At 48.3% G+C, this 71,112-nt stretch overlaps 3 protein-coding genes and 1 pseudogene across 3 annotated transcripts; 3 read left to right on the top strand and 1 right to left on the bottom strand.

The window, feature by feature from the left end:
- Window positions 1-18,631: 18,631 nt before the first annotated feature.
- Window positions 18,632-21,411, top strand: LOC123043390 (rho GTPase-activating protein 5). The gene is made up of 5 exons (XM_044465812.1): window positions 18,632-19,108; window positions 19,255-19,375; window positions 19,534-19,653; window positions 20,051-20,281; window positions 20,372-21,411. Exons 1-5 carry the CDS (start codon window positions 18,795-18,797, stop codon window positions 21,011-21,013), a joined length of 1,428 nt encoding a protein of 475 aa, XP_044321747.1. The 5' UTR covers window positions 18,632-18,794; the 3' UTR covers window positions 21,014-21,411.
- Window positions 21,412-21,745: 334 nt separating this feature from the next.
- Window positions 21,746-42,731, top strand: LOC123038924 (uncharacterized; annotated as a pseudogene).
- Window positions 42,732-55,883: 13,152 nt separating this feature from the next.
- Window positions 55,884-58,689, bottom strand: LOC123040340 (uncharacterized). Its single transcript, XM_044463214.1, has 2 exons — window positions 58,487-58,689; window positions 55,884-57,117 (listed from the first exon to the last, which is right to left on the bottom strand). Exons 1-2 carry the CDS (start codon window positions 58,599-58,601, stop codon window positions 56,210-56,212), a joined length of 1,023 nt encoding a protein of 340 aa, XP_044319149.1. The 5' UTR covers window positions 58,602-58,689; the 3' UTR covers window positions 55,884-56,209.
- A 5,039-nt stretch (window positions 58,690-63,728) lies between these two features.
- On the top strand, window positions 63,729-66,198 carry LOC123043389 (40S ribosomal protein S6). The gene is made up of 6 exons (XM_044465811.1): window positions 63,729-63,887; window positions 64,022-64,086; window positions 64,932-64,989; window positions 65,081-65,189; window positions 65,279-65,551; window positions 65,735-66,198. Exons 1-6 carry the CDS (start codon window positions 63,882-63,884, stop codon window positions 65,974-65,976), a joined length of 753 nt encoding a protein of 250 aa, XP_044321746.1. The 5' UTR covers window positions 63,729-63,881; the 3' UTR covers window positions 65,977-66,198.
- Window positions 66,199-71,112: the final 4,914 nt, after the last annotated feature.

Raw genomic sequence — 71,112 nt, 5'->3', positions numbered from 1 at the left:
CGAGCTGGCCCTTTGAGCTTGAGGGTAGGTATTTTATGGCATGGAGATCGTCTCCTCTAGCCATATGTATGTGTAGGATATAATCCTCAATCCAGACTCCGGGGTCTGTTGTTCCGTCATATGCCTCTATGTTTATGGGTTTGAATCCCGCTGGAAATTCATGATCCAGTACCTCATCGGTGAAACATAGTGGGTGTGCGGCGCCCCTGTATTTAGGTGTGCCGTTGTCTTCAAACACTCGGTGGGTTGTGTTGCTCCCTGGAGTCTTCTTTTTTGGCCCATAGATGGACCTGACCGGGCCATCCTTTTTGCGAGGATCCTTATGTGGATCGTGTGCCGGATTGTGTGCGGCGCCGCTTGCCGCTCTTAGCCTGTCATCTGGTCGTCTATCTGGCCAGGCGGCCTCTTTCTTTTTTGACTGTGGGGGCTCTACGGCCTCCTCGTCAAATTCGGGCAACAGCTTGCGTTTCGGGTAGCTCTTTGCTTGGTGACTATCGCCGTATTTATCTGCGGTATTGAGTACTTTCCTCCATCTCATTCTGAGTGCGTCCTCCGCTGTTTTGAGCTTCCGCTTTTGCTTCTTCAAACTTCTTGCAGTGGCGACGAGCCTTTTATGAAGGTTCTTATGCTCCGGTGGTGTGTCCGGCGTGAGATCGTCTGGACTGTTGTTTTCGCCGGGGATGGGTTGCTTGTCCAATTCATCCTGTTTGGATGGTTGCTTGGTGGCATGTTCGTCGTCCACTGCTTCGCCCTGCTCTAAGGTTGGGTCAGTATGGCTGTCGTTGTTATCGAGGCGGGACTTCGGGCGGCGCTTGCGTCGCCGTTTTGGTTGTTTGTCGGGGGAGTTGTCCTTCGCCACGTCCCGTTGTTCCTCGCTATCGCTTCCCTTTGGTGTATCCACCATGTATACGTCGTGAGTTGAGGTGGCTTTCCAGTGCCTAGTAGGCGCTGGTTCTTGGTCGTCTCCGGCATCGTCGTCCATACCGTCGATGTCTTCGGAGTCGAAGTATAGCATGTCGGTTAGATCGTCGATAGTGGCTACTAAGTGGGTGGTGGGTGGGCCTTGAATTTCTTTGTCGTCCGCATCCCAACCGTCCTGGCCGCAGTCCGGCCAGGTCTCTCCTGATAACGAGAGATACTTTAGCGAACTCAGGATGTCGCCGAAAGGTGAGTGTTGAAAGATGTCCGCAGTGGTGAACTCCATGATCGGCGCCCAATCGGATTCGATTGGAGGGGGTGCGGGAGGTTCGGAGTCCGGCGAGGAGTCCGGAACCTCGGAGTCACGAGCTTCACAAGGAACAAGGTCAGTATTCGGCTCCATCGCTGTAGAGGTTGCAGCCCCCGAGGCGGTGTCTAGCCAGCCGTCCTCGATCTGCGCAGTCGGCTCTGAATTGAGGGTCGGAGCGGACTCATGTGCGGCCTCCAGGGCACTGCCCGGCTGCAGAGCTAAATCATGCCCATCGTGACAGTGTGGCGCGCTCGGCTGTGGCTCGAATCCATCGAAGATCAAGTCCCCGCGGATGTCAGCCGTGAAGTTCAAACTTCCAAATCTGACCTGACGGCTAGGGGCGTAGCTTTCGATCTGCTCCAGATGGCCAAGCGTATTGGCCCGCAGTGCAAAGCCGCCGAATATGAAGATCTGTCCAGGGAGAAAAGTCTCACCCTGGACTGCATCATTGTTGATGATCGAAGAAGCCATCGAGCCTATCGATGACGACACAGAGGAACTCTCAATGAAAGCACCAATGTCGGTGTCAAAACCGGCGGATCTCGGGTAGGGGGTCCCGAACTGTGCGTCTAGGCGGATGGTAACAGGAGACAAGGGACACGATTTTTTACCCAGGTTCGGGCCCTCTTGATGGAGGTAAAACCCTACGTCCTGCTTGATTGATATTGATGATGTGGGTATTACAAAAGTAGATCTACCACGAGATCAAGGAGGCTAAACCCTAGAAGCTAGCCTATGATATGATTGTTGTTCGTCCTATGGACTAAAGCCATCCGGTTTATATAGACACCGGAGAGGGCTAGGGTTACACAGAGTCGGTTACAATGGTAGGAGATCTACATATCCGTATCGCCAAGCTTGTCTTCCACGCCAAGAAAGTCCCATCCGGACACGGGACGAAGTCTTCAATCTTGTATCTTCATAGTCTTGGAGTCCGACCGATGATGATAGTTCGGCTATCCGGACACCCCCTAGTCCAGGACTCCCTCAGTAGCCGTCACCGGTGGTGGCGAAGGTAGCTACTCAAAGTAGGTGGCGGGTTCCCCTCCAACTCCAAGGTAAGTGAGCTTCGCCCCTCCTCCGATGATGCCCATCATTCACTCATGTTGGCTGTCGGGTCCCGCCGACGACCGACTCAGTCTGTGCGGATCTCGGCCGCCCACACGGCCCCCCAACCTCCCCCACACTGCATCGATCCACGATGGCTGGCGACCTGCGCTCAGGCCTACTCCCATGCTCATATCAAGTTGGGCGCAAGGACGGTGTTAAGGCCAACTCCGCTGCACGACCCCAAACGGACGTCCGCTTTGCCCGGATTTCATTCGTTTGGGGTGGCAATGGGTGCCAAAACGGACGTGTGTGTCCGGGTTTTCTTGGAGGCGCCCAACGCGGCCACCAACCCCAAAATGTCTGCGTATGCAGTTGGCTCGTCCACAGTAGCATGCGCTGCGCCGTGCCCGTGCCAGCTCGTCGTGGCCAGCACGCCTGCTCCCCGACCGCGCCCACTTGCCCGTCATGGCCATCTCGCAGTAGTGAAGAGCCGCGCGCGCGAGCTCTTCCTCGCCATGGCCGACGTCATCCATGGGGTCGCCCACGCTGCATTCTGCTCACCGTGGTTGCGCCCCGCTCGCAGCGCCGCCCTCCTCGCCGCCCACCGCCGCGCCCGCAGCTACGCAGCAGTCGTCCCCGCTTGCCCGCGCCTCCGACCACTTGCACATCTGCACTTGCGTCGGCAAGCCACACGCTAGCTAGCACACGGTGGCGGCTCGCTAGCTAGCTAGCAAGCACGCACGCACATGGTTGACTAGCTAGCTAGCAAGCACGCACGCACGCCGCAGCTCGCCTACACGCCGTCGTCGCCCGCGCGCTCGCGCTGTAGCTCGCCCGCACGCCAAGCTAGCCGCTCGCGCGCACACTGCCCTCGCCCACGTGCTCGCATTGTGCGACTCGTCCTCGCACGTCTCGCAAACTCGTCTGTGCAGCTGGAGTTCACGGCGGAGTCCTCGCGTCGGTGCTCAAGAACACGCCCGACAGCGGCGGCGCCTGGGACGCCCTCCTGGTCCTTCCCAATGGCCAGTCGCCGGATCAGATCGTCGGCGCGCTGCTCGCCCTCCCGTGCCCCCACGCGTCCGACCTCCACCTCGTGCCGGTCTCGGTCCACATCGCGTACTCCTGCGCCTGGCTCGACCACCACATCCGCGTCCGTGCCTCCTTCTCCGCCGCTGCGGCTTGGACCCCCAGCCACTGCAGCCGTCCAGCCACCAAGCGCGCACCTACCTGGCTCGGGCCGGTGCCGCAACCACCAGCGCCCCCGCGCGCTCGCCGAGTGCGGCGTCACCGTCGCCGGCCCCCGCTCGCCCCGCCCGTGCGGCTCCGGGCTCACCGCCCTAGCCTACGCCCACTACTCATGCCTTTTTATTTGTATGACAGGCGGGCCATGTTGCACATGCAAGCGGACCGAGGCGAACGAGGAGTGGCCAGAGAGTGTCCGTCTGTGTCTGCTTCGGCCCCAAAACGAGACCAACTTTGGTCCAGGGATGGGGTGAAACGGATGAAAAAGTAAAATGGGGTAATGCCGCTGGGTCGTCTAGTATGGGGCCTGAGGAGTAGAACCAGCTTCGGGTGTCAAAACCGGCGGATCTCGGGTAGGGGGTCCCGAACTGTGTGTCTAGGCGGATGGTAACAGGAGACAAGGGACACGATGTTTTTACCCAGGTTCGGGCCCTCTCGATGGAGGTAAAACCCTACTCCTGCTTAATTAATATTGATGATATGGGTAGTACAAGAGTTGATCTACCGCGAGATCAGAGAGGCTAAACCCTAGAAGCTAGCCTATGGTATGATTGTTGTTTGTCCTACGGACTAAAACTCTCCGGTTTATATAGACACCGGAGAGGGCTAGGGTTACACAGAGTCGGTTACAATGGGAGGAGATCTTCATATCGTATCGCCAAGCTTGCCTTCCACGCCAAGGAAAGTCCCATCCGGACACGGGACGAAGTCTTCAATCTTGTATCTTCATAGTCCGGGAGTCTGGCCAAAGGTCATAGTCCGGCCATCCGGACACCCCCTAATCCAGGACTCCCTTAGTAGCCCCTGAACCAGGCTTCAATGACGACGAGCCCGGCGTGCAAATTGTCTTCGACATTGCAAGGCGGGTTCCTCCTCCGAATACTTCATAGAAGATGTTAAACACAAGGATAGTGTCCGGCTCTGCAAAATAAGTTCCACATACCACCGTAGAGAATAATATCTATACCAATCTAATCTGCTGACGTATTCCGTAGCATGACATCACGCCACGGCCAAGCCTTTATTCGAATCATTTTACTATTCCACCTCAGCGCGTTTAGCGAGGTGGTTTCCTTGGCACGTCTTGTCAAAGCAGAGATCATGTCCCCTTATTCCGGGATTCTCTTCAATACGGGCGTGGGTAACCCAACCGCGCCATTAACCGCAGCGCTTGGGAGATAAGCGAGTTTTATTAGGCTGTTGGGAGCTGGTAGTTTTGGCCGCCCATATAAGGGGATAAGGATCTACCCTTTCCATTTACGCCTTCTTCCTCCTTTGCTTATCCACCCCTGCGCACTCGAGCTCCAACGCCCAAGCCCGCACTTCCCACCTCAACCTTCTCCAATCATGTCCGGAGCGGGAGGTAGATGGATGGCCTCCTCCGTCACGGAGGGACAAATCAAAAAGCTGAGGAAGGACAGATACTTGTCTGACTACATCGCGCACCAGCTTCCGGATGAGGGGCAACTCATCCCCACCCCTAGGCCCCATGAGAGGGTTGTATTTCTCCCCCATTTCCTCTGCGGACTGGGCTTTCCTCTTCACCCGTTCATCCGGGGGCTCATGTTCTACTATGGCCTGGACTTCCATGATCTGGCCCCGAACTTCATCCTCAACATCTCGGCGTTCCTCGTCGTGTGCGAGGCCTTCCTCTGCATCCAGCCCCACTTCGGCTTATGGCCGAAGACTTTTAATGTCAAGCCGAAGGTAGTGGGCGGCCGCCAAGCGGAGTGCGGAGGTGCCATGGTGGGTCGGATGGCCAACGTCCTATGGCTCGAGGGCTCCTTTGTGGAGACAATAAAGGGGTGGCAATCGGGGTGGTTCTACATCACCGAGCCGCTCGACCCCAAGTGGGCGGCGGCCCCCGAATTCCGATCTGGCTTCCCCACACGGCTCACTTCCTGGAAAGAGACAGGCCTAACATGGGGAGATTCGGAAGAGCTGACCGGACTTCAAACCTGCGTCCAAAAGCTGGTGAACAAGAATCTCAAGCTTGTCAATGTAGTCCAGGTCATGCTCATCCGCGGATCCTCCCATGCCAACGGGCCTTCAAATTGTGGGAGTTTGATCCGGCACAGCACCAAACCTTGAGCAAGCTTTTCGACACTACGTACGAAGATGCCTGGAAGGTGCTATTTAAGGGCGCTGAGGCCCCCGCATCCACTACCGAAGATCGCGGATTCAGCTCGCGGCGTCAGGCCAGCGAGGTAAGCTATTCTACCCTTTACGGGACTCTGACTCTATGTGGGATCTAACCTCTCTTACCTTTGACAGGACTGGCTGAAGACGTCCGGGCAGGTGAACTGTCCGGCTCCCTTACCAGAAGACCCAGCGGACGCCCGATTGACGGGGCTGCTGGTTCCGGCACCTCACGTGGTGCCGGAGAAGAAGGCCAAGAAGAAGGCCACGGGGACTTGAAAGAGTTCCCGGCGCCTGGTGGTGTCGGATTCATCTCTTGATAACCCCGAAGCACCCTCCGCCTCTGAGGACGAGGAGGAGGAAGAAGAAGGAGTCTCTCCCCCTCCAACGGGGGGAGGAAAGAAAAGGAAGGCCGCCCCAACTGGGGAGGCCGGAGGGTCCAAGAAGGGGAGAACCCTCCTGCCAGACTATACCTCCGATGCCGAAGACGGCGGGGAGGAATGGCCATCCAGGGTCAAGCCCCTGGCAAAATCGTAAGCATCCGGATATCCAAATAACTTATGGTGCTCCTATATTATTTGGTATTTCCTGACGCTGGATTTGATCATGCAGTCCGCCCAAGGCTCAGCTCGGTGATTCGACGAGCGGCTCCTTGGATTCGTCGGATGTGAATAGTGCTTCACTTCCGACGGCCTCCTCCCCTCTCCCTACGGACGACGCCGAGGTGGAGTCCCGAAAGGGACTAAACCAGGAGGAGGTGGTCCTGGAGGCGCCGCAAGCGACCTCCCGGACTCCAGGCCCAAAGGGGGTAAAGCCCCAAAGGGATCCAAGTCCGACTCTGGGCCGGACACTGCTCTGGAACCATCAACGGTTCTAGAGACTGGTAGGCAGCGCCTTCGCAAGAAGGGCACGCCTACTACGCCGGCCGCCTCCGTCCAACCGGAGGCACCGGACGATTTGCTGGAGGCGCTTAACGGCGCCTCCATCGACGAGGAGCACCGCACTGTTATGAGTGCGGTGGTTCAAAAGGTTCAGTCCGCCAAGAGCGGGCTGATCGAAGCTTGTACGAGCCTTCTAACAGGCTTTGAGGTAAGTATTCAAAACATATAAAAATGTTACCGCATAGACAGTAGCCCCTGATGCTCAGTTTGGTGTTCGGAAAGAAAAGCCGAGCTGAGGATCTAAAAGATATACGCAAGAGTCTAACATAAATATGTCAATATGGGAATGCAGGCTGCGCTGCTGACCTCTGCCGCACTGACTGCGGAGGTCAATGCATTGAAGGAGAGCCTCGAGCGGTCCGAGAATGAGCTCGGCCGTGCCAAGAAGCAGCTCGAGGACAAGGAGGGTATGTAATACCGCATGTAAATGTCTATAGAAATACTTGGTTGCAAATAATGACAGGACCAACGTAAATGTTGCAGGGGCCACGGCCGAGGTGGCGACCCTGAAGGAAGCGGTGTCCAAGGCCGAAAACAGTGCGGCCTTGGAGCGCACCGAGCGAGAGAAGCAGGAGGCGCGGGTGGCGGAGGTGCGGCAAGAGCTCTAGGCTCTTGTGGAGAAACACGAGAGTTTGGAGCGTGACTCGAAGACTCGAGAGTCCGAGCTCGCCTTGGCTCTTGAGAGTGCCAAGACCGCTAAGGCCGAAGCCCAGAAGGCCCTCCAGGAGATCGAGGCGATAAAGAAAATAGCGGCGGGTAAGGCATTCTTTATGCAAAGCAAGCATATAAAAGTGAATTATCTGTTACTTACCCGAATCCGGAGCTCTCCAGGAGCGTTCGCCGATCTGCCGCGTAGTGTGTCTGATGCTGCCGCATTCTACCGAGCCGAGGAGGGGAGCTCGACGGAAAAGGTGTTCTGGTCTCAGTATGCTGAGGCCGAACATCCGGTGCCCCTGAGCGACCAACTGAAGCAGCTGGTCGAGCTCCACAAGGTGGCCGAACAGGCCATGAAGGGCCTCATAGTTTGGTTGTGGCCTAGAGAAGCCATGCCTGGGAGCTACTTCGGTCTGGCGCGGCGGCTGGTGGACGCGTGTCCGTGGATTGAGGTCATCAAGCGCTCCGTCTGTATCGAAGGTGCCCATCGGGCCCTTGCCCGTGCTAAAGCGCACTGGGGCAAGCTGGACGCTGAGAAGCTTTTGACGGACGCGCCACCGCCGGGCAAGGAGTATCGCATGCCCGAGATGTATTATAAGGGCATCCTGAAGGGTGCCCGCCTTATAGCGGGCGAATGCACCAAAGATGTAATTTTTTAGTAGACTCGCATCTGTTATCCTGTACGCTGAAAACTTTGTTCATATGCGTTAAGCAACGCCTGTTGATTTAAAATATTACCTTCTGTGCGGCCGTTTATCAAATCTGAGAGATGCAAGTCGTCGGCTTCTACCCCCATGCCACGAGTGTTGGGGTGTTCGGGATAAACCTGAGCGCTCGTGTTCCCATTCTTGGGTCCATCTAGGGAGGCGCTCAGCACAACGAACCAGGCCATCGGACTTATAATGCTTTATCACTCTCACTTAGCCATAGAATTCTATAATTTTAAATTTCGGCGAAGCCCCTAGTATTCGAAGACCGAGTTCGGGGCGCTATCCATGCCTAGGCCGGATAAATCCGGCTCCTCGCTCGAAGTGGCATAAGTCTTTAGGGACTCGAAAAAGCTCGCGAACAGCGACCGGTCTCTCACACTATCATGACGGTCAGTTTTAGCTTTCTCTACTGAGGTGTTAACCCAGCTCAACTGGGACACAATCGCAGTAGTTCTCCCAGCGCTACCTTAGCCAACATTGCGGAACGTAAGGTACCAAAACATGGGAGTCGAGCAAACCCAACTATTGACCCAAGACATGATTCGAAGCCGATGCATATAGTGCTATAAGTTCGGGGTGCCGCACTCGTGAGAGTGTTCGGTCTTCTCACACCATGTTATGGGGTGCTTAAGCCCCTGGTGTATTGGCCGTACCAAAGTGTGTGGTTGCATAATGTCATGACTGAACATATTTGTATAAAAAATAGGTGAATACAATAATAGATAAGAGCTATGTATTGTTTATTAAAAGGGGCTGCTATGAAAGCAGAACGATACAAATAGTGCGATAAACAAGAGATGGGATTATTTGACATATCCCCCTCCAGGGGTAAGCTACGGGACTTTAAGTAAAATAGGTATTTAGCTCGTTATAGAGACCACCTAGACGTTTGACGTGGCTTGTTCTCTCCCTGGCTGTTGCATCATGTGTTCGGCGAGTATATTGCCGGACAGGCCTTCCGAATAGTTGGGTCCTGAAAGTATATAAAAAAAGAAATGGCGGAATAGGGAGCCCCTTAGTGCGGTTGAGCCGCATTCTGGGCGTGCCGTAGTTGTGCCCCTCCCCTTATGCCCATGGTATTTCCAGAGCGTAATTATGTATGCGTGGTACCGATATCACCTTCTGGCGAGGGCTGGGGTTGGGGCCGCACTGCTATGCTTGCTCGGAACGTGCCAGCCGGCTTTGTTGTAGGTTACTTCGGGCTCGCTTGGCATTGTCCGGACGTTTAACACCTGGATTGGAGAATTGCCTTGAGAGGCTACTCTGTACTTCCGCCTCCAGGGCCGCCGTGTGCTCCTCCATTCGGAGAGAGCGTTCGGTGTTTCCATTTACCGTGATGACTCCGCGAGGGCCTGGCATCTTGAGCTTGAGATATGCGTAGTGCGGCACCGCATTGAATTTTGCAAATGCGGTTCGTCCGAGCAGGGCGTGATAGCCACTGCGGAATGGGACTATGTCGAAGATTAACTCTTCGCTTCGGAAATTATCCGGGGATCCGAAGACCACTTCGAGTGTAACCGAGCCTGTACAGCTGGCTTCTACACCTGGTATGACGCCTTTAAAGGTTGTCTTTGTGGGTTTAATCCTTAAGGGATCTATACCCATTTTTTGCACTGTATCCTGATAAAGCAGGTTCAGGCTGCTGCCGCCGTCCATTAGGACTCTAGTGAGGTGAAATCCATCGATGATTGGGTCTAGGACCAATGCGGCGAATCCACCATGACGAATGCTAGTGGGGTGGTCCCTTCGATCAAAAGTGATCGGGCAGGAGGACCATGGGTTGAACTTTGGGGTGACTGGCTCCAACGCATAGACGTCCTTTAGAGCGCGCTTCCGCTCCCTCTTGGGGATATGGGTTGCGTATATCATGTTCACCGTCCGCACTTGCGGGGGGAAGCCCTTCTGTCCTCTGTTGTTCGGCGGTCGGGGCTCCTCCTCGTTGTCGCTATGCAGCCCCTTGTCTCCGTTTTTGGCACTTAACTTGCCTGCCTGCTTGAACACCCAACAATCCCTGTTGGTGTGGTTGGCTGGTTGTTCGGGGGTGCCGTGTATCTGACACGATCGATCGAGTATCCGGTCTAAACTGGATGGGCCCGGAGGGTTTCTTTTGAATGGCTTCTTTCGCTGTTCGGTTTTAGAGCCTCTGAATCCGGCATTGACTGCTGTATCCTCAGTATTGTCGCCGTTAATGTGGCGCTTGTGCTTGTTGCGACGTGACCTGCCATTGTTGTCCTTGGTATCCGAATTACCAGGGCTCTTGGTTATGTTATTGCTACGAGCTAGCCAGCTGTCTTCTCCCGCACAAAAGCGGGTCACGAGTGTCGTGAGGGTTGCCATAGATTTCGGCTTTTCCTGTCCTAGGTGCCGGGCAAGCCATTCGTCTCGGACGTTGTGCCTGAAGGCTGCAAGGGCCTCGGCGTCCGGACAGTCGACTATTTGATTTTTCTTGGTTAGGAACCGTGTCCGGATTTGTCTGGCCGATTCCTCTGGTTGCTGGATTATGTGGCTTAGGTCATCGGCGTCTGGTGGTCGCACATAAGTGCCCTGGAAGTTGTCAAGGAATGCGGATTCCAGGTCCTCCCAGCAACTGATTGACTCTGTTGGCAGGTTGTTAAGCCAATGCCGAGCTGGTCCTTTAAGCTTGAGCGGGAGGTATTTGATGGCGGGTAGATCATCACCACGGGCCATGTGGATATGAAGGAGATAATCCTCGATCCATACCGCGGGATCTGTTGTGCCATCGTATGATTCGATGTTTACGGTTTTAAAACCCTCGGGGATTTGATAATCCATTACTTCGTCTGTGAAGCATAGTGGGTGTGCGGCGCCCCTGTACTGGGCTATATCGCGACATAGCTCGGATGAGCTTTGTCTGTTGTATTCGGCCTGGCCGTATTTATCATATCCGGCGTGACGGTTATCGTCACGTGATGTGGGGCGCCCACGCGATCCGTAGATCGATCTTGTTTGCCTTGCCTTATCCTCCAATATGTCTCGCAGGTCTGTTGCGTTTCCCCGTGCTCTGGTATTCTTAGAGCGGCGCCGGGGTGCGTCTTGGATTGAGGGCCAAAGGGCCTCTCTGTCGCAGCCACAGGGTGGCCGATCGGGCGCATCGTACGCTGGTGATGTAGGTTTAGTTGCTTCCTCCTCTAGTTGGGGTAGCAGCCTGCGCTTTGGGTAACTCTTGGAGGGGCGTACAAGTTTATATTCTTCGGCCGCCAGGACTTCAGTCCATCTGTCGGCTAGCAAGTCTTGGTCAGCTCTAAGTTGCTGCTGTTTTTTCTTGAGGCTGCTCGCCATGGCCATAAGCCTACATTTGAAATGCTCTTGTCCGACGGGATCTTCTGGCACAACGAGTTCGTCGTCGTCGAGGCTTGCCTCGTCTTCGGAGGGAGGCATATAATTGTCATCCTCGACCTCTCTGTCTGCCGCTCTCTCATGAGGGCTGGCTCCTTCGTCCTCCTGCGCTGAATCCTGCTGGAGGGGGTTGTCTTCGGCACTGTCCGGGGTATTGTTGTCTCTGGTGCCGGATTCGCCGTTCTTGCTTTGGCGGGGTTTGGAGCGGCGCCGCTGACGTCGGCGCTTGGGTTGCTTCTTGGAGGGGTCGTCCTCCGCTTTTTCATCGTCATCCCCTGCTTTGGGGGTATCCACCATGTATATGTCATATGATGAGGTGGCCTTCCAGTGCCCTATAGGTGCTGGTTCTTGGTCGTCTCCTTCATTGGCGTCCATACCGTCGAAGTCGAGCATGTCGGTTAGATCATCGACAGTGGCTACAAAGTGGGTGGTGGGTGGGTTTCGAATTTCTTCACCGTTCGCATCCCAACCCTGCTGACCATAGTCCGGCCAGGGCTCTCCTGACAAAGAGAGAGACTTTAGTGAATTCAGGATATCGCCAAAGGGCGAGTGCTGAAAGACGTCCGCGGCGGTGAACTCCATGATCGGAGCCCAATCGGGTTCGATCGGAAGGTGCGCAGAAGATTCGGAGTCCGGAACGGAGCCCGGCACCTTGGAGTCACGGTCCTTGCAAAGGACTAGGCTGGTATTCGGCTCTCTCGCCATAGAGATTGCGGCTCCTGGAGCGGCGTCCAACCGACCGTCCCCGACTGGCGCAGTCGGCTCCGAGCTAATGGTCGGAGCGGACACCTGAGCGGCGCTCGGGGCGCTGTCCAGCGGCAGAGCTAGATCATGCCCATCGTGACAGTGCGGCGCGCTCGGCTGTGGCTCAAATTCGTCAAAGATCAAGTCCCCGCGGATGTCGGCCGTGTAGTTTAGGCTTCCAAACCTGACCTGACGGCCAGGGGTGTAGCTTTCGATATGCTCCAGATGGCCAAGCGAATTGGCCCGCATTGCGAAGCCGCCGAATATGAAGATCTGTCCGGGGAGAAAAGCCTCACCCTGGACCGCGTCGTGGTTGACGATCGAAGAAGCCATCGGGCCTAAGGGTGACGACACAGAGGAACTCTCAATGAAAGCACCAATGTCGGTGTCAAAACCGGCGGATCTTGGGTAGGGGGTCCTGAACTGTGCGTCTAGGCGGATGGTAACAGGAGACAAGGGACACGATGTTTTTATCCAGGTTCGGGCCCTCTCGATGGAGGTAAAACCTTACTCCTGCTTGATTAATATTGATGATATGGGTAGTACAAGAGTTGATCTACCACGAGATCAGAGAGGCTAAACCCTAGAAGCTAGCCTATGGTATGATTGTTGTTCGTCCTACGGACTAAAACTCTCCGGTTTATATAGGCACCGGAGAGGGCTAGGGTTACACAGAGTCGGTTACAATGGGAGGAGATCTTCGTATCATATCGCCAAGCTTGCCTTCCACGCCAAGGAAAGTCCCATCCGGACACGAGACGAAGTCTTCAATCTTGCATCTTCATAGTCTGGGAGTCCGGCCAAAGGTCATACTCCGGCCATCCGGACACCCCCTAATCCAGGACTCCCTCAGCCTGGCTGAGGAAAAACGGTCGATTTGAGCGTTTCCAGGGATGCAGGCCCAGAGATGCTTTAATCTTCGTGCTATGCAGGCCCAATAGTGAATGCGGGTAACCAAACGGGTCTTTTTCTTCCCATGCGGGCCTGGCTGAGACTAATGCGACCAACCAAACGCGTCCCATATGGGGATTTCCTATTTGGCGCATATGCGCCCGCTTGCCAACCGGCGCCTGCAGCGCTCGCGCGATGGGCCAGCCCAATAGTTTTTCTTCTTCTCTGTTCTAATCAGCAAAAAGACTAGTGTTAGCTGTGATTCGAACAAGGGACCTCGCGTACGTAGTACCGCAGGTGCAACCAGCACGCCAACACACCTTATTTATTTAGAATGAACTTTTACTTTCTTTTACGTTTTTCCTTTTTTACATTTTTCTGTTTTCCTTTTTACCTTTTTCTGTTTCCCTTTTTTCCTTTTTCGTTTTCTGTTTTCCTTTTTCTGTTTTTTCCTTTTTCTTCTTCCGACTTCGATGAACTTTTTTTCAAATCGATGAACTTTTTTCAGATTTTTGAAAAAAATTTCAAATTTGATGAAATTTTATTCAAATCCGATGAATTTTTATTGAATCCAATGAACTTTTCTCAAAATCAATGAACTTTTTTTCAAAATTCGATGAACTTTTTCAAATCTGATGATCTTTTTTCAAAATTTGATGAACTTTTTTTCAAATTTAATGAACTGTTTTCAAAAATCGATGAACTTTTTTTCAAATTTGATGAACTAATTTCAAAATTGATGAACTTTTTCTAAATTCGATGAACTTTTCTCAAATCCGATGTACTTTTTTTCAAATTTGTGAACCTTTTCTCAAATGCGATGAACTTTTTTTCATAAACGGGATGAACTCTTTTCAAAATCCATGATCTTTTTCCAAATTCGATGAACTTTTTTTAAATCTATGAACTTTTTTCAAATTTGATGAACTTATTTTCAAATTCAATAAACTTTTGTTCAAGCTATAAAGTAAAACGTACAATATTCAAGAAATTCGAAAATACAAGTTATAGAGTAAACTGTACTATTTTGTACAATAAATGGCGCGACTCTTATGGTTCTTATAGAGTTCGCGTTTGATTTTTTTCGCTAGTCATCTGATGCTGTACTGGATAGCTGAAAAATCCCGTTGCCTAGCTGCGCGAGTTCGAATCGTGGTTTTACCACATTTTGGCTTTCTTTTTTCACGCGACCTGCTCGCTCCGTGTGTGGGCCGGCCCACTTGGCGCTGCCAGTAGGCGCCGGTTCGCTTCCCTGGCGCCGAACGCTCTGAATAGGAGCTCCCTCCCATATGAAGGCAGCTCAGGAGTCAGGATATATTATTTTCTTTTCTGTAGAACATTAGTGAATACTAACCTGTAGTTTAAAGCTGCACCCGAGCAAAGAAAAACATGTATCCTGAATTGCCTTCATATCTATCCTGGCTAATGTTCATGAATTTGAAATTAATTGTGAATTTTAAAAATATCTTAAATAATATGAACAAATTAAATAGTTCAAGAATTTTAGAAAATGTTTATGAATTTCAAAAAGATCCTGATTTTTAAAAATATTCACAAATTTCAGAAATGTCTATTACTTTTAGGAAATGTTGGAAAATTTAAAATTGTTCACGATTTTTTCCAAAATACTAAAATTATAAAATTGTTCACAAAAATTTATAAATATTTCAAGATTTAGAAAAAAATCGCAAATCTGAAAAATGTCTGCCATTTTTAAACTGTAAAAGTAAAAAAGGAAGAATAAAAAATAATGCAGAGGAAACTGATTAAAGAGAAAAATAAAACACAAAAATTGATAAAATAGTCAAGGAAAGATTCAAAAACGATGGGAAGGAACCACCGAATTAGGACGGTCCAATAGCACGATATTTTCTGTTATTGGTCCAACAAAGACCACTACGCTTGTAGTTTGCTTTAAACCAACCAAAACACAATATTTTGAAAGCAGCTCCTATAAAAATGCCGCAAAGGCTATATCTCCCTTGTAGCGAGGCTTCCTTCGGTATCGCCTGAAGCGTCTATACTGTGGGCCAGCCCATCCGTGCATACTTAAAGGAAATAGACTAGAGAAAAAAAAAGGTCACGCCGGAGACAAACCCAGGATCTCTCGGTTGCAGCGCAGGGCAGTTAGCCACGACATTATGAAAGAAAAAGAGCCGGTTTACCATTGTTTCTCATCATTTTTCTTCGTTCTTTCTCTGTTATATTGAGTTCTTTTCCCCCCTTTTTTCACTAGATTTTTTTATATTTTCTTTCTTTTTTCTCCGGTTCTTTTTTCCTTGTTTTTCGTTGGTTTTATTTTGGTTTCTATAGGGTTTTCATTTTTTATACACATTTTTTTTGCATAATCTACTACAGTTCTTTTACTTTTTCAAATACAACTTTAAAATTTACTGAATACTCGGTCACCATATTTTCTACATACATTTAACATTGTTGAAATACTGCATTAACATTTCTTCTATACACATTTTATATATTTTTAAAAATCTTGATTAACATTTTTAAATACAATTTCATTTTTTAATACATGGTCAACATTTTTCCTATACATATTTACCATTTTTTAGAATGCTTGTTTAACATTTTACAAATACAAGCTTAACATTTTTTTAATACAAGGTCAACACTTTTTCTATACACATTTATCATTTTTTTTCAAATGCTTGTTTAACATTTTTCCAAATACTAGTTTAACATTTCTTCAATAGATGGTCCACATTTTTTCTATATGCATTCAACATTTTCTTCAAATGCTTGATTAACACTTTCCAAATACAACTTTAACTTTTATTTCAATACATGATGCCAGAAGATCACTGTCTCTGGTCTTTGTTCCCTTTTCCTTCAATTTTTTTCTTCCATCCGTCCGTCTCGACTTGGCAACCGAGTTGGGAGTGGGGCACCTTTTTCTTTCCTCGCCACTTGATGCATCATCATGAACAACAACAATAGTGATATTTCCAACGAACTCTTCCTCTTATTAGGAATTTCAAATAACTCATGGCTCTTCCACTTCTCGTTTTCAAGCTCCTTCCATCAATAGTGCAACATGAATGATTTTCCTTTCTTCTTGTCACCACTCTTAATTTCCTCTTCACTGGAACAAACCTTGAGCAATCATGAGCTACATACCATAATTAAGAAAAGAAGTTAGGCATATGTACAAACTAAATGAGCAAGCATGATCTACATACTACACCTGACAAAGGAATTGATGAATAAAGCAAGCAGTGGTGGAGCTTAGTGTAGACCAACAGGGGCCATGGACCCTCCTTAATTTGTGCATTCATTGAAGAAAATGCTAGACTTTAGGAGCAACTAGTGTTTCAACTAGAGATTAGCCCCTCCTTTCCTATTAATTGCCCTCCTTCAAGTCATGGCCCCCTCTTACGTTTTGCACAAGCTCTGCCACTGTTAGCAAGCAAACACCTTATCATCATGGTTGCCACCACTTGGGTTCACGTGGGCGACATTTGTCAAGCAAGCCGACCACTTTTGACATTCCGCGGATATTTGTGGACCATCAGTGGAGGAGAGAAGCGGTAGATCGGCCATAGCCACTATTGTTGTGTGCATAAAAGAACTCTTTGATCCGCACCCAACATGTGCTCATTTGTTGCTCACTTTCGACCGACCGCATCAATAGAAATCTTCTTTCAAGCCAGTGATAACAACATGTTTTGATCGTTTTAGTAGTTTGCCCCTCTTCCCCTAGGAGTTGCATCAAGAAAACCCTCCTCCTCCATGTCAAGAAGCCCATCATCATATCATGTTTCATATTCTTGAGAGACAACATCTTCATTTGCAACATTTGCATATTGCAAAAAAAGTGTCATCGTCAACACTGCATGCACACAAAATTGAATATAGACACACATCAAATTACAATTGCAAAACTGAATATAGGCACACAAAATTTTATCTCCAGCATTTAAAATTGCATTCAATATTGAAAAACAATATAGAAAACAAAGAGAAGAATTATTTGTTACCTTTTGCAGACATTTCATCGAACAAGATGTGGACGACCGTCGTGGTCACGACGGGTGACGTCGACTCCTACTCCACAAGCGGTGACGGGACGAAAGGGGTAGGAGGAGGATGCACCACCGCTGCAGCTGCAGTAGCCAGCGACATGTCGCCTTCTTCGACCATGAAGCAACCAAGGCGGGTCACACGGCGGGCTCTTCATGCCGCCTCTTGGCTTGGACACGACGACCTTCTTCAGAGGCAGCGCTTCCATTGCGGCCGCAACGGCTGCTTGTGGGGCGGTAAAACCGCTGCCGCGAGTAGGGACAACCATGTCGGCGACGGGAGGAATGGCAGGAGGGAGAGCTGGAGTTTGGTTTGCGGAAGTGCCCTGTATTTGCAGCACTTTATGATGTTTTTTGGCTGCCAAAAAGTATTGGAGCAAATTTTACATCCAGGACAGTTGCTGAAGCAACTTTTTTTATCTCGAATATATACACACACAATTTTATCTCTGTTGATGCGGTCGATCGGCCATAGCCACTATTGTTGTGTGCATAAAAGAACTCTTTGAGCCGCACCCAACATGTGCTCATTGGTTGCTCACTTTCAACGACCGCGTCAATGGAAATCTTCTTCCAAGCCACTGATAACAACACTCTTGACCGTTTTAGTAGTTTGCCACTCTTCCCCTAGGAGTTGCATCAAGAACACCCTCCTCCTCCATGTCAAGAAGCTCAGCATCATATCATGTTTCATATTCTTGAGAGGGCATTTCTTGAGAGACAAAATCTTCATTTGCAACATTTGCATATTGCAAAAAAGTGTCATCGTCAACACTACATGCACACGAAATTGAATATAGACACACAACGACTTACAATTGCGAAAATGAATACAGGCACACAAAATTTTATTTCCAACATTTCAAATTGCATTCGACATTGGAAAACAACACAAAAAACAAAAGAGAAGAATTATTTGTTACCTTTTGCGACATTTCATCAAACAAGATGTGAACGCCCGTCGTGTTCACGACAGGTGACGCCGACTCCTCATCCACAAGCGGTGACGGGACGAAAAGGGGTAGGAGGAGGACGCACCACCGCTGCGCAGCTACAGCAGCCAACGACATGGCCTTCGCCTTCTTCGACCATGAAGCACCCGAGGCGGGGGCACACATCGGGCTCTTCACGCCGCATCTTGGCTTGGGCACGACGACCTTTTTCAGAGGCGTCGCTTCCACTGCGGCCGCAACGGCTGCTCGTGGGGCGACAAAACCGCTGCGGCGAGTAGGGACGGCCATGGTGGCGGCGTTTGGTTTTGCGGCAGCAGCCAAAGCGCCCCACATTGGCAGCACTTTATGCTGTTTTTTGGCTGCCAAAAAGTATTGGACCAAATTTTAGATCAAGGACAGTTGTTGAAGAACCATTTTTTATCTCGAATACCCCCCCAAAAAAAACAGTAATACCCTCCTATAGCAGCTATTGGATTAGATACGCTCTAGCTTCACTATTTTTCCACACGCAACGATCAGCCATGTATTTGGAGCACCTAGCATTTGAATTCGGCAGCCGTTGGAGGTGGGCCCCCCATGTCTGGTCGCCCGGCCCCACGTGCGTCTCCCTCCCCCCTCCCCCAATTCGAAATCGAGATCGCGGGGAGGACAACCGAAGCCAAACAAAAAAAGCGGCCCCCTCCATGCTCCCCACCACCTCCATTCAAAATCGCACCGCCGCTGCTCTCCCCCCACACTCACCCACTCACTCACTCCCCCCGAGCTCAGCTCAGCTCAGCTCAGCCCGAGAACCAGCAGGCACCACCGCCGCTCACACACCACAGGAGGAGGAGGAGGAGGAGGCCGCGATGGGCGAGGTGGTGCTCATCTCCCGCCCCGGCGACGGCTGCGGGGGCGTGGGGGAGCGGAAAGCGGACCAGCAGGAGCGGCAGGGGCAGGTGCTGGAGCTGCTGCTCGCCGCGCTGCGCAAGTCGGTGGCGCTGCCGTGCCAGATGGCGGACGCCGACGACCCGGCCGCCGGCGCGGGGGCCTGGGGGATGGACATCGGCTGGCCCACCGACGTCCGCCACGTCGCGCACGTCACCTTCGACCGCCTCCAGGGCTTCCTCGGCCTCCCCGTCGAGTTCGAGCTCCAGATCCCCTGCCCAGCGCCCAGCGCCAGGTAGCTTCCTCCTCTTCTTCTCCTCAAACCGACCGGCCGGATTCTTTCTTCTAGATTACTGTTTGCCTGCTGAGCCGTGCGTGCCCCGGCGAGGATGAGGATTCGGTTCAGATTTCAAATGCGTGTGCTTCCTTTCCGGCCTGCAGCGCCAGCGTCTTTGGGGTGTCGCCGGAGTCGATGCAGTGCGGCTACGACGACAGGGGGAACTCGGTGCCCAAGATCCTCCTGCTCATGCAGGAGCGGCTCTACTCCCAGGATGGCCTCAAGGTAGCACAACTGCGCAAGCAATCCATTACTCTGCTCCTCTTTGCTAGCTGAAACTTAATCAAATTTGGAGCCGAGCAAATGTGAAGCTGAGTGTGTTCCTTGTTGAAGTCGATGTTGTTCACTGATCTGTGTGGATGGAATCGATGATGTGTATGCAGGCAGAAGGGATCTTCCGCATCACCCCGGAGAACAGCCAGGAGGAGCATGTCAGGGAGCAGCTGAACAGGGGTGTCGTGCCTGACGACATCGACGTCCACTGCCTCGCTAGCTTGATTAAGGTACTCATTGTTTACTGTAGGAGCTTCTGGTGCTCAATGACTTTCCAGATTGCCCTGTATCCATTTTGTGCAAGCAGAGTCCGATAAATAGGTTTATGAGATTAGTAGTGCAAAGAAATGTGTAATAAAATCCTTAGTGAACATCTTCCATGGGTACAGCCATTGGTATCCATTTTTATGCCCAAGAGTGTATTGGTGTACTCCTAATTAACTACTGTAGCTTCCTGACAGCAAGAATGCTACTATGATACTGATAAATAATTAACATCAATTTCCTCACACTTTTAGTCTATGTTTTTTTCCTTCAAATGCTACTATGTTTTTTGCATTGTCAAACATTTGGCCCTTCTGCCCGGCGAAAACATCGGGGTTAATTATGTTGTGCGATTCGATCCAGGCCTGGTTCAGGGAACTACCCGAAGGTGTGCTTGATAGCCTCTCACCAGAGCAAGTCCTGAACTGCAACACCGAGGAACAATGTGTGGAGCTGGTGAGCCATATTCCTGTAACACATGCTGCACTGCTCAGCTGGGTCGTAGAGCTCATGGCCGATGTCGTCGAAGAAGAGGAGTCAAACAAGATGAATGCCCGGAATATCGCCATGGTTTTCGCACCCAATATGACACAGGTACTGATTTGCTTGCCACATTTCCCTTGTTTGAAAACATTTCTTGTTCACACAGTTGCTAACATAGGCGAATGCTTTTCTTGCAATCAGATGTCAGATCCTCTTACTGCTCTGATGCATGCTGTTCAAGTCATGAACTTGCTCAAGACCTTGGTTCTCAAAACACTCAGAGAACGTGAGGAGGATGAAGGATCGTATTCGACATTTTCGTCATCGCCCACTTTATCCGATGGACTTGATGAGGTGGACCGTGAGCACGACCAAGGTGATGGCAATGACAGTGGGACTGAGAAATATGGCGATGACAGTAGTGAAAGCTCAAAGAGTGTTGACAAGGCCAACAACCTGATAACGGACAGCGAACAGCTAATTGGTTCGTCCAGGAGGCACACCTCATTTGAGTTCCGTTTGCCTTGCACCATCAACAATGACGACGATGATAAATATCCATCTCTTAACGACATCGAAGAAGGTTTCTTGAGGAGGCTAGAGTGGCAGGAAGTGAGCAAAGGCGGCGATGAAAAAGACGAAGGAAGCATCTTCTTTACCTCCACCAAAGATGCAGAGCAGCTGAGCTCCTCTGAAACCATAAGTGAGTCTTGCAGGGTAAGTGATCAAACAAGTAGCACTGAAGATGCAGTTGGTACTAACAGCATTGAGCCGACAATGCAAGTGGCGACCAGGACCGAAACTACAAGCGAGAAGGCCACAAATGCCAAAGAAGTGAGCTGATCATATGCTCATTGCAAGGATGCAGATTTATCTTTGGTTGCCAATCTGTCATCCGAAGGGGAGCCTTGGCGCAGTGGTAAAGCTGCTGCCTTGTGACCATGAGGTCATGGGTTCAAGTCCTGGAAACAGCCTCTTACAGAAATGTAGGGAAAGGCTGCGTACTATAGACCCAAAGTGGTCGGACCCTTCCCTGGACCCTGCGCAAGCGGGAGCTACATGCACCAGGTTGTCCTTTTTTTTTGCCAATCTGTCATCCATGTAATGTAACGCCTAGCTGTAACTTCCACGCCTGCGTGTCATTCAGTCAACACAGGGTTGAGGAACTTTGTCGCAGTAATTTTCCGTTGCTGAGCTGTGTAATTGATTACTCATGTGGTTTAATTATGCCGAAATGCCTAGTTTCTGTTTTTGAGTAAGTTGGAGCTGTAGAGGCACACTAACTTGCTTCTAAACCACCCATAACCTTCTGTGAGTTTTTTCCCCTGAACTCTTGCTTCTGATGCAGCCTAATGAATTGTTTCGTAAAGCAGCATGCCACAAATAGAAGGGCTAAGAAAAGGTATTTAAGGGTATCAGGAGATCAACAAAATAAATGTTTCTGCATTGTCGTATTCTTCTTGACATAATTTGCAGGACAAAAGTTGGAATCCAAGTATCGAACGATATGCAGCTTAAAATATTTAAGATCATCTCTGTCCAAAGCATTGTAACAATCTCAAACTCTTTCACTACATGGAGGTATTTTTAGTACACACCGGACATCACCAACTATTTCACTAATAAATTCTGCAGAAGAACAAGCATTCATGTGCACAACGAGTCATGCAGGATTTTCCCAATATGATCTACAATACATAGATATAGTAATGGATAAGTTGGTCGCATACCACGAAACTTTGCACGCACCTTGTGCACATGAGCATCTTGGATGCCTAAAAATTTCAGTTTTTTAAAAGTTTGTTTACTTTTTTTTTAATTTACTGTTCATCGGGTGTAGATGGGCCTAGGCACCGTTTTGAATTATTGTGAGTGAACTGGTCTTCTCTAACCAAAGGAGCATCACAACCTTTTCTTACATAAGTCCTGCAGTTGTTTTCTCTTTATTGCAGTCTGACGCCTTTTTGTAATGAACGATGTGGTTGTGGTTGTAACTTTGCAGAGGTTGGAATGAATGAATTTCCGTCTTTGAATTTTTTTTAGCTTTCGACCATCTATGGGTGTTGAACTTTATGGTGCAATTTTATTTCTCCATTGCAACTCTAGAATTCTAACATCTACATGGCTGCGTCACATGAGCTCGACATCATACTTTTCTGATAAATTATGGTTAGAGGCCTAGTGGTGTGTGCTGGAATGTCACTCTTTCATGGGCATATTATTAATTGGAAAATCTCAATTTCGTACCCGTAGCTCTTTCTCTCAAGTCCAATTGTCACCCCCAACTAAAAAAAGGCTAAATTTCATCCCAACACATACTAATTCCTACTAACATTTCATATATGAAACTATCATGTGGATTCTTTTACAAACAATGAACCAAAAATACCGCCACACAGAACAAATGAATATTTTTTGTTGTTTCTACAATTATCCATGAAAAATAAAAATGACTAATACAACAAAAATCCTGATGTGTTTTTTTTTTGCGGGAAGATGTGCTATATTTCTACAAAATAAGTATCTAAGGAACAAAAGAGGATGGCTGCCGAGAACATATGGAAGTGTGAGGAACAAATTTTGTTGTCATATAAACAAATATACCAAACAAATAAAGTAGATAACCTTGATGGGAAAAGAAAATTTGTGGAACAGCTAAAGTTCTTGCAAACATAATATATATAAGAAAAGCAAATTCCTTGGAAAAAACAATAATGACTATCATAAAATAATTGAAAATGGAAATATAGAATGCTAGAACACATGAAGAAAAAATTTCTAGCAAAGCAATTAGAAAAGTGTGTAAATAAAGGATCAGAAAAAAAATAGGAATCATGCGAATAATTTCTACTCAACATATTTTTGCAGGGAAAATAATTCGGACAAAGCTAAGTTGTTTTCTCGAATTTTTCGGAAAGTTTTGGGCAATTGGGCTCTTCCCAACCCTAAGGTCGCCATTTCTGTTCCTAAAAAAAGGTCGCCATTTCTGAGAGCTCCCATCCGAATCGCCATGTCCTCCCCACCATCGCCGCTGCCGGCGAGACGGCCGCCCACCTGCTCGAACCACCATATGCACTCTCGGCGACGACCTGCTCCGCGAGATCTTCGCCCGCCTCAGCGACCTCCCGAACCTCGCCCGCGCCGCTTTCACCTGCTGCGCCTTCCTCCGCGCCGTCCGCTCGTCCCCCGTCTTCCGCCGCCGCTTCCGCTCGCTCCGCACGCCGCACCTCCTCGCGTTCTTCGTCGAGCGCGAGATGGACGCGGTCCCGGTCTACCTCTCCCCTTGACGCCCCTTAGAGCAACTCCAGCCGTTGGCCCCCCAGGAGGGGCTAAAAATTGCCCCCTGGGGGCGCACCGGTGCTAACCCGTGCGCTGGGGGCGTGATGCCCCCCCGTCGCGGCGCCCATGTTATTTTGAAAAATGTAAACATGGCACAAAAACAGCGCAAATTCATTACAAACTTCGGCGAGTTCGTTCAAACTTAAACATATTTTACAAAAAAAAGAAAAAACTACTAGGGGCCGCCACTCGCCGTCTCCATCGCCGCTCCTCGCCGTCCGCCTCGCCGCTCCCCGCCGCCCGTCGCCCGCCCTCGCAGTTCTACATGCCGAGTAGGCTGTAGAACCGCGTGTAGTCGCCGCCGCCGCCGTCGTCGTCGTCGTCATCGTCGTCGTCGTCGCCTCCTCCGCCGCCGCCGTCCCTGCTGCATCCCTCCCCCGGTTGGCGTGGCGGATTGGACGGTCCGGGGGCGGCCTCCTCATCGTCGCTGTCGAGGATGCACTACAGGAATCAACTACTTTGCCATCTGCCACGGCGGACGGCAAAGGCATGGATGGCGGACGGCAAAAGGGGACGACAAAGTAGGGGACGGCTAAGAGCTATGTTGCCGTCTGCTTCGGGCGGCTGACGGCAAAGGGGCCTTTGCCATCAGCAGCGGACGGCAAAGAATGCAGACGGCAATAAATGCGCTGTTACTCCGTTAGGTGGTTAACCGCAGGCCTTTGCCGTCCGCTGCTGACGGCAAACTTCGGAAGGCCTTTGTCGTCCGCCGAATGATGTTAGCCGACGTCACTACACGGCAGGCCTTTGTCGTCCGCCGCTGTAGGCAAAGTTTTTTTCTCTTTGCCGTCAGCCACTGTAGGCAAACTGACCAAATTGGTCAGCCTCCCAGGAAGCACAGTTGCCTGCCACGTGGCCTCTTTGCCGTCCGCTGCTGATGGCAAAGAGCCCTTTGCCGTCGGTGGCAGACGGCAAAGAGCCTGCATATTGTCTCTTTTTCTGTTTTCTTAATCCAAAAATTTTCACAGCAAATATATATGACATATATAGATATATTTCACAGGGCTATTTTGAAGGAAATATGCCCTAGAGGCAATAATAAAGTTATTATTTATTTCCTTATTTCATGATAAATGTTTATTATTCATGCTAGAATTGTATTTACCGGAAACATAATACATGTGTGAATATATAGACAAACAAAGTGTCACTAGTATGCCTCTACTTGACTAGCTCGTTAATCAAAGATGCTTATGTTTCCTAACCATGAACAATGAGTTGTTATTTGATTAACGAGGTCACATCATTAGTTGAATGATCTGATTGACATGACCCATTCCATTAGCTTAGCACCCGATCGTTTAGTATGTTGCTATTGCTTTCTTCATAACTTATACATGTTCCTATGACTATGAGATTATGCAACTCCCGTTTACCGGAGGAACACTTTGGGTACTACCAAACGTCACAACGTAACTGGGTGATTATAAAGGAGTACTACAGGTGTCTCCAATGGTCGATGTTGGGTTGGCGTATTTCGAGATTAGGATTTGTCACTCCGATTGTCGGAGAGGTATCTCTGGGCCCTCTCGGTAATACACATCACATAAGCCTTGCAAGCATTACAACTAATATGTTAGTTGTGAGATGATGTATTACGAAACGAGTAAAGAGACTTGTCGGTAACGAGATTGAACTAGGTATTGGATACCGACGATCGAATCTCGGGCAAGTAACATACCGGACAAAGGGAACAACGTATGTTGTTATGCGGTCTGACCGATAAAGATCTTCGTAGAATATGTAGGAGCCAATATGGGCATCCAGGTCCCGCTATTGGTTATTGACCGGAGACGTGTCTCGGTCATGTCTACATTGTTCTCGAACCCGTAGGGTCCGCACGCTTAAGGTTACGATGACAGTTATATTATGAGTTTACATGTTTTGATGTACCGAAGGAGTTCGGAGTTCCGGATGAGATTGGGGACATGACGAGGAGTCTCGAAATGGTCGAGACGTAAAGATTCATATATTGGATGATATGGTTAGGCCAAGGGGTCAAGCCCATGAGGCTTTAGATCGGTGCAAAAGGAGTTTTGCGGAGTTCAGGGGGCCAAACGCCGGAGACCCTGGCGTCTGGCCCTGGGCCAGACGCCGAGGCCCATGGCGTCTGGGCCAGACGCCAAGGATTGTGGCGTTTGGTCCTGGAGTCCGAGTGGGACTCTTGCCTTTCGGTAAAAACCGACTTTGAGGAGGCTTTTGCTCCAAGTTTCGACCCCGGGGCTCAACATATAAATAGAGGGGCAGGGCTAGCACCAAAGGGACAACAATTGATCCCTTGGATCTCTTAGCCGTGTGCGGTGCCCCCCTCCACCATAGTCCACCTCGATAATATCGTAGCGGTGCTTAGGCGAAGCCCTGCGACGGTAGAACATCAAGATCGTCACCACGCCGTCGTGCTGACGGAACTCTCCCTCGACACTCGGCTGGATCGGAGTTCGAGGGACGTCATCGAGCTGAACGTGTGCTAGAACTCGGAGGTGCCGTAGTTTCGGTGCTTGATCGGTCGGGCCGTGAAGACGTACGACTACATCAACCGCGTTGTGCTAACGCTTCCGCTTACGGTCTACAAGGGTATGTAGACAACACTCTCCCCTCTCGTTGCTATGCATCACATGATCTTGCGTGTGCGTAGGAAATTTTTTGAAATTACTACGAAACCCAACAGTGGCATCCGAGCCAGGTTATTTATGTTGATGTTATATGCACGAGTAGAACACAAGTGAGTTGTGGACGATACAAGTCATACTGCCTACCAGCATGTCATACTTTGGTTCGGCGGTATTGTTGGACGAGACGACCCGGACCAACCTTACGCGTACGCTTACGCGAGACCGGTTCCCTCGACGTGCTTTGCACAGAGATGGCTTGCGGGCGACTGCCTCTCCAACTTTAGTTGAACCAAGTATGGCTACGCCCGGTCCTTGCGAAGGTTAAAACGGAGTCTATTTGACAAACTATCGTTGTGGTTTTGATGCGTAGGTGAGATTGGTTCTTACTTAAGCCCGTAGCAGCCACGTAAAACATGCAACAACAAAGTAGAGGACGTCTAACTTGTTTTTGCAGGGCATGTTGTGATGTGATATGGTCAAGGCATGATGCTGAATTTTATTGTATGAGATGATCATGTTTTGTAACCGAGTTATCGGCAACTGGCAGGAGCCATATGGTTGTCGCTTTATTGTATGCAATGCAATCGCGATGTAATGCTTTACTTTATTACTAAACGGTAGTGATAGTCGTGGAAGCATAAGATTGGCGAGACGACAACGATGCTACGATGGAGATCAAGGTGTCGCGCCGGTGACGATGGTGATCATGACGGTGCTTCGGAGATGGAGATCACAAGCACAAGATGATGATGGCCATATCATATCACTTATATTGATTGCATGTGATGTTTATCTTTTTATGCATCTTATCTTGCTTTGATTGACGGTAGCATTATAAGATGATCTCTCACTAAATTATCAAGAAGTGTTCTCCCTGAGTATGCACCGTTGCGAAAGTTCTTCGTGCTGAGACACCACGTGATGATCGGGTGTGATAGGCTCTACGTTCAAATACAACGGGTGCAAAACAGTTGCACACGCAGAATACTCAGGTTAAACTTGACGAGCCTAGCATATACAGATATGGCCTCGGAACACGGAGACCGAAAGGTCGAGCGTGAATCATATAGTAGATATGATCAACATAGTGATGTTCACCATTGAAACTACTCCATCTCACGTGATGATCGGACATGGTTTAGTTGATTTGGATCACGTGATCACTTAGAGGATTAGAGGGATGTCTGTCTAAGTGGGAGTTCTTAAGTAATATGATTAATTGAACTTAAATTTATCATGAACTTAGTCCTGGTAGTATTTTGCAAATTATAGATCAATAGCTCGCGTTGTTGCTTCCCTGTGTTTATTTTGATATGTTCCTAGAGAAAATTGTGTTGAAAGATGTTAGTAGCAATGATGCGGATTGGATCCGTGATCTGAGGATTATCCTCATTGCTGCACAGAAGAATTATGTCCTTGATGCACCGCTAGGTGACAGACCTATTGCAGGAGCAGATGCAAACGTTATGAACATTTAGCTAGCTCAATATGATGACTACTTGATAGTTTAAGTGCACCATGCTTAACGGCTTAGAATCGGGACTTCAAAGACGTTTTGAACGTCATGGACCATATGAGATGTTCCAGGAGTTGAAGTTAATATTTCAAGCAAATACCCGAGTTGTGAGATATGAAGTCTCCAACAAGTTCTATAGCTAAAAGATGGAGGAGAATCGCTCAACTAGTGAGCATGTGCTCAGATTGTCTGGGTACTACAATCGCTTGAATCAAGTGGGAGTTAATCTTCCAGATAAGATAGTGATTGACAGAATTCTCTAGTCACCATCACCAAGTTAGTAGAACTTCGTGATGAACTATAATATGCAAGGGATAACGGAAACAACTCCCAAGCTCTTCGTGATGATGAAATCAATGAAGGTAGAAATCAAGAAAAACATCAAGTGTTGATGGTTGATAAGACCACTAGTTTCAAGAAAAGGGCAAAGGGAAGAAGGGGAACTTCAAGAAGAACGGCAAGCAAGTTGCTGCTCAAGTGAAGAAGCCCAAGTCTGGTCCTAAGCCTGAGACTAAGTGCTTCTACTGCAAAGGGACTGGTCACCGGAAACGGAATCACCCCAAGTGATTGGCGGATAAGAAGGATGGCAAAGTGAACATAAGTATATTTGATATACATGTTATTGATGTGTACTTTACTAGTGTTTATAGCAAATCCTAAGTATTTGATACTAGTTCAGTTGCTAAGATTAGTAACTCGAAACGGGAGTTGCAGAATAAACAGAGACTAGTTAAGGGTGAAGTGACGATGTGTGTTGGAAGTGGTTCCAAGATTGATATGATCATCATCGCACACTCCCTATAATTTCGGGATTAGTGTTGAAACTAAATAAGTGTTATTTGGTGTTGCGTTGAGCATGAATATGATTTGATCATGTTTATTGTAATACGGTTATTCATTTAAGTAAAAGAATAAATTGTTGTTCTGTTTACATGAATAAAACTTTATATGGTTACACACCCAATGAAAATAGTTCATTGGATCTCGATCTTAGTGATACACATATTCATAATATTGAAACCAAAAGATGTAAAGTTAATAATGATAGTGCAACTTATTTATGGCACTGCCGTTTAGGTCATATTGGTGTAAAGCGCATGAAGAAACTCCATGCTGATGGGATTTTGGAATCACTTGATTATGAATCACTTGATGCTTGCGAACCATGCCTTATGGGCAAGATGACTAAAACGCCGTTCTCCGGAACAATGAAGCAAGCAACAGATTTGTTGGAAATCATACATACCGATGTATGTGGTCCGATGAAAGGCTTACAGCAGGTATCATTATTTTCTGACCTTCACAAGATGATTTGAGCAGATATGGGGATATCTACTTGATGAAACATAAGTCTGAAATAATTGAAAGGTTCAAAGAATTTCAGAGTGAAGTGGAAAAATCATCGTAACAAGAAAAATAAAGTTTCTGCGATCTGATCACGGAGACGAATATTTGAGTTACGAGTTTGGTCTTCAATTAAAACAATGTGGAATAGTTTCATAGCTCACGCCACCTGGAACACCACAATGTTATGGTGTGTCCGAACGTCGTAACCGCGCTTTATTGGATATGGTGCGATCTATGATGTCTCTTATTGATTTACCATTGTCGTTTTGGGGTTATGCATTAGAGACAGCTGCATTCACGTTAAAAGGGCACCATCTAAATCCGTTGAGACGACACTATATGAACTGTGGTTTAGCAAGAAACCCAAGTTGTCGTTTCTTAAAGTTTGGGGCTGCGATGCTTATGTGAAAAGTTTCATCCTGATAAGCTCGAACCCAAATCGGAGAAGTGCGTCTTCATAGAATACCCAAAGGAAATTGTTGGGTACACCTTCTATCACAGATCCGGAGGCAAGATATTCGTTGCTAAAAATGGATCCTTTCTGGAGAAGGAGTTTCTCTCGAAAGAAGTGAGTGGGAGGAAAGTAGAACTTGATGAGGTAACTGTACCTGCTCCCTTATTGGAAAGTAGTTCATCACAGAAATCAGTTCCTGTGACAAATACACCAATTAGTGAGGAAGCTAATGATATTGATCATAAAACTTCAGATCAAGTTACTACAGAACCTCGTAGGTCTTCCAGAGTAAGATCTGCACCAGAGTGGTGTAGTAATCATGTTCTGGAAGTCATGTTACTAGACCATGATGAACCTACGAACTATGAGGAAGCGATGATGAGCCCAGATTCCGCGAGATGGCTTGAGGCCATAAAATCTGAGATATGATCCATGTATGACAACAAAGTATGGACTTTGATTGACTTGCTCGATGATCAGCAAAGCCATGTTAAATAAATGGATCTTCAAGAGGAAGACGGACACTGATAGTAGTGTTACTATCTACCAAGCTCGACTTGTTGCAAAAGTTTTTCAACAAGTTCAAGGTGTTGAATACGATGAGGTTTTCTCACTCGTATCGATGCTTAAGTCTATCTGAATCATGTTAGCAATTGCCACATTTTATGAAATCTGGCAAATGGATGTCAAAACTGCATTCCTTAATGGATTTATTAAAGAAGAGTTGTATATGATGCAACCAGAAGGTTTTGTCAATCCTAAAGGTGCTAACAAAATGTGCAAGCTCCAGCGATCCATCTATGGACTGGTGCAAGCATCTCGGAGTTGGAATATACGCTTTGATAAGTTGATCAAAGCATATAGTTTTATATGGACTTACGATGAAGCCTGTATTTACAATAAAGTGAGTGGGAGCACTACAGCCTTTCTGATTAGTATATGTGAGTGACATATTGTTGATCAGAAATGATGTAGAATTTTTCTGCAAAGCATAAAGGAGTGTTTTAAAGGAGTTCTTTAAAAGGAAAAGACCTCAGTAAAAAGCTACTTATATATTGAGCATCAAGATCTATTGAGATAGATCAAGACGCTTGATAAGATTTTCAATGAGTACATACCTTGGCAAGATTTTGAAATAGTTCAAAATGGAACAGTTAAAGAAAGAGTTCTTGCCTGTGTTGCAAAGGTATGAAATTGAGTAAGACTCAAATCCCGACCACAGCAGAAAATAGAAAGAGAATGAAAAGTCATTCCCTATGCCTCAGTCATAGGTTCTATAAAGTATGCTATGCTTTGTACCAGACCTATTGTATACCTTGCTCTGTATTTGGCAAGGGAGTACAATAGTGATCTAGGAGTAGATCACTGGACATTGGTCAAGAATATCCTTAGTAAGGACTAAGGAGATGTTTCTCGATTATGGAGGTGATAAAAGAGTTTGTTGTAAAAGTTACATCAGTGCAAACTTTTACACTGATCCAGATGACTCTAAGTCTCAATCTGGATACATATTGAAAGTGGGAGCGATTAGCTAGAGTAGCTCCGTACAGAGCATTGTAGACATAGAATATTTGCAAAATACATACGGCTCTGAATGTGACAGACCCGTTGACTAAGCTTCTCTCACGAGCAAAACATGATCACACCTTAGTACTCTTTGGGTGTTAATCACATAAGCGATGTGAACTAGATTATTGACTCTAGTAAACCCTTTGGGTGTTGGTCACATGACGATGTGAACTATGGGTGTTAATCATATACAAATATGAATATTGGTGTTAAATCACATGGCGATGTGAACTAGATTATTGACTCTAGTGCAAGTGGGAGACTGAAGGAAATATGCCCTAGAGGCAATAATAAAGTTATTATTTATTTCCTTATTTCATGATAAATGTTTATTATTCATGCTAGAATTGTATTTACCGGAAACATAATACATGTGTGAATATATAGACAAACAAAGTGTCACTAGTATGCCTCTACTTGACTAGCTCGTTAATCAAAGATGGTTATGTTTCCTAACCATGAACAATGAGTTGTTATTTGATTAACGAGGTCACATCATTAGTTGAATGATCTGATTGACATGACCCATTCCATTAGCTTAGCACCCGATCGTTTAGTATGTTGCTATTGCTTTCTTCATAACTTATACATGTTCCTATGACTATGAGATTATGCAACTCCCGTTTACCGGAGGAACACTTTGGGTACTACCAAACGTCACAACGTAACTGGGTGATTATAAAGGAGTACTACAGGTGTCTCCAATGGTCGATGTTGGGTTGGCGTATTTCGAGATTAGGATTTGTCACTCCGATTGTCGGAGAGGTATCTCTGGGCCCTCTCGGTAATACACATCACATAAGCCTTGCAAGCATTACAACTAATATGTTAGTTGTGAGATGATGTATTACGGAACGAGTAAAGAGACTTGCCGGTAACGAGATTGAACTAGGTATTGGATACCGACGATCGAATCTCGGGCAAGTAACATACCGATGACAAAGGGAACAACGTATGTTGTTATGCGGTCTGACCGATAAAGATCTTCGTAGAATATGTAGGAGCCAATATGGGCATCCAGGTCCCGCTATTGGTTATTGACCGGAGACGTGTCTCGGTCATGTCTACATTGTTCTCGAACCCGTAGGGTCCGCACGCTTAAGGTTACGATGACAGTTATATTATGAGTTTACATGTTTTGATGTACCGAAGGAGTTCGGAGTCCCGGATGAGATTGGGGACATGACGAGGAGTCTCGAAATGGTCGAGACGTAAAGATTCATATATTGGATGATATGGTTAGGCCAAGGGGTCAAGCCCATGAGGCTTTAGATCGGTGCAAAAGGAGTTTTGCGGAGTCCAGGGGGCCAAACGCCGGAGACCCTGGCGTCTGGCCCTGGGCCAGACGCCGAGGCCCATGGCGTCTGGGCCAGACGCCAAGGATTGTGGCGTTTGGTCCTGGAGTCCGAGTGGGACTCTTGCCTTTCGGGAAAAACCGACTTTGAGGAGGCTTTTGCTCCAAGTTTCGACCCCGGGGCTCAACATATAAATAGAGGGGCAGGGCTAGCACCAAAGAACAACAATTGATCCCTTGGATCTCTTAGCCGTGTGCGGTGCCCCCCTCCACCATAGTCCACCTCGATAATATCGTAGCGGTGCTTAGGCGAAGCCCTGCGACGGTAGAACATCAAGATCGTCACCACGCCGTCGTGCTGACGGAACTCTCCCTCGACACTCGGCTGGATCGGAGTTCGAGGGACGTCATCGAGCTGAACGTGTGCTAGAACTCGGAGGTGTCGTAGTTTCGGTGCTTGATCGGTCGGGCCGTGAAGACGTACGACTACATCAACCGCGTTGTGCTAACGCTTCCGCTTACGGTCTACAAGGGTATGTAGACAACACTCTCCCCTCTCGTTGCTATGCATCACATGATCTTGCGTGTGCGTAGGAAATTTTTTGAAATTACTACGAAACCCAACATATTTAACAGCACATAATTTTCATCGTACATACATATATAGTTCCATCCATTCATACATAGCAAGTTGCACATACACATAAGTTGCAACCATTAGGAAGTTGCACATACATATTACAATGCAAAGTTTCATCAAGATAGCAAGTTCCATCATAGCAAGCTAGAAGAATACTAGAAGAGAATGAAATAAAAAACAAGCACTCCATCATAGCAAGCTAGCTTCCGAGAAGTGAATGAAATCTGCAAAATGGCAAATAAGAAAGTTAGGAAAAGGTGACTAGAAGAAGAAGACTAGAAGAAGAAGCACGCCATCGTTTGTGAGGTAACTTAGGTGAAATGGATCGTTTATGAGCTAACTTAGGTAAAATGCATCATTTTAGAGCTAACGTAGGTAAAATGGATCGTTTATGAGCTAACTAAGCTAATTATGCCATTTTTTACATAAGTAAGCTAAGTGCATGTCATTATTGAGCAAACCTAGTTAACTAAGCATATTATAACTAACTTAGGTCATTTTGGAGGAAACAAAGCTAAGTATAGATCGTTTTAGAGCTAATTTAGGTAAAATGGCTGGTTTTGGAGGTCAGTAAGCTTATTAAGTCATTTTGGAGGAAAAGAAGCTAACTCTAGGTCATTAAGGTAAGCATATTGGAGGAAATAAAGCTAAGTCTAGGTCTTTATGCATTTGTTAAGAAAAAAACTAGAGAAACTTACCTTGATCATGGAGGTGTGGGAGCGGGCTGGCTCGTGCCAGTAGCTGGAGAAGGATCGTGTGATGCTTGTGTGGAGTTACGCTGCACCAAAAATCATTTCCAATGTTTCGTTAGCATGATGACACTCAAATGTTAAGACTAGCAAGTAACGTCCATTCAAATTAAACTCACCGTGGTCTCAGGAGCAATCTCTGGATCAATGGCTATGGAGCCACCGGACCTCCCGCCACTAGATATCATCACCTGCTCTGGATTGTAGGGAATCTGGCTCGGGTTAAACTCCTCCCCTTTCCTCGCCTTCCTCTTGACTTGCTTGTAAGAGGCAGTGTGGGCCATGGCATACAGTTCGTACCCCTCTGGCACCTTATCTGTCTTATTGTAGCATGCCTGAAAGAGAGAAACAAAGTAAATTAGTAATTAAAGGGCTCAAGCTAGCATGACGAATGAATTGCATTAATCATGAAGCAAACCACATACCCAATTCCGCCCGAACTGATATAAGTTGGAGCTACCTTGATGGTGTGGCACACCTTCAATTTGGGCACATTTGTCCTTGGCCTCGGTCGGCTCCCCTTCCATCTTTCAACACCTGCCATGACAAAGAGTAAACGAAATTAGTACAACATAAAAAAATACCGACATGAATAATAATATGTATATCACTTAAGTGTATCATCATCAAGTACAACATAAAAAAATTGAATACCTGACACTACTAATAATCTCGATCAGTATCATCAATAAATGCATAATCATCATCATCACTATAATCAATGACGGGCTCATAGGGTTCAGTGGCATCAACATGTGGAAGACCACCTTTACGTAATCGGTCAAGCATTGAGAGATCATCCGCAGCAGTAACCTCTTCTTGTTCCGGCTCTTCTTGTTCCTCCTCTGGGGTGATGTGGGATTCACTGTCGCTGTCTACTTCAATGTTTTGGGGTGAAGTATACCGGTTCTTGAAACGCTTTTTGGAAAGACGTGTCTCTTGGAAGAATTCTCCTTCATATGTGTCTGGGTTAATGTGAGGTTCATAATCCTCTTCCTTTGGGGGAGATAGTCTAGCACGTGGAGGCACTTCATAAACGACATCCCAACCATTCAGATTTGGATTAGTTTGGCAGGCCCACGGTAGATAGAATACTTGGGTCGCCTGTTGAGCCGTAATATAGACACCAGGAACATCTAAATGGGTGCTTTGGTTGATTTCAACTAGCCCTATATATTCATGAGTCCTTCTAGTCTCCTTCGCCTGAAACCAATAACATTTGAAGACTACGACATTCGGTGGGTTTTCACCATAGAATAGAAGTTCATAAATTGCTTCAACTCTCCCATAATACTCGGTACCTCCTTCGCCGATAGCAGATACGCAACAATTTGTAGACTTTCGGTCGGCCATAGATAGCTCTTTGCCATAGGTACGAAAGCGATACCCGTTGATGTCGTATTTGTCAAATGAACGGACCTTATAGTCAAAACCATTAGCGACTTGTCTCAATTCGGCGTCCATAGACTCTGAATTAGCCTACAAGTTTAATATGAAAGGATTGTTGCATTACGCACAAATTAGCGAATGAAATGAAATTGTCTAATAGAATTTACCGTTTGTTTGAACCAAGAGATGAAACCGGGATAGCCGCCTCCTTGCTTTGCGAGAAGCTCATACTCTTCGAGGGAATCCTTTTGGATCACCGCTCCATACGAGAATAGGGCGACGTATCGACTGTATGAAATATCCAGGAATAAGAGCAGTTCAAAGGAAATAGAAGTTGTGAAACAATGTACCGAGAACTTACTCGATGTACGGCCGCACTTCTATCAGGTTGTTGAAGATATACAACGAAATGGTCCGCCATTCTTCGTTATCCAAAGACACTGGATTTCAAACACTGGCTGGTGCGAGATTCCCTTTGAATAGGATGAGGTTGGATCCATCCTTTTTAGGCTCGTCAGCATTGTACCGAGGCTTCGGATTATGCAAATGACGATTTTTGGTTTCATAGTGTGCTGTCACGAAGTTTGCCGCCTCCTCAGTGATGAATGCCTCAGCCATCGACGCTTCAATTCTACGTTTATTTTTACATTTTTCTCGAAGCGTCTTCTGCATCCTCTCAGTTGGGTAGCACCAACGATTTTGCACGGGCCCCCCCCCCCCAATCTTGCCTCGGTCGGGAGATGCAAAATCAAATGCTGCATTGGATTAAAGAAGCCTGGTGGAAAGATCTTCTCTAACTTGCAGATCAACTCCGGCGCCAACTCTTCCATTTATTCTAGCACGCCAGGCGATAGTTCTTTCGCACAAAGAACACGGAAGAAATAGCTGAGTTCTGCCAGTACAAGCCATTCATCCTCAGGGATGAAGCCATGCAACATCACCAGCATTACCCGCTCAATCCATATGTGCCAATCATGACTCTTGAGACCAAATATCTTCAATTTATCAAGACTCGCTCCCCTCTTTAGATTCGCTGCATACCCATCGGGGAACATCAACTGCATTTTCACCCACAAGATAATTTCCCTCATAGCTGGCCTTCCAAGATTGAACCATGCCTTTGGCTTCGTCCAGTTCTGCTTTCCTTTCGGTTCTTTCATGTTTTGTAACGGCCTATCACATAGCGCCTCCAGATCGACTCTAGCCTTAGTATTATCCTTTGACTTCCCATCTATGCCGAACAATGTACCAAAAAGTGCCTCGGCGATATTCTTCTCAGTGTGCATCATGTCGATGTTGTGTGGGCAAAGGAGGTCTTTGAAGTAAGGCAGATCCCATAAGCATGTTTTGTGAGTCCAGGCGTGCTCAGAATTATACCCCTTGAAGTACCCTGGACGCTCTGGATCTGGCTCGAGAGCGTTTAACTGATCCAGGGTCTGTTGGCCTGTCAACGCAGGTGGTGCAGAGTTTTTTACAACTCTACCTCTGATGAAGTTCTTCTTGTCTTTCCTGAACTTATGGCGAGGATCCAGGAACTGTCTATGCATGTCGAAGCAAGAAAACTTGCGACCGGCCTGAAGCCAACGAAACTCAAGAGCTCCCTTGCATGTGGGGCACGGGAACCTTCCATGCACACACCAGCCAACGAATAGCGCATACGCCGACAAGTCATGCGTCGAGTACATGTACCAGACACGCATTATGAAGTTTTGTTTGCTATAGGCGTCGTATGTCTTGAACCCATTATCCCAGGCTTCTTGCAATTCGTCCTTAAGCGGCTGCATGTACACATTCATATTTTTCCCCGGATAGTTAGGCCCTGGAATTATCAACGTCAGAAAAATGTTCTTTCTTTGCATAATCTGTCCTAGGGGGAGATTGAGTGGAAAGACAAATACGGGCCAACAACTGTATTGGGCTGCCGTCATACCAAACACACTGAAGCCATCGGTGCTGATGCCGACTCGAGGATGCCTCGGATCTGCCGCTTTGTCAGCATGTAATTCATCAAACTTTTTCCACGCAACACCATCCGATGTGTGTACCATCATCAGATTCCCATCTGCATCTAGTTCGGTTCTTTTGCCTGTTTTGTGCCATGTCATCTGTCTGGCCGTCTCTTTGACCATGAAAAGACGTTGAAGTCTTGGTACGATTGGCATATACCGAAGAACACTAACGGGGATTTTGGTCTGTGTCTTCTCACCCATACCATTGTCTACCACAATATACCTGCAAGACTTGCAAATGGGACAATAGTTCAAGTCCGCATAGTCAAGCCTAAATAAGGCACATCCTTTCTCACAGGCATGTATCTTCTCATAGGGCATCTTCAGTGCACGGAGGATTTTGTCCGACTGGTACAGGTTTGCAGGCATTACATGGCCTTTGGGTAGAAAGCGTCCAAATACTGTCATAATTGCGTCGTAGCATTCTCTGCCCAAGTTGAACTGAGCCTTCAGAGCCATTACTTGTGAGATGGCATCCAACTGACAAAGCTCAGTGTGCTCGTGGAGCGGACGTTTTGAAGACTCCAACATTTCATTGAAGGCCTTTGCAGATTCCTCCATCTCCTCGTCCGAATCCCGAGCATCATCATAGTCTTGCACCATGTTTTCCATCCCGGTACCATGCTCGTCGGTGCGACGACGATCCACCTCAGCTCGGTCACGTTGGGCAAGACTCACCATGAAATGTCCACACCGTATAATCGGGCGTAAAACCATTCTTCTGCAGGTGTTTACCCATTTCAGCCTTTGTCCTCTTTTCCCAATTGCCGCATCGGAAACAGGGGCACCAGGTTTTCCTTTGGCCATTTGAAAATGCGGCTTGCGCAAACCCCTTGGTTTTTGTGAACCATTCAGCGCTCCATTTGTTCTGACCAGTGTGACCGGTATACATCCACGCACGATCACTCATCTTGACTTTCAGAGCTACTGGACACACAACAATTATATATATAATTCACCATGTATATATTCATCAGTTGATCTACTTTGTCAATTTTATTACGTCCATGCAACCTACACTCTAATAGGTAATGATAGGTCCTAATCCTACCCGAGTATGTGTAGATTGGGTTCATTTTCCCATGCTATGCTCCGGATCCGACGCAAAATTTCGGCAGCACCTCCCCGCTGTTCTCCTGATACACGTCTTGCAATAAACAAAGAGGATGTGTACCCGGAGAACAACAGGGAAGGCACTGACGAAATTTATGCGTCGGATCCGGAGCAAAGCATATGGGAAAACGAACCCAATCTACACATACTCGGGCTGTCCATGGATAGCGTTGGACAATTCGAAAGAATTAAAGTTATAAATATGCAAATGCATGCATATTTATAACTATGACGCTTTCGAACGGGAGAGACATGTTGGTTACGCATACTGATGATTCAAGACACATATATAGCTAGCTATCAAGTTTCATCGGAATGGATCAAATAATTAATGGGGGAGGAGGACATGTCATTTCTGCTCACCCACGAACGAAGGGGCACAGCTCGTCAAATGCACGACGAGGTCGTCGAACACCAAACCTCGCAGCGATGAAACAACTGCACATTTAAAACTACCCGATCAACACAATTATATATGATGTTTTTCGTAACAAAATCGAAAAATATATGACCTAACTAATAATTCACAAATATATGACCCCCTCGGCCTCTGGAAGGCCAAAGAACACCTTTTCGGGAGGTGTCGGGGGTCGGGGTGCCGTGTCGGTGTCGGGGTCGGGGTGTCGATCGGGTCAGGCTCGGGGTCGGGGTGTCAGGGTCGGGGTTAGGGTGTCGGGGTCGGGGTCGGGGTGCTGTGTCGGGTCGGGGTTTTTCCCCCTCTTTTTTCCTTTTCTTCTTCTTCCTCTTCTTCCTTTTCTTCCTTTTCTTCCTTTTCTTCCTTTTCTTCCTTTTTTTCCTTCTTCTTCTTCTTCTTCTTATTCTTCCTCCTTTCCTTTTTCCACTTCTTCTTCTCCTCCTCTCCTCTTTTTTCTTCTTCTTCTTCCTCTTCTTCTTTTTTCTTCTCCTCCTCCTCTTCTTCTTCTTCCTTTCCTTTTTCCTCTTCTTCTTCTCCTCCTCTCCTCTTTTTTCTTCTTCTTCTTTCCTAAACCTAAACCTAAACCTAAAACTAAACCTAAATCTAAAACTAAAACTAAAACTAAAACTAAATCTAAACTAAACATAAACCTAAAACTAAAAAAAACAGAAAAAAGGAAAAAACTAAATCTAAACCTAAAACTAAACCTAAACCTAAACCTAAAACTAAAACTAAAACTAAATCTAAACTAAACATAAACCTAAAACTAAAAAAACAGAAGAAAATAAACAGAAAAAAAGAGGAGGTAGAGCTCACCTGGGGCAGGGCCGGTGGAGGAGGGGGGCAGGGCGGCCTGGGGCGGCGGCGCCGGGCGGCAGTGGCGACGGGGCCGGGGCCGGGGCGGTGGGGCGTGGGAGGGGCATGGGGCCGGGGCGCGGCGGCGCCGAGACGGCAGGGCGACGAGGGCGACGGGGCGGGGGCGGTGGGGCGCGGGGGGGGGGGCGGTGGGGCGTGGGGGGCCGGGGCGCGGTGGCGCCGAGACGGCAGGGCGGCGGGGGCGACGGGGCCGCGGTGGCACCGGGGCGGGGAGGCCGGTGGGGTGGCGGGGTGGTGGGGCGACGGGGCAGCAGAGAGTGGTGGGGGCGGCGGCGCGCGTGTGAAGAGGGAGAGAAACAGAGAGAGAGGGGCGGGGTGGGGCGCGGCCGCTGTTAGATAAGTTAAATCTTTGTCGTCCGCCCCCTTTGTCGTCCGCTTTTTTGCTCTTTGCCGTCTGCTAGCAGACGGCAAAGAGGGGGGGCGTTAAGTTTTTTTAAGCAGCTCATCAGTGGGGCCCCCTCCCTCTTTGCCGTCCGCTAGCCGACGGCAAAGCTTCTTTGCCGTCCGCTAGCAGACGGCAAAGAACTGGCTGATGGCAAATATGATCTTTGCCATCAGCCATCAGCCAGTTCTTTGCCGTCTGTTTTTTGGAAACGGATAGCAAAGACCTTCTTTGCCGTCCGCTAGCAGACGACAAAGAAGGGGCTGATGGCAAATCCTCTGATTCCAGTAGTGATGACGACGCCGTGCTCGTCCTCGCGCCCGCGCTTGCGGGCTTCGATATCCTCCAGGGCCCGGCGCTGCCGGACCATCTCGTCACGGAGGTAGTCGTCCCGCGCCCACTGCAGGGCGTCCTCACCGGAGAAGCCGCGCCGGGCTATCTCCTCGTACTTCGGGGGGAGGCTGGACTCCGGCTTGGGCTCGACGAGGACAAAGCGGCCGGATGGGGGGTGGAGTCACCGATGCGGACGCCGGAGGAGCTGTGGGTGCGCGAGCTGACCGACGTGTCCTGGGGCTCCGGCTTGACAGGGCGGAGGCAGGGAGAACCCGACGAGCGGCCGGACGAGGAGGAGGACGCGCCGGGCCGCTCCATGCGCCTCGGCGTCCAGGAGCTCCCACGGCGGCGTGAGAAGGTCGGGGGAGCGGGGTACTCGAGGCGCGGCGTGTTGCCGCCCTTGATGTACTCGAGGACGGCCTCCAACGTGCGGTCGGGTACGCCCCACCACCGGCGCCGGCCCTCGGAGTTGAGCCTGCCGGAGGGCACAACGTCGTTCGTCACCTCGATCTGCTCGGCGTGTCGGCGGCGGAAATAGGGCTCCCAGAGCGGGCTGTCGGGGGTGTACCGCGGGCCTTCCCTCGCCGCCCGCGGCAGGGACGCGCGGATGCGTGCGATCTCCGCACGCCGCGTCGCCCCGGTGGGCGGTGGTGGCACCGGCACGCCGCTGGCGCTGATCCTCCACGACCCAGGCACCCGCATGTCCGGCGGGGCCGGGTACTCGACCTCGAAGAGGAGGCGAGCCTCGTCCTCGTGCAGATGGCGGCGGCCGAAACCATTCGCCACCGCGCCGTCGCCTGGGAAGCGCTCGGCCATCCTTCTGAGCTGGAGACGGCGAGAGGAGGAAAAGGGAGAAGTGGGCGCGTCGACGGTGTAGTGTGCGTGCATATGTCCGGCGCGCTGGTTCTCGGCTTATATAGGCGGAAGCGCCACGCGGTAGGCTGGCCGGCGCGTTACGCGTGGCGAGAGACGTGGCGGCCGAGGGGACGCGCGTCGCCCGGACTTCACTGCGCCGCCCGTGAGGCATCAATGGAGGCTGACCGGCGCGGCAGCGCGCGCAGCTTTGGCATTGATTCGCCACGGAAAACGAGGCGATGAGGACGACGAAGCGGCGAGAGGGGAGCCGAGTCGCTGACTCGGCTGGCCCATGACGCTTCCGCGCCATAAAAGATTTGCCCGGCGCCCCCGAGCGACCCCCAGCGCGCCGGGTTCGGGTTGGGTCCGCCGGCGCCAATTTCGGCCCGAGCCGGCGAAAAATGAGCCCCTGGGGGCATGACTGGGCCGATTTTTTGGCGCCGGCGGCCGAAAAATCACCGGGGGGCTTGTTGGGGGCGCGGCTGGAGATGCTCTTAGACCCGGGCCTCGCCGCCGCCTTCCGCGACGCCGATTTCCTCTAGACCCGCAGCATGCGCTGCCCTCCCGCCGACCACCCTGGATGGCAGTTCGACTACAGCTTGAACGGCGAGATCCACATCGCCCACCGGAAGCAGTGAGCCAGCTACAGCCCATTCAGGCAGGCCCTGTCCCTCTTCCCCGACACCCAGATCTTGTCCGACGGCAGCTACCTTGAGTTCCACACGCTCTCCCACCAGGAGGAGCAGGGGCTGCAGCGCGTGGTCTGTGTCCGTCGCAACCGCTCGTGGACGCGGGCGCGCATCGCCGTGTTCTCATCACACACCATGAAGTGGCAGATTTTTCCATGGGTGGAAACAAGGGCCCTGGTGCCCAATGACGCCAGCTCCTTCAAACGTGGCAAGGTGGTTGATGGATTCGTGTACTGGACATTGGGGAAGGGAGCCTCCGGTATGCTAGTGCTCAATACAGCAACATCTCAGTTCTACCTAATTGATGTGCCGTCACCCTTGAAAGAAGGCTGGATGATCTTTACTACTCCCTCCGTAAACTAATATAAGAGCGTTTAGATCACTATTTTAGTAATTTAAACGCTTTTATATTAGTTTACAGAGGGAGTACATTCAAGCTTGGCAAGACCAAGGAAGGGAAGTTCTGTATCGTGCACTTAAATGTCGAGGGCGACATATATGACGAGGAGCAGAATCTTTTTGTTTGGTTGTGGGGAAAAGATGGTGATGGTGTGGAGAGATGGATGCTGGACAAGTCGTTTCCGTTGCGCAAGATTGTTGAGGTCATCAAGTGTTCAATGGTAGTTCATGCTGAAGCAAGAATTTTGGCTGTCATTGATGGCTTTGTGTACCTGTCGATCGACTGCCATGCGTATGCTGAATGTCAGAATTATAGTACTTCCCCAGAGTGGATATTATCATTATGCCTAGAAACAACAGAGGTGCATCAGCTCTATGAGGGCCAGTGTCAGAGTTATGTTTGTGTCCATCCCTACGTCATGCCGTGGCCTCCTTGTTTGGTACACAGCAAGGTAAGCCCATGCTTATGTGGGATGATGTCCGTGAAGTTTCTACCTACGGCGGACGCCCCTGGATCTGCAGTGGCGGCCCTTCTTGGCGAGGCAACGGCTTCCTCCTCGGCTGGAGCCGGTTGCGGGTGATTCTGGTCGGCGTGCTCGACCACGCGGGTGGTGAGCCACCACCACCGGCGGGGGTTGGCTATGGCGCGGAGTCCCCCCTCCTCGTCGGATCTGAGGTTTGGTTCCCTCCTTTTTGACTCCCTCTGCACCCTGTCTCCAGTCTCTAGTGCCATGCGCGCCGGATCTGGAGCTGGTGTGTGCTCGGTGGCGAGGTCTAGGACTGCGGGAAACCGTTGGTTGGCTTGTCCAGCCCGGCGGCAGCGACGCCATAGGCGCCGTTCTTCCTCCTTGGAGGTGCAGCCGAAGGTCCTCCCTCCCCACCCCCGTTCTCCCCTCCCGGGTGAAAGCCCAAAATCTGGCTAGGATTGGGAGGCAACGGCGCGTCTCATGTCGTGCTCCTCCTTGGAGGTGCCGCCTGGGGAGGGATTGTGTTCGGGTGAGGTGGGTCAAAGGTTGGAGCTTTGGGCGGCTTTGGTTGTCTGGTGGTGGCGGTTCCGTCGGGATTGGCATGGCTGGCATTGTCTCCGTTCCCCTCATGGGTGGAGCACACTGGTTGCGACGTGTTTAGCACAAGGCTGGCGGTACGGCGCCTTCGATCCGGCGGTAGGGGATAGGGTTCCCCTTCCCAGCAACTGCAACACGTCCCGGCTGTGGACTCCCGGTTCTCTTTCTTCAATGGCCGACGGGTCTTGCTCCTCGATGTTCTGCGGTCCTCCTTGATGCCCTTGCTGGCCTTTCTTCAGCAGCTACTCCCGGTGGCCTTCATGCAGCTTACTGGTGTCCTAAGGTGCGGCAGTATGGAGGATGTTGTGTGCTCATTGGCTTTGGGGTGGTGCTCTGTGGTTGCTCCAGGTCTCGAGGTCGGCACCTCTTCTGCTCTAGGGTGAGCGCTTCTCAGGTCTGCTGGGTCGACGCCTTTCGATCCAAGGCGAGAGGGAAGGGTCCCTATGCGGCACGAGAGGAGGAAGATGCTTCGATCTCTTCATCCTAGGCGTCAGCCCAGTTCATGCCCACACTCTGTTTTAGCAGGTCCTCATCCTGCCTGATGGTCGCTTCCCTCGGTACCTGTTCGTTGCGGTCTTCTGCTAGTGCAAGCTTTGGGCTTTGTTTTAATTTTCTTTCAAGCTAGTGCGCGGCGTTGAGTTGTAAGCTCCCTAGAATGCCCCCTTGTATCATTGAGCCGATGTGGCCTGTTGTGTGTCTGTAATTCCTGGCCGGTTGATGGCTTTGTTAATTCAAAGTCGGGCTCTTCGCGAGCCTTCGTTCTAAAAAAAAGTTTCTACCTACTGGTTTGGTCTCTAGATTGCATGATGTTATGTTACTTTAGAGCACTGGGTTACCGTAGTTGTGTTAAATCTGTTATCAAACACTTAGTTTCAGATACATGACATGTCTGATTTGTTATCACCATTAGTGTATTTTCATGTATTTTTTACTAGAAGATTTTGTGCAGATTAAGCACAGGGTTATAAAGCTCTGCACTGCTGATATTTGTGTTTGGAAAATTTGTGCACTTAAGACTCCATGATAACTCCCACTAGGGCGACTCGGGCGGCCAGAAACCTAGCCGCCGCCGCCGCAAACTCCCTCCTCCTCTCCCTCCGCCGCCGCCGGAAGATGCCGCCGGGCTAAGCCCGGGGGGCGACGGCGGTGGCGGAGGATCTCCTCTCTCGCGCGTCTCCGGGGTGGGGCGGACCCCAAGGCGTGTGGTGGCGCGACCGATCTAGGATCTGTGGCGCGGCGGATGGCTGCAGGCGGTGGGAGGCTGGCCCATCCTCGGACGGCGACGGCTTGGCGCTGCGGATGGCCCTTCGGGCAGCGGCGGCGGCGGCGGTCAGCGGCGACCAGCTTGGCTGCGATGGCGTGCATGCTGCCTTCAGATCGGCGACGGCGGCATGGAGGGCCTGCTGGTTTCATCGGCGACACCTTCGATCAGATCTGTTCTGAACAGTGCAGCCGGCGGTGGTGGTCGTCTCTTCCGTCAGAGGTGGTCGGCCTGAGGCTGGGTGTTCGGATCTCGGGATCCGTCATCTGGCACCAGCTGCGAGTCGGGAAGATGTAGTTGCCGGTGAAAACCGAGCCGACGGCGGGCGATGGCGGCGTTCCACGTCGTTACCTTGATGAAGGCATCGTCATGTGACTACCGTCGACCCACTCGTATTGCTCCGGGGGAAACCCTAGGATCTGGTGTTCCAAACTGAACAATGGCGGCACTGCGGTGTCGTTTCTCTCTTGGGAGCATCGTTTTATGGAGCAGCGCTGGAAGTCAGAGGCAGGAGGTGGAGCGGCTTCGTCTTGCACGGAGCTTCGATGGAGATGTCAAGTCATGCCTGACCGACAGGTGCTACGCTTGGTCATGCCTGGTCGGTAGGTGCTACGCACGACAGATCCTCCAAGGGCTTCAAGCTGTGCTGGCTGGTGGTACTTGGCAGCATGGCGTTGAGGTGTATTAGTGGCGACCGTGACGTGTTCAGCTATTTGCGCGCAGGGAGGAGGTGCCGTTGGGCGCCGTGGTGGCGTCGACGATAGCTGGACCAAGCAAGGTTGATGCATCAGTACAGTTCTGAAGATGGAGCGGTGGTAGTTAGCGGCGGCGGCCTCTGAGAGCACGCCGGACCAGTGTGTGCCCCAGACCCGGCAAGTGGCTAGGTTGGGGTCTCAGGTCTTAGATGTTAGGCTTGGCTGCGATGTTTGTTTGGTATTAGGCCCAGGTTATATGCGCCCCTTCATCAACTCGATAGGTGTATTGCTTAGACGGCGGCTTTAGTCTTACTGTTGTATGACTTTGTAAGGTCTTGTTAGAATAATTAATAAAATGGCCGTATGCATCGCCCAGATGTAGAGGCCGGGAGTCATCCTCCTTTTCTAAAAAAAAAGACTCCATGATAACTGCTAGCCCCTGCAAGATGGCTATTGTGGAGCATTTTACTTTTGTTGCTTGTGTTAAAGATAAAAGGTTGATATGTATCATTACAATCTATAGCCTTGCAGTTTAATTTTGCCAAGGCGCAGTTTAATTTTGCCATCGTAACTCTAGAATTCTGGCACCAACAGCAAAGAGGCTGTGATTTCATTAGCTTGAATTCGTATTTTTTTTCTTCTTCTGAAAATTATGGGTGCAAATCATTATGGTGTATGTTGAAATTCCAATCTTTCACGTGGATATATCCAGAAAGTCATTACTCCTGCTCTTTCGCCCGTTATAGTGCATTCTTTTTTTTAGAAGAACAGGGAGGCTCCTCCCTGCTTCCATTGCTCGAATGAAACCAAATACTGACATCTCTTTTTATCCATTTTGGTGACAAGTATTTTCGGACGGAGGAAGTACAATCGTTGCATACAATCAGCTCACTGAAAGGAGCAGTTCGAAAAAAAGCAAACCAAGCTAAAACAAAGGCAAGAGTCTGAGATTACATAAGCCACAGTCCAGAAGCGAGGCAAGGGAACTAAAAAAAACTGCTGCGTGCATGCGATTTTGAGTGACGAAAGGCCCTCCGCTGCTAACAACAAAAGGTATGGAGAGATACAAAAGGTATGGAGAGATAGGATCTCCCTGTTGAATTCCACGAGATGGTTTAAACTCCTCCAATTTAGTTCCGTTGAACATAACAGAAAAAGAAACAGAGCTCACCAGATTCATAACAACCGAAATCCAAGGTGCATCAAAGGCAAGTTTCTCCATCATTGCCCTCAAATAGCTCCACTCAACCCTGTCCTATGCCTTCATCATGTTCAACTTGAGTGCATAGTAGCTGTTATTTTTAGACCTACTCCTTTTCATAAAATGTAAGCACTCATAAGCCAAGATAATATTGTCTTTGATCATCCTCCCCCGGGACAAAGGCCGGCTGTTACTCAGAAACTATTTCGGGCAAAATCTCTTTCAAGCGATTAGCCAACACCTTTGATGTTATTTTGTAGAACACATTACAAAGACTAATGGGACGAAATTGAGATAAAGTATTGGGTTAGATACCTTCGGGATAGGACTAGGAGTGTATCATTAATGCATTCTGCACTTTCCTCTCCCCGAAGAATACCAAGAATAGCATCAGTGACGGAAACGCCGCAAACATCTCAGTGTCTCTGGAAGAAGTGCGTTGGGAAGCTGTCCGACCCCATTGATTTTGTAGGGAACATCTGAAACAGAGCTTCTTTCACCTCTTCCCGTTCATATGGCACTGTGTTGTAGGGTGAAACCCTAGAGGGGATCTTTTCACACTTGGAGGGGGAAAAGGAGGAAGAACACTCAAGAACACACGGCACAAAACACTCAAACAAACCCAAATATCACATCCATAGCATACTTGAGATCCACAAGATTACATGAACAATTCAAGGAAAATAGCACTAGGTAAGTTCTTCCCACTAGGTGAGGTCTTGATGATGATCTTCTCCAAGAGGAGGCCTTGACAATCCAAAGGATTCTTCCCTAGGTGGGGGCTTGATCTCCAAGAGGAGGGGATACAAGGAGCAAAGCTCTCTTTGGTGTTCTAAAATACTTTCCTATCCTTCCAAATGAGCTAGGTAAAGAGTATATAAAGGCTAGGGACGGAACTTGGAGAAAGAGGGGTACAAAGGACCAAAAAGTCCCTAAAATGCGTAGCCACGGAGGAAGGGTCCGGGCACCCGGGGAGGAACGGGCCGGGCACCCGGACCGATCAGAGACCTGCGCTCAGGCGGGACCGGACACTCGGTGGCAAAGGGGCCGGGCACCCGGCTATGTCAGGGGCTGGCTGGAGTGTGGCCGGGCACCCGGCAGCGGCACCCAGCAGTTGGTGGTGCAAGGGCGGGCACCCGGGGGCCCAAGTCCTGGGCACCCGGGGGTGGCAGGCGGCTGGGCGAGGGGCCCGGACACCCGGAGCCCAAGGGGCCGAGCGCCCGGGGCAGGCGGAGCAGCGCCCAGGGGAGGGTGGCCGGGCACCCGGGGTGTCCAGGGGGTTTCACCTCCTTGCTCCCTTCTTCATTCTTCTCGTTCTCCTCTCCTCTCCCTTGCTCTGTGGGTGCTCGAGTCTCCGTCTTCTCCTTCTGACGATCATATTTTGGTGCCTAAGAATGCATAGCGAGTCTCTTTGAGGTAGAATCCAATTCTCATGTGAAACCGAACGAAACTCGAAGAGGATAGAATTGATCTCGTTCTCGATGTTGTGTGCACGTGCTCTTGTCATTGGTCCTCTCGGTGCTTGCGGTGGTGATGGAGTGTCGGTGCGGGTAGTCGACGGATGCTCCGCATCATCTCTCCCCCCCCCCTTGGGAGAGATCCGTCCATGAATCGTGCTCTTCATCACCATGGTACTTGGCCAAGTCTTTGACGTTGAAGATGTCGCTAACGTTGTACTTGTCACGTGGGATGTCGACCTTGTAGGCGTTGTCGTTGTAGCATGCGAGCACCTTGAATGGTCCGTCGGCTCTCGGGAGTAGCTTGGACTTGTGTTCCTTGGGGAAGCGGTCCTTGTGGAGATGTATCCATACTTGATCACCCGGTTGAAACACCATCGAAGACTTGTTGATGTTGAGCTTGGCAGTGAGTCATTGTACTTGGCGCTCGATCGTGGAACGTGTTTCTTCATGCATCTTCTTGAGGTAGGCGGCTCTTGCACTTGCATCCATGTTTGCTCGTTCTTGAAGCGGTAGAGGAAGGATGTCCAATGGCGACAAAGGGTTGAAACCATAGACAACCTCGAAGGGGGACTTGCCAGTTGTAGAGTGTCTTGCGCGGTTGTAGGCGTACTCGGCGATGGGTAGGCACTCCTCCCACTCCTTGATGTTCTTCTTTATCAACACGCGTAGGAGAGTTGCAAGCGTTCGATTGGTGACTTCCGTTTGGCCATCGGTTTGAGGATGACACACCATGGAGAAGAGTAGCTTGATTCCGAGCTTGGCGCATAGCGTCTTCCACAAGTAGCTTAAGAACTTGACGTCTTGATCCGACACAATTGTCTTTGGCACACCGTGCAACCTCAAGATTTCCCTACAAAAGAGATTGGCAACATGTGAAGCATCATCTATCTTATTGCATGGGATAAAATGAGCCATTTTAGAGAATCGATCCACAACAAAAAAAACGGAGTCCTTGACATTTTCAGTCCTAGGTAATCCAAGCAAAAAATCCATGCTAATATCTTCCCAAGGTTGATGTGGAATAGGTAAAGGCATATGTAAACCATGGGATTGAGATTGTGACTTAGCTTTGCAACATGTAGAGCACTGGTTGGTGAAGCGGGCGACATCGTGAAACATCTTGGGCCAAAAATAGTTCTTGGAAAGCGTTGCAAAAGTCTTGTTGCGTCCAAAGTGTCCCATGAGTCCACCTCCATGAGCCTCTTGCAAAAGTAACAAACAAAGAGAAGACTCGGGAATGCATAGTTTGTTAGCTCTCATAAGATAACCATCTTTGATATAATATCGTTCCCAAGAAGTATGTGTCACACACTTAGCATAAGGAGTAGCAAAAGTCACATCAGGCTCATACAAATCTTTGATATGATCAAATCGAACAACATTCAATTCAAGTTGAGTAAGTAACATGCATTTGCAGGAAAGGGCATCCGCCATAACATTCTCTTTGCCCTTAATGTACTTGATCACGTAGGGGAAAGATTCAATAAATTCACTCCATTTAGCATGCCATTTATTCAATTTGGTTTGACCTTTGAGGTACTTAAGTGTCTCATGATCGGTATGTACGACAAACTCATGCGGTCTAAGCTAATGCTCCCAAACATGCAACACACGCACTAAAGCATACAATTCTTTGTCATAGATGGGGTAATTGAGTTGAGCACCGGATAGTTTTTCACTAAAATATGCAATAGCTCGTTTTTCTTGCATCAAAACTCCACCAATTCCATTACCACTTGCATCGCAATGAACCTCAAAAGTTTTGTCGAAGTTGGGTAAAGCAAGATCGGAGCATGAGTAAGAAAAGATTTGAGCTCATCAAAAGCGGTAGATTGCAAAGGTCCCCAAACAAAAGGAGCATTTTTCTTACTCAAGGCATGCTAAGGTGCGGTGATGGTGCTAAAATCTTTCACAAAGCGATGACAGAAACCCGCAAGGCCAAGAAAGCTACGCACTTGTTGCAAATTAGTGGATTGGGGCCAAGTTTTAATTGCTTCAATTTTAGATTCATTGACATGGACACCCTTTGAGGAAACAATGAAACCCAAGTAAACAAGCTTGTCAACACCAAACATGCACTTTTTCATGTTGGCATAGAGATGTTCCTTGCGAAGAGTTTGCAAAACAGCCCTAACATGATTTAGATGATCTTTGATGGATTTGCTAAAACAAGTATGTCATCGAAGTAGACCACAACAAACACTCCAATGTAAGGATGAAGAACAAAATGCATAAGGCACATGAAAGTACCGGGAGCTTTCGATAAACCCATAGGCATAACCAACCACTCGTACAAGCCAAATTTTGTTTTGAAAGCGGTTTTCCATTCATCACCTTCTTGTATGCAGATTTGATAATAGCCACTTTTAAGATCAATTTTGAGAAAATGGTGGCGCCGCTAAGTTCATCTAGCATATCATCTAGGCGAGGAATGGGATGCCTATAATTAATGGTGATAGCATTAATAGGTCTGCAATCGGAGCACATGCGAAAACTACCATCTTGCTTGGGCACAAGTATAACCAGAACGACACAAGGGCTTAAGCTTTCATGTACATGTCTGTTGTCGATGAGTTGTTGTACTTGCCATTGAATCTCCTTAGTTTCTTCGGGGTTGACGCGGTAGGGAGCCTTGTTTGGAAGAGGTGCGCCGGGGATAAGGTCGATCCTATGTTCAATGCCACGTAGAGGAGGGAGACCGGGAGGTAGATCATCGGAAAAGGCATCCTCGAATTCCTTCAACAAGTTGGAAAACACTAGAGGAAGAGGATTAGGATTGTTAGTTTTTATCACCTCATCTTTGCATAGGAGGACAAAGTGGATGACACTCGATGGGTTCTCACACACTTCTCTCGTCTCTCTTTTTTTGGCTAGGAGGACTAAGTTTTTCTCTCGTGGCGAAGAGGCGCTCAATTTTGGCTTGTGGCTCTCACTTTCTTTTTGGTGGTTCACTCTCTCACTAGTATCTCCATGATGGGTGGAAGCTTGCTTGTCGGCGATCACTTGGCTTGGTGAAATTGGTCGAAGCACATACTCCTTGACTTTCATCTTGAAGCTATAGTGGTTGGTTCGTCCGTTGTGGATGACGCCGCGGTCGAATTGCCAAGGTCTTCCCAAAAGAAGATGACACACAGACATAGGAACCACATCGCACTCCAAGGTGTCCCCATAGGCATTGATCTTGAAAGAAACTTGCATCGTGTGCTCCACTTGAATAGTGCCGGAGTCGCTTAGCCATTGCACCTTGTAGGGACGAGGGTGCTTCTTCTTGACCAATTGCATCTTGGAACATAGCTCTTCACTTGCCAAGTTGTGAAAACTACCTCCGTCGATGATGACTTTGACGGAACGACCATTGATGCCGGCCTTGGTGTGGAAGATGTGGCACCGTTGGTCTTCTTCTTGGTGGTGTTGGAGCGTCAAGACCTTGGAGACCACGAGAGAGGGACTTGAATCGTTGTCACAAAAGACTTGATCATCTTCATCTTTGTTCACGTGTCGGTGCATGGCCACGTGCTCAATGGCTTCCATTTCTTCTTCACTCATCGAGTCGTATGTACCATCATCATTGAAGATCATGGTTCACTTGTTGGTGCATTGGAAAGACTTGTGTCCTCAGCCACCACATGTGAAGCACTTGAATGAACTTGTCTTGAAGGGATCATCGGTAGGCGCCGAAGATGAAGGAGTCTTGTATTTGTAGGTGCTTGCCGGAGGACGAGTCGAGGAAGGCGCAGCTTGGTTGGAACTTGACTTGTCACCGGTACTTGGTGATGCTCTAGTTGAGGTAGGAGGTGCCAAAGTCGCGGGAGCTTGAGAGGAGGAGCCGTAGGTCTTGGATGAGTACTCGGCGTATTTGAAGTCATCTTGCACTTGTCGCTCGGCCTTGGTCGCTTGATGAACTAGCTCGAGAAGGTTTGAGTATGGTTGGAAGTCGGCAATCCGCTTGATTGGGTGGTTGAGGCCGTTCAAGAAGCGTGCCATTGTTTGCTCGTCGTCTTCCTTTACATTGGCTCGTATCATGGCAATCTCCATTTCTTGGTAGTATTCTTCCACCGTCTCCATGCCTTGCTTGAGGAGTTGCAACTTCTTGAAGAGATCATGGGTGTAGTGAGTAGGCATGAAGCGGGCTCTCATTTTTTTTAAAACAACTTGAAACTTTATTAAATAGAAATAATTGTTACATCGTCTATCAAGAGAGTTACAAGATCTTCCATGGGCTCCTCTATCCAATCCCTAGTCATGGAACTTTTTGCTAATCTAGCAAGCTCATGAGCTACTTTATTCGCTTCCCTGTTACAATGTTCAAAACTGGTTTGAGGAAAATCACAGGCCATAAAAAAACAATCCTCAAAAATTGAAGCAGTCGCTCCCGCAGACTGTCCTCCGTTCTTTATTGTTTCGATGACCTCCATATTATCATAATTGATGATTAGACGATTGCAGCCCGTCTTTTGGGCCAACAGTAAACCAAATCTGAGTGTTACCGCCTCTGCTAACAGGGCATCCACACAGTGCTGAATCCTCCAATTACCACCTACTATGAAGTTTCCTTTTTCATCCCTGATAACAGCACCGCTGTGCCTCTTAGCTGATCATGATCAAAAGAAGCATCCACGTTCAATTTAACGAAACCCCTAGGAGGTCTGCACCATCCTTCATTCTTTCTCTTTGCTTTAGGAGAGTGGGCATTTACATAGTTCGATGTTATAGCCCGAATCCCCATAGCGGTTTGGGACGCTTCCTGAGACTTACCCTCATGGACTAGTTTCCATCTATTCCATCATAAATACCAAGCAGCTATAGCAATAAGTTCCCCTGCATTCCGGGAGCCCAAGATGGGTAGTTCATGATCAGGCATAAGGAGTAGGAATTCAAGGACTACCTCTCCTGCACGATCAACGACGCAGGCTTTTTTGACCACTTCATACAACCCCAAATGTTCCCACACATCTTTTGCCTCCTGACACAGAAATAATATATGTTTCGTGTCCTCTGGCCCGTCCAAACATGCTGGGCATATTGGTTGAGTTTTTATATGTCTGTTGGCCAATGTAACACGACATGGAAGAGTTCCGTGAAGCGTCCACCAAATAAATTTTTTAACCTTCACCGGACAAGCTAATTTCCAGATCTTACCCCAAATAGGATTGACCTTGCTTCTACCCATACCATTCGAGTATTCTAACTTCCTCCCATGTTGCTTATTCCATTCCTCCACATAAGCTGATCGTACAGTGAATAAACCGTTTGTTGTATAGCTCCAAGCAATAAAGTCTGACATATTATGCATAGGGATCGGGATCGCTAGGACTCTATGGGCATCAATTGGCCATAGAGTTTGTCTCACCAAATCTTCATCCCAGCCATTAGTGACTGGGTTAATAAGATCAGAAACTTTCGTCAAAACATTCCCCCTTCTGGGTGTAATAATTTTCCTATCTGCACAATTTGGGATCCATGCATCTCTCCATATGTAAATATTTTCTCCTGTTCCCACTCTCCATATATAGCCATTCTTGAGAGAGTCCACTCCCGCCATAATGCTTTGCCAAGTAAAGGAAGAGCCCTTCTTTAATACCACGTTCATCAAATCACCTTCGGGGAAATACTTGGATCTTAGGATTGTTGCACATAATGATTCAGGATTATCCACAAGACGCCATGCTTGCTTCGCTAATAACGCCAGGTTAAAGCAGTGTATATCACAGAAACCCATTCCTCCTTGTTCTTTTGGAACACACATCTTCCACCATGCCATCCAATGCATCCTTTTCTGATTGTCCTCGTCGCCCCATCAAAATTGCGACATCGCGTCTATGATTCCTTTGCAAATCTTTTTAGGAATTTTAAAGACGGACATTGCATATGTTGGGATAGCTTGAACAACAGACTTAAGCAAAATTTCCTTTCCACCCGTCGATAACAACTTTTCTTTCCATCCACTAATCTTCATAATAATATGATCAATCAAGAACTGAAAACAATCGTTTTTGTCCATGCCCACATTGGCAGGTAATCCCAAATATTTATCATTAAGTGCCCCAGTCATAATATTTAGAATTGTACAGATTTGCGCTTTGTCCTCCACTTTTGTATTGGGACTAAAAAATATGCTGGATTTTTCGACACTCACCAACTGCCCCGAGGCGGCACAGTAAGAGTTCAGAACCGCTCTAGGGGCCTCCACATTCATTGCATTTGCTCGCATGAGGATCAATGAATCATCCGCAAATAATAGATTGGAAACTGAGGGAGCTTCCCTACTGGCCTTTATGCCAGAGATATTTCCTCTCTCCTCCGCATCTGCTAAAAGGGCAGTCAGGACCTCTGTACATAACAGGAATAAGTAGGGTGAGAGGGGATCCCCCTGCCTTAGCCCTCTAGTGGGTTTGAAGCTATCGCTCTCCTATGTATTAACCCGAATCATGTACTCCACCGAGGACACACATTGCATAATCAAATTCACCCAGTTTTCCTTGAAACCCAGCTTCACCAAAATTGCTTTTAAAAAAGACCATTCCACTCGGTCATAAGCTTTGTGCATGTCCAACTTGATTGCACACAGCCCCTCCCTCCCTGTTCTTTTCTGTTTTATTGTGTGGAAACACTCATATGCTACCAAAATATTATCTGTGATTAGTCTCCCAGGGATAAAAGCACTCTGAGTTGGGCTGATAATGTCTGACAAAATTAATTTCAGACGTGCTGCATTTTTGAAATAACCTTATACACCACATTGCATAAACTAATAGGTCTAAATTGAGTAACCTTTTCTGAGGAGTTAACCTTTGGGATCATGACAATTGCAGTATCATTTCAGCCTGCCAGTATTGAACATGTATTCACCGCCTGTAGTACTTCTTTTGTCAGGTCCTCTCCCAACATAGACCAAAATCTCTTATAAAAAATAGCGTGAAGACCATCTGGACCTGGCGCTTTTAAATCACCAATGTCAAATAAGGCTTTCTTAACTTCCTCTTCCGTATATGGGGCCATGAGGGCCCTATTCATTTTATCTGTCACTTTTCTTTTAACAAGAGAGAGAACTCCTGGGTCTGGTTGTGAGACTTCTGGCGTGAAGAGTTTTGAAAAATACCCTTTAATATAATCCTTCATTTCCGTACCTTGCACCCAGACTCCGTCATCCCCAAGCAACTTTTTAATCTGGTTTCGTTTCTTTCTAGCCGTTGCCGCGTTATGAAAGAAAGAAGTGTTGCGATCCCCATGTAATAACCAATTTGCACGACCACGATGTACCCAATGAATCTCCTCTTGTTCCAGCAAATTTTCAATGAGAACCAAAATCTCCTTTTGTCGTCCTTGGGAATCCACATTCATAGGGCCTCTCCGTAGTTTTTCCAACTCTTTTTTTAGCTTTTTTATTCTCTGTTTTGGGCCTCTCAAAACCTCACGGTCCCAAATATGCAGATCTGACTGAAGCGCACGAGTTCGATCAGCGAGCTTTGGCCTAATACCCATCATTTTTGCCTTTTCCCATGCTGTACGAACAATTTTGCCGACTGTTTCCTCCTTGAGCCATCTAGCTTCAAATTGTTTTACTCGTCCCCTTGGGTGGACGATGGTCAAAATATTCTTGTTAAAATATTCAGTATCCAGTATGAGTGGACGATGATCAGAATGAACATGTTCCTCATTAATTAACGCAGCCCAAGGGAATTTGTTCACCCATTCCACATTGCACACCGCACGGTCAAGCCTCTCTCTAGTATCGCCTCTCCTCCAAGTGAAAGGGTCACCAATACAACCCATATCCTCGAGGCCACACTCTCCTAAACAATTACAAAAATATCTCATGATAGCATTTGGTCTTGCATTTCCGCCCTCTTTTTCTGATGACAATAAAATTTCATTAAAATCTCCTAAGATCACCCAGGGGTGATGACCCAGATTATGTAAATTCCTAATATTATCCCATGATTACTTACGATCACTCCAAGCCGGATGACCATAAAAACCAGTGAACCACCAATGTACAGCATTATCATTCATAAAAAGGATGTCAATAAAATGAGACGACGCATAGTTTGAAACAACTTTATTCAACTTATTATAGTACAAGACTAGGCCACCGGCCCGACCATCACTCTCTATTACAATCATCGAATCAAAAGATAAAGAACAACGCAGCTCATCTGCTTTACATTTATTCAAGTGTGACTCTGAGAGAAAGATCAAATCAGCCTTGGTACGCTGCTGGAGCTCCAAGAGCTCACGAACTGCCATGGGGGAGAGCATGCCACGACAGTTCCATCCTAGGATCCTCATTTGGCCCGGCGGTCCTCCTCCTCGGAGGCCGCCGATGCGCCATCATCTCCAACCGACTCCCTCCTCTATTGCATGTATGCCTCCTCCTCCTATGTTTCCTTTGCTACATGTGTGACTATACCATCCCCATCCCTCATAGTGTCAACTCTACCCATACAGACTCTCTTGGAAGAAACACTCATGTCACCATACAGCACACGCTCATAGCTATCCATTTCCCTCTCAAAAGAAAATTTTTGGTCACTCCCTGTTGGTGGAACCCCAAAAGGATCACCCCTCTTTTTTCCTATGATCTCTTTTCGAGCACTCTCAGCTTTCTCATCCCCTCCCTTCTTTTTACCTTTCCTCTCCTTTCTTTTTGCGTTGCCCTGCATAGGATTCTTTTTAGCAGTAAAAGTAAACACTCCAGACTCCATGGCCGTAGCTGGGCTAGCTAGCCTTGCAGCCACAGCTCCTGTAAGTGCCTCAAGCACCCCAGGCTCAAATAAAACCTGATTATGCGTGTTAAAAGTGTCAGCCGCATCAAAAACGGCATTAGCTGCACCCTTTGAGTGGATCCCTTGGCCCTCCTGGCCAATAGGACACTCCGGACTGGCAGCAGCATTAGCCATCACTTGGGAATATGGGGGTGCTCCCAGGTGTAGCCGCACATGGCCCTCCTGGCCTTGGTGCAGTAGTGGTGCAGGGGCACCCAAGCGTGCACCCTGGTCCTCCTGACCAGGGCCATCACCCCGCTTAGAATGCAGGGACGCCCCAAGTAGGCCCTCCTGGCCAAGTGACAGCACCCCCCTGATGGGCGCACTCCTGGCCGCCAAACCTTGGCCCTCCTGGCCAAGGCTAGCGTGCTTGGGTGGTCTGCGATCTGGGTCCGCCTGACCCGAAGTAGCTACCATGGGCGCTGGCAATGAAGGCACCTGCCCCCGGCCCTCCTGGCCGAGCGAGTGGCCTCCCTGGACTGGTCCTCCAGTCGCTAGGATAGCCGAAGTCAAGGATGCTGCTGCACATTTTTCTTTCACCGTGAGGTTGTTTACAGCCTTAGTAACCTTGACCACCATACCTTCAGTTGCCTTGGAGGTATTTTTGTTACTAAAGCCTGTGTACAAAAGATTTCTTCTACTAGATGTGTTGCCTTTCTAGTAGGCCTCTACACTGAGATTTTTTTGAAAAGCAGGTACTCTACTCTCTTTAGGAATCCTACAAAACCTTTCTGACATATGTCCTACAAGTCCACAACACTCACAATACGACGACAACTTTTCATAATGAACATCAAATTGGAGTGCTTTCTTGCTGCCTAAGGGAGTGAACTCTACCCTATTTTTGATTGGCTCATGCAGCGGGATTTTTACGCGAATACGCAAATACTTCTCTACGATCAGGTGATTCTGATGGGAGACTGTTATCACTTTACCGAGTTGGTCCCCTAGAGACAAACCCACCTCTTCTGTTTTAAGCTCAAATGGTAGGTCACGAACCTGGGCCCATATAGCCATGGCACCAAGATCCACCTCCGTCAGGTTACCCTTGTCATCAAACTCAGCAAAAATGATCCCGTCGCACTTATGGTGCCAAGGCTGGGCCTTCAGCATGAAGCGTCTGTCCACATCGGCGGAGAAGTTGAGGATGAACCTCTCGTCGTCGCTGTCCACCTCCTGAACGGTGACCTTGCCTTGCAGCCTCCATGCCGACGTAGCACGGAGGTCATCGGCGAGGATGTATGGATGTACTTGGAAGGGCGATAGAAATCGCCCTACCACCAGGTAGCCACTAATAGCCCTCCTCGCGGCCTTCATGTCGATGATCAGCGTGGAGCCATCCCCGCGAGGCCGCCTTGCCACCTTCATCCCCTCACCCTCAGGCGAAGGAGCCCAATCAGAAGAACCCCTCCCCATGGTCGCTGGTACAAAACCTGAACCCTGACCCACTTCCTTCTCCGCCTCCCCTCTCCTCTCCATCTCCCTCTTTCTCACTATCCCAACCCGTCCAGGGAAGAACACTAAGAGGGAAGCCAGGAATTCTAACTGTGACAGATGAGCTGGTAACCCGAGACTCACCCCTCTGATGAAAATATAGTATTTCCCCTCTCCCAAAATCATCACAACCAGGACGAGAAATATGCACTTAACGAGAATTAAAGGATCATAAATGTGCAGTTTCCATAATAAAATCCCACTAATTTCTCTGTTTTTCTTTGATGTACAAGAAACGCTCCTCCCCTGATTTCTCTCTTCCTTATCCAAATCTCTCAAAGAGTAAACTTTTCTGTAATCCTGAGCATTAATCCTCGTTTCCAAATTACTAGCGCCCAAAATCGGGGCCCCTATCCCGAACGGGATCAAGGCCAGAGAATCACCACATGGCCGTACCTCGGATTTGTTGCCGTTGAAGCCGCCCGTCTTCACGCTCCCTGCCTCGGGTAGAGCCTTTGCTGGATGCACGCGCAACATCTCCTCCGCACGCCTCTTCATCTGCTTCCAGCATCTCTAGATCGCCACAGGATCCGCCTTGATTCCGCCTTGATTTTTCCCCAATCCAGCTCGCTCGCTGCGCCCCCGATGGAAATCCCCGAATGCAGATTTTGTGAGCTTATGCATCCGGGCCTCACTATCCTAACACTCCAATGTTGCTTTGAGATCTGTGCTACACAACTACCTTATTACATGGAATTTTCTCTTTTTTGTTCCTCTCATATAAAACATGCCTTGAACTTCAAACTTTGCAGTACAACATAACTTTGTAACTAGAATGTGAGATAAAACTTTCAGATTTTTTTGTCCGACATAAATATGAAAAATAAGATTTTTTAATCAAATAAATCTCATTTTGTATATTTATGTTGGACCAAAAAATCTGTAAGTTTTATCCCACATTCTACATAGAAAGCTTTGTTGTGCTGCAAAGTTGAAGTACAAATACATGTTCCATATGAGAGAAACAAAAAAGAGAAAATTATTTGCACGAATCGTGATGCAGGAATGAGTGGTTGGATAAGGAGTACCCGGGTGCATAGGCTCTAAAACATGTTTTCGGGAAATCCCCCTCCCAAAGGGATCGCGATGCGCCACTGATTCCGCCTGGGGCGTCGCAGATGCCCCTCCCCCGATGGGGACTCGATCCGCCGGGTCCTCCGCCGGATTCACCAACGCCATCGCTCCCTCCTTTCTATCTCCGTCGCCGCTAGATCACCTTGCGATCGCGGGAGCTCCAGGGTTTTTTTAGGTGGCTTGCTTATCTCCCTGTTTGAAGCGGGCTCTCATGACTTCCTTCATTTCCTCCCAAGTTGTGATTGGTGGTTCGCCTCTTGTATGTCGTCGCTCGATCACTTGTTCCCACCAAATGAGAACGTAGTCTTGGAACTCGAGGGAGGCCATGGTGATCTTCTTTTCCTCGTCGTAGTTGTGAAGGCATAAAATCTTGTCCACCTTCAAGGCCCATGAGAGATAGTCTTCGGGATCATTGCTTCTGGAGAACTTGGACATGGTGAACTTGAGCTTGTCGTAGCAGAGTTATTCATCATAGTAGCGGTTGTGATATCGCTCTTGCCATGGAGGAAGATCCTCAAATGCTCGTTCCTCGAGATGTCGCTCTTGGCATGGAGGAGGGTCTTGAAGCACTTGTTCCGCTTGGTGTCGTTCTTGTCTTGGAGGAGGACGAGGGATATGCGTTTGGTTGCGCCTTTCTTGTTGCTCTTCGCGATGCGCGGCTTCTTCTTGTATCTCACGACGAAGAGCTTCCTCTTGTTCTCGCACTTGGCGGTTGCGCTCTTCAATGGCTCTAGTAGCCTCGCGTAGTGCTTGTTGTGCTTCGAGTGCTTGAGCTTCACGACGTTCTTGACCTTGTCGGCTTGCACCACCAGCTTGAGGTTCTTGACGTTGCACTTGTGGAGCTATTTGCTCCTACTCCATTGCTTCTTGCGCTTGTTGTCGCGCCCTTTCACGTGCTCGAACTCGGTCTTGTAAGCCATTGCCATGGAATGGATTTTCTTGCGCTTGGCGATCTTGAGGATCATCACGATGAGGAAAGCGAGCTCGTGGAGGACTTGCATCATAAGAGGAGTAGTACGAAGATTGCCGACTTGTACGGTGGCTTGAGTGGCGCCGTCTTGAAGAAGCAGTTGAGGAAGACGGGCATCGCACGATCATGTTGCGGAGCTCTTCCATTTGTATGGTGAACTTGGCGTCGATGTAGTCGCGGTTCCTTGTTGCAGATTCACGAAGGTCGGAGGCGAGTTTCTCCAAGCGTTCACCCAATGCTTCGCTTTCTTGATGAAGCGCTCGTTGCGCGATGAAGAAGTGGTTCTTGGAGACGAAGCCGGAATCATCACCTTGCTCCTCGAAAAGTGGGTTCACCGACGAGTTTGGCCTATCCATCATAACCAAGTGGGTTGAGTAGGAAAATGAGAGAACAATACCAAAGTTACATTTTTCCGAGGATTGAGGATGTAACAAGTGTCACTCAATGTAATGCCACAATAGGAGAATTGGAACCGGGTTTGTTTCTCACACCTACAAATAAGAGGCTTATGGAGGATCTCGGTTAGGATGGTGGCAAAAATTTCAAGCAAATGTTAGTCAAGATATCGATAAGGTTGAGAAGGTTCACAAAAAATGCAAGTAAAGCAAATAGATCAAACCCAAAGATAACACTAGGAACACATGCACGGAAGATAGATGGGATCCGCACAACCAAGTAGTGAGCTCAAAATGTGCAACCACGGAAAATGCTCTTGTTGTGCGAATGCTAGAGAGACGCTAGCTCGATTGCTCAAATGGGCAAGATACGCTTGTGCACCAACCTATGAGAGAAATGTGTCGTCTTCAATCCCAACTATGCTATGTATGCGATGACCAAGATGATATAACTAAGCAAAATGGCTCAATGCTATTGCTTACAAGCTCTTTGTTTCTCCTCTTTTGCTTAAAAGCTTTCTTTTCTATGCTTGATGCTCGAGCCGAGTATGATATGAGGCAAGTATGTAAGATATGCACGGGAGAGACTTATGGTAGAAAGATGATAACACGATCACTACGGTGCACAAATAGCGTGGCCCGACAATTCTCAACTCGCTAGTCTCGATGGGTAAGCAACGCAAAATGGCTCGGGCTATCAATGCAAAAGCAAGGTAAGAAGTAAGTATCGTCGAGGTTACCATCCTTTCTTACAGTTAGTGGTGAAGATGACTCCGAGGTGATGATGGTGATGTCGATGTCACACGCTCCTAAGTAGCCGAAACACCTTAGGAAACAGAAATTGCAACTCAAAATCGGTCAAATGCGGAAGGTGGGTGTTTTTGTGATGGTTTTTTGGATGGAGTCTAATGGTGGTGGTAATGATATGAGTGGACGAGGGGATGTCAAGAGCTTCCAAACGAGCTAAAGAACAAAAAAACGGACTTGGGATTTGGGAGTTATGGTCAAATTGGTGGTGTAGTTGGGCTGATTTCGGGGGGTGCGGGCACCCAGGGGGGAGGTGCGGGTGCCCGGGGTCGGCTGGGGCAAACGGCCCGGGGGTGCGGGTGCCCGGTGGTTCGAGGTGCGGGCACCCGGTGGTCTCTGATTTGGGCGGAAAATTTGGGGGAAAAGCAAAATTCTGAGGATTTCGTGGTGGGAAGGGTGGTGATTGTTGGGGAGGAGCTAGATCCACTTGCCAAACATCAAATCCATGGACCAAAACAACCAAATCTCACAAGATCCAACAAATTGCAAGAAAATTTTTTGGGGCTATTTTTGTGGGGATTTTCGAATTTGGACGAAAAACAACAAAATCAAGCTAGCAAATGGGGGGATGGGACTCCAAGATGTGAATCAACCTTGCTCATGATACCAAGATGTTGTAGGGTGAAACCCTAAAGGGGATCTTTTCACACTTGGAGGGGGAAAAGGAGGAAGAACACAAGGCACAAAACACTCAGACAAACCCAAATATCACATCCACTAGAGTAGCATACTTGAGATCCACAAGATTACGTGAACAATTCAAGGAAAATAGCACTAGGTAAGTTCTTCCCACTAGGTGAGGTCTTGATGATGATCTTCTCCAAGAGGAGGCCTTGACAATCCAAAGGATTCTTCCCTAGGTGGGGGCTTGATCTCCAAGAGGAGGGGATACAAGGAGCAAAGCTCTCTTTGGTGTTCTAAAATACTTTCCTATCCTTCCAAATGAGCTAGGTAAAGGGTATATAAAGGCTAGGGACGAAACTTGGAGAAAGAGGGGTACAAAGGACCAAAAAGTCCCTAAAATGCGTAACCACGAAGGAACGGTCCGGGCACCCAGGGAGGAACCGGCCGGGCACCCGGACCGGTCAGAGACCTGCGCTCAGGCGGGACCGGGCACCCGGTGGCGAAGGGGCCGAGCACCGGCCAGGTCAGGGGCCGGCTGGAGTGTGGCTAGGCACCAGGGGGTCCCAAGCCCGGGCACCAGGGGGCGGCACCCAGCGGCTGGCGGTGCAAGGGCCGGGCACCCGGGGGCCCAAGTCCCGGGCACCCGGGGGTGGCAGGCGGCTGGGCGAGGGGCTCGGGCACCCGGAGCCCAAGGGGCCGAGCACCCAGGGCAGGCTGAGCAGCGCCCAGGGGAGGGTGGCCGGGCACCCGGTGTTGGAGGGGCCGGGCACCTGGGGTGTCCAGGGGGTTTCACCTCCTTGCTCCCTTCTTCCTTCTTCTCGTTCTCGTCTCCACTCCCTTGCTCCGCGGGTGCTCGAGTCTCCTTCTTCTCCTTCTCACGATCATCTTCTTGGTGCCTAAGAATGCATAGCGAGTCTCTAGAATCCAATTCTCATGTGAAACCAAACGAAACTCGAAGAGGACAGAATTGACCTCGTTCTCGATGTTGCGTGCACATGCTCTTTTCATTGGTCCTCTCGGTGCTTGCGGTGATGATGGAGTGTTGGTGCGGGTAGTCGAGGAATGCTCCGCATCACACTGTCAACATCTCGTTCATCTCTGTTGTCCCTTTAACCGGGACATGATTCAAGACCTCTTGAACTCCTTGCACTCTTTTTGATGTATAGAACACCTTTGTAAAAATCAGGTGCTAGGGCATGCATCTCTGTCGGGTCTTCAGTCAATTGTCCGTCCGGTCTCCGTAACGCTTTAATGAGGTTTTTCCTTCTCCTCATTGAGGCCCTGAGCTGAAAAAAAGCGTGTATTCCTATCTTCTTGTGAGAGCCACTGAATCTGAGACCTCTGTCTCCACATCAACTCTTCGCGAGAGACTGAGCCGGCATATCATCTTGAGATTTACGAAGCCACCGTAGGCGCCTCGTCGTCGACGGGAACGTCTCCTCCCACTGAAAGCACATCGTCGGAAATCTTGAAATAAATCCAGAAATAATGCGAGCACCAGGATTTGAACCCTGGTGGGTTGGGGATACCACTGTCCACCTAACCATCTCAACCACAGGTTGGTTCGCTCATTTACTTTTATTTCGGCATGTGTTGGACGTGTCACTCCCAAGTTTTTTTTTTGAGACAATATTTATTACTCCTTTTTTTTGAGACAAACGTGTCGCTCCCAAGTGTTGTTGATTCTTTTTTTGAGGCACAAGCCCATTTTGCACTTCAGGCCCATATCAACTTCGGAGCCCGTGGCTGGACAATAGCGGCCCACTCAACGCCCCCACCTATATAATCAGCTCCACACATTTCCGCCGCACCCTCTTCGCCCAAAACCCTACCCCTCGAGCAACCGCGCCGCCGCCGCCGCCGCCGCTCCACCCAGCGCCCGGGTTGCTCGCCGCCGGCGAGCTCGTGCCGCGACTCCACCATGAAGGTACGCGCTCCTCCTCTCCCCCCGATGCGCGCATATCTGACCTGAGACTGCGCTCTCCTCACCTCCCGATGCGCGCAGATGTGATCTTGTGCCTGTGAGGTTCCTGATTCGTGTGGTTTTTGTGTTGGTTTCAGCTGAACATCGCGAACCCCACCACGGGGTGCCAGAAGAAGGTCGAGATCGATGACGACCAGAAGCTGTGAGTCTGTTCCCCATCCCGCCCTTCGTCCTTTAGATCCGTGTCGTATAATCGCCATGCTCGGTTGCTTTTGGGAAATCGCCTTTCTGTTTAGCGTATCGTGAATGCTGTAGTCTTGTGCATCTAGTCCTGTTACTTTGTTGAATTGGGTGGCGGGGAACCATTATTTATCATTGTGTGTTATTAGGACGCTCTTATAAGTGTTATGGTGCGATTAGAATCATGTTGTAGCTTTTGATGTTGGAGCAGACTGGAATTAAACTTCTTTGAGTTCTATTGACGGTCTTCTTATAACAGTAATACTGTATCAAGGATTTTTGCTATTTATTTTATTTTCAAATGTGGTTTCAAATTGCTTGGAGCGCACTATGTTTATTTTCTCACTTTGAGCTGCAGATAAATGTATATTCAGATTGTTTACTCACGAATTGTGTATAGCAAGCGCACAGCAATATTAGACGGTTAAGCATATCCAACCCCTCCCACATTCTTAACAAGTTGATTAACGGTGAATGGATTCAAATATCTTGTGATGCTCAGTACTTTAGTTTTTGAAGAAGCATAGAAAACAATGGACCCTGTGATGCCATGAAAAGGTTGAATTGTTTTTGATCTGCTTCAAAAATGTTACACATGTCCCCATGACATGATGAAATTAGCTATTTTGAACTATTTTGTGGGCAATGTAATAAAACAAAGTAGTTTACTTCTGAAATCACAATAAGCAGGCTTTTAGTGGGCTAATCGTCAGTATATTAATGTATGTTGATTGATAATTTTTTGCAGTTGTAGTTTACTATTTTAATTTTTGGTTTGGTTATCTAACATTTTCGTATGAACTACAGGCGGAACCTTTATGACAAGAGAATCTCCCAGGAGGTAGTTGGTGATCTTCTGGGTGAGGTAATCTACTGTCAACTTCATGATGCATAACCCTTCAGCTGATGTTTTGATAGTTTTAATCAAAGATATCTGTCATTTCCTGCATTTTCAGGAATTCAAGGGTTACATCTTCAAGATCATGGGTGGCTGTGATAAGCAGGGCTTCCCAATGAAGCAAGGAGTGCTAACTTCTGGGCGTGTCCGCCTTCTGCTTCACAGGGGTATAACTTTATTTCCATGGTACTTCTTAACTACAATCTTTCCCTCTTGAATCAAACTCTTACCTATGTTTTTTGCCTCAATTCTGTAGGCACACCTTGCTTCCGTGGGTTTGGCAGGCGCAACGGTGAGCGCAGGAGGAAGTCTGTCCGTGGTTGCATTGTCAGCCAAGACCTGTCTGTTATCAACTTGGTGATTGTCAAGAAGGGTGAGAATGATCTGCCAGGTCTGACCGACACTGAGAAGCCCAGGATGAGGGGACCCAAGAGGGCTTCCAAGATCAAGAAGCTCTTCAACCTTGGCAAGGATGATGATGTCCGCAGCTATGTCAACACATACCGCAGGACCTTCCTTAACAAGAAGGGTGAGCTTTCAACTGTGTTAGCTTACTGCATTAGCTCTATTCTTGCTCCATCGTCGATCCTGATGGTGTTATTTTCCCCTCTTCCACTTTTCTTAAGGAAAATTATCATACTGCATATCTGAGCAGATTTGTGTGTCTTGTTTACTTCTTTCTTACCTAGATCACATTGATTGTTATTTCCAGGCAAGAAGGTGAGCAAGGCTCCCAAGATCCAGCGTCTTGTGACTCCCTTGACCCTTCAGAGGAAGCGCGCCAGAATCGCAGACAAGAAGAAGAGGATCGCCAAGAAGAAGTCAGAGGCTGCCGAGTACCAGAAGCTGCTTGCACAGAGGCTGAAGGAGCAGAGGGACCGCCGGAGCGAGAGCATGGCCAAGAGGAGGTCGAAGCTGTCTGCTGCCACCAAGGCTCCTGCTGCCTCTGCTTAAGATGGTTACAGTCCTTCGTACTTTGTTGGAAAAATCTACCCGCTACTTTCAGTTTTCTTGGGTTGGTAATTGATGCAGTTTTGCGTGAACATGCGTACTTTATCATCGGAAGTTTTGTTACTGGAGTAGTTTTCCTGGGTTTGTACCTGATGCAGGTTACCATGAACATGATGAGTACTCTATCGTTGTATGTTGGTTTCTACTCAAGTACTTGCCATTTAATCTGCTCGTTACTTCTGTATTATTTCCCAATTTAAGTAATCCCTCCGTTCCTAGATGCAAGTTTTTGTAGAGATTCCATTATGCTCTACATACAGAGCAAAATTAGTGAATTTGCACTCTAAAATGCATCTATATTCATGTGGAGGGAGTACTTCATGAATATTAACCTTGAGGTAAATGTTGATGGTTGACTTGTTTGGCATTTGCATGATGAAATTAGCTTGTTATAGGCAGGTGAAATGAGCTTGTCAAAATTTGAAGAATTTTGCTAAGCTAGTTTGTCTTAGTACTAGATTGAACATTTAATTGCACGAAGATATTGTTTATGGGCTCCCGTGATATCTCCTTAAGCTTCAAAACAAAGAACATTGCGAATGAAAATGGCCTGTTGGCAACTGCCAACGAACTTTGCCAGGCTGCGGATGAGTATTTGGGCTTTGCAAGTTGCACGGTGAAGGACCCCAAAAACACAACACAAACACACACACACTGATCCACCTCTCAAAAGAGAAAAATTTACTGTGGGTCACATAACTTGAGCCGGGTGACACTTTAGCGCTACTACTTCAAAAGACCCGAACTACGGTTCAAATATTTGCGCTAGTGAACGGTTCAAATATTTGCGCTAGGGGTTCACTTTGGTCCGTATGTATGATTTCGTCTACATATTCGCTGACTTGGCCGAGTCAGCGCCCGCCAGCTAGGCTTTGACCGCCACCTCGTCGAGCGCCCGCCAGCTAGGGTCAATAGTAGTCCATCCATTTTTTTTTGCGAAAACACCAGGTCGGACCGACCGCGCCGCGCACTTGGTCGGCCGCTCTCTTATCCCCTCGCTCCTCTTCCTCTCCTCCCAACCCTAGCCCAGCTCCCGTCCCTGCCGTCGTAGCCATTGCCGACGTCGACGCCCTCCATCGCCGTCGCAGCCATTGCCGAGGCCCTTCTCCGCCTCCTCCGTCCCTGTCGTCATGTCGTCTTCCAGCTTCGTCCGCTCTGCATTGCGTGGCCGCTCCGTTGCTGTACCATTGATCGGGTGCTCGGATTGCGGCGACCAGGTGAGGTTCTACCGGTCTAGCACCGATGAGCACGATGGATGGATCTTCTACAAGTGCGTCAACCACACTGTAAGTGCCAGTTCCTAGCTTCTTCTTGATTGATTCATGCCTTGTCAATTCACTATAGTTTAGACTTGCACTCTACATGTAGCTTTGGTCCACCACCAGTCCACCACCACCACCACCACCACCACCACTAGATCCCCTTCTTCTTCCTCATATGCCATCTTCAATTTCGTGCACCACCAGATCCCTTATCTCCTCTGTCCAATAGCACCAACAGATCCCCTTCTCATATTCATCCAGCAGTAACCATGGTGTCCTGGGATGATCTTCCCAGTTCTTCTAAAGATGACTCTATGACCAACAAGGTTAGTGTGCTCCCCACCCAGTCTAGGGTTTCTCAACTAGGGTTTCTCTGTAAATTGATTTCAAATGTCTCTCTTTTGTTTAGCCACCTGCCACAATTTTCTGTGAGGAATGGAGTGGCTTGGCTACAGATCTGCCTAGCTTTAGATGTGGGCATGGATCTTTGTGTGAGAAGCATGTGGCATTTGAATCTATTGATAGTGGCAGAAGGTTTCTAGCTTCTGCACAGAAGGTTAGTAATTTTTTTTGCATTTGGCAATGTTAAACAGGAAGTCATTTGTAGTATGTTTTAAGTCATTTGTGGCATTTGAATACTGGCAGTTAACTGAATTTTTTGTTTGGTCTAAATTGTTAGGAGGTACCTAAATGGAGATATGTTGAATGGGTTGACCCTGAGTGGCCTGATGCTCTGAAGATGAGCCTAGATAGTATATGGACCATGTATGAAGAGGAGAAAAACAGAGGCTCAGACAGAATGTTGTGACTGCTGAAGAAAACTTGAAGCTTCTTGATGAGAAGAAGAAGATGGAGAATGAGTTGAGGCATTTCAAGCTTGATTTTGCTAAGATGGTGGCTGAGAAGGAGCAGACAATGAGCCAATTAGGCAGCACACAACTTGCTTTCACTGATCTAAAGGAAGAACTTGAGAAGAAGAAGATGACAGACAAGTCAGTGACCAACATTCATCAGATCTTCAGGGTTAAAGCAGAGAAAGAGAGGGACCAAGCAGCGCAGGAGAGGGACCAAGTGATTCAAGAGAGGGGTGATTTGAAGCATGAGAAAAGGAAGCTTGAGTACATGATTGGTGACCTATTCAAACACAAAGAGGCCACCAGGGAGAAGATAATGAAGCTGAAGGCCATGCTGAATGAATTTGATTGAATTTGAAAAGTGACTTTGTATCTTTCCTACAATGTGTACTTTTTGTCAAATGAACATGAACCTACTCCTGGATTTGTGTCATTTTTACTTTCTGTCAATTGAAGCTAACTGTCAGTGTTTCTTATTTTGGAAAGATTTGCTCCTTTCTATGCCTGAATTTGTATGTCTGAATTTGTATTGCTGAATTTGCTGCAAACTGAACATACATACCAAATTTTGATTAAACAAAAAAAAGTAAAAATCACACAAAAAAAAGTTTTGCCTGGGTCTCGAACCCAGGACATGTGGTGTGAGGAACTGCGTCCAATGCCAGTGTGATAAGAACGGTGCTTTGCTCAAGTGTTACTTGACAACCTACTTATTCTGCTTCCCCTCCCCTCCCTGTTAACTGAATGCTTGCAGTTAACTGAATTTTAACACTTGTCTGAATTAACTGGATTTTACAGTCTGCAATTAACACTTGTCTAAATTTTACAATCTGCTGAAATTTGTTTGAAAAGATAACACCGAATTCTAACAGTTAACTGGATTTTAACAGTTGTCTGAATTTTTATAGTTAACTGAATTTTAACACTTGTCAGACAAAGTTCAGTTAAGACAAAATTCAGTGAAGACAAAGTTCAGTTAAGACACTTTTTCTTTTGGATTGTTGCCTTATATAGCAACAAGACACTTTTGGATTATTGCCTTATATAGCAACAAGACAATTTTGGGTTGTTGCCTTATGTAGCTACAAGAATGCATCAACAACATCAACAGATAACATAAAACAACATGAGATAGTTCAACTTCCACTTATATAGCATCAAGATAGTTAAACTGCCAACATAGTTCATCTGCCACTGCCACTTAGTTCAACATTGTCTTAGAAATAACTTATGTGCTTAATATACAAGCACACCTGACAAAATACACTACTTTTTAACTTATATGCTGAAAATATGTATATTTCAGCATATCTAACTACTGCCTGCAACTTCTTCATGCCTGCAACTGCATGTCATCTTCTTCAGTTCTTCAGCTTCTGGATGCGCTCTGAGTGGCGAACCTCCACCTGTGCCACCTTCCTCTTCTTCCTCTCTGGTTGCTTGTCACCCTCCACTTGTGCTTCCAGGGCCAAGACCACCTCCACCTCCTGCTTGACGATGTCAGGAACATCGGGAAGCAGCTCGACGTCAATGGGGCAGTGCTTGTCACCCTTCCTGGCGACAGGCGCCACCATCTGGACCTCCGGCTCAGGGACGACTGGCGCCGCCATCTGGACCTCTGGCTCGTCGTCAGAGAGGACAATCACCTCCGGCTCCTCCTAGCCAGTCGACCAGGATGAGTCGGCGGCGTAGCCAGAGTCATCGTCGGAGCCAGAGACTCCGACTCGAACGAGATGTAATCGGAGGCGTCGTCGCACCCGAGGAGGTCAGGCTGGTAGTGGTCCCAGTAGGCCGTGTTGACAGGCGCGTGGATGGCCACCTCGATGTTGTGGACGCGCTCCGCTCGCGAGCCAGCGCGCGACGAATCCGGCTGCCGCGACACGGTGGCCGACCGGTACCTCCACCATCGGGCGCGCTGGCCCGGGTCATCGGAGCGCGTCTCCTGCATCGCGAAGTGGAGGACGAGCGCAGGAGCGATACCGAGGCGGTCGGTGCAGGCGCGGTCCAGCTCGTCGTCGGTCATGATCTTGAGGAGGCCACACGCGTGGTACGCAGCATCGCAATGATCGGGAACCACTTCCCGATCTCCTTCTGGTCCGTGCGCATCGCCTTGTCGCCGCCTGCGAGGTCATCGATGACCCTCTGCCAGGCGGGGCTGTTCTCCATGCCGCCGGCGGCGGTGTGGTGGTCGGCGGCGAGGGCGGAGTGGGGTTTGGAAGTGGGGTAACCGAGGCGACGTGGATGGACTGCAGACTGGATGTGAGTGGCGAGTGGAGTGGTGGGTGGGTGGGCTTAAAGAGCAGAGAAGGAAACCGAAGAGACATGGGCCATTTAGCCACTAACAACTACTAAATAGTTAGTTTAGTATCTGCCCTTGATCAAAGCACTAGTACTTACCCCATTGGCATTGCCCCTAACGTTTAATACCATAGGTCCTGGGTTCGAGACCCAGGCCACCCCTTTTTTGTTTTTTTTTTTTATTTTATGCAGTTTAAGTATAAAAATGAGTGAAGAGATAAGTACAAAACCATTCTAACAGTTAACTGGATTTTAACAGTTGTTTGAATTTTTACATTTAACTGAATTTTAACACTTGTCTGAATTTTAACAATTGTCTGAATTTTAACACTTAGTTATCTGATAAAGTTCAGTTAAGACAAAACCATTCTAACTGTTTTCATTTTGAATCATCTCAGCTCTAACAGTTAGAGTCTCATTGTAGTTTTTGCCAAAAAATTATAAGTGCAACAACACTGAATCATCTAAACTCATCGAACATGTTCACTCTCTTCAGCCTCTTGGTCACATGTCCACTTGGCCCTGGTTGCTTCCTCTGCTCAGCTCTTGTTCTCTTGGCCTCCTCTTGTTGTTTCTTCCTTGCTTCGTGATCTTCTTTTCTCTTTAGTGCTACCATAGTTCTCTTTGCTTCTTGATCTTTTTTTCTCTCGAGTGCTGCCTCTGCT

The sequence above is a fragment of the Triticum aestivum genome, chromosome 2B (assembly GCF_018294505.1).
Source record: "Triticum aestivum cultivar Chinese Spring chromosome 2B, IWGSC CS RefSeq v2.1, whole genome shotgun sequence".
Classification (NCBI taxonomy): domain Eukaryota; kingdom Viridiplantae; phylum Streptophyta; class Magnoliopsida; order Poales; family Poaceae; genus Triticum; species Triticum aestivum.
The sequence above is the reverse complement of the archived record's forward strand: the minus strand, read 5'-3'. Positions and strand labels throughout refer to the sequence as shown.

Coding starts and splice junctions, on each gene's coding strand:
- LOC123040340 (XM_044463214.1), bottom strand. CDS start 58,601: ATGCTGGAAGCAGATGAAGAGGCGTGCGGAGGAGATGTTGCGCGTGCA. Junction 57,118..58,486: donor TCAACGGCAACAAATCCGAG/GTACGGCCATGT, acceptor AAAAATGTGCAG/CAGCATCCTTGACTTCGGCT.
- LOC123043389 (XM_044465811.1), top strand. Junction 64,087..64,931: donor ATCGATGACGACCAGAAGCT/GTGAGTCTGTTC, acceptor TATGAACTACAG/GCGGAACCTTTATGACAAGA. Junction 64,990..65,080: donor TTGGTGATCTTCTGGGTGAG/GTAATCTACTGT, acceptor CTGCATTTTCAG/GAATTCAAGGGTTACATCTT.
- LOC123043390 (XM_044465812.1), top strand. CDS start 18,795: ATGGGCGAGGTGGTGCTCATCTCCCGCCCCGGCGACGGCTGCGGGGGC. Junction 19,376..19,533: donor ACTCCCAGGATGGCCTCAAG/GTAGCACAACTG, acceptor ATGTGTATGCAG/GCAGAAGGGATCTTCCGCAT. Junction 19,654..20,050: donor GCCTCGCTAGCTTGATTAAG/GTACTCATTGTT, acceptor GATTCGATCCAG/GCCTGGTTCAGGGAACTACC.